Source organism: Chrysemys picta, chromosome 1, assembly GCF_011386835.1.
Source record: "Chrysemys picta bellii isolate R12L10 chromosome 1, ASM1138683v2, whole genome shotgun sequence".
Lineage (NCBI taxonomy): Eukaryota > Metazoa > Chordata > Testudines > Emydidae > Chrysemys > Chrysemys picta.
In genome coordinates, this window is record NC_088791.1 from 121452726 (window position 1) to 121513673 (window position 60948).

The window sequence follows — 60948 nt, forward strand, 5'->3', positions numbered from 1 at the left end:
GCAGGGAGGCACAGCATGGCGGCCCGCAGCGCGGCCGGCAGCTGCAGTCAGAGGAGCAAGGGGGGGCACAGCATGGCAGCCCGCAACGCGGCCGGCAGCCATGCGGGGGCGGAGGGCCGCAGCCGCTTCCTCCTCTGCCAGAGCCAGGCAGCAAGCGCGACCAGCTCCTCCTTGCTGGGCGAGGTAATGGTGACTCAGTGGCGAAGCCTCCCTGCGGGGAGGGCAGAGAAGCGGATCAGTCCCCGGCCTGGGGCAAAGCGGCTGCCGCCCCCACCCACCCCCCATTCGCCTGGCTGGAGCCTGCTGCAGGGTTCCTGCCAGCCAGCCCCAGGCTCTCCCGCTGGACGGGGCCACCCAGCCTGGCAGCACCAGCATGGTGCGCACTGAGCGAGGCCCGCCCCGGGCAGGCAGAGGGGAGTCACTAGTGCCCATCCCCACCCCCAGCAGCCTCAGCCCTCGGGGACCCTCCCCGTCGCAGCGGGCAGTGCCAGGCGCTGGCGGTAACTCACGAGCGGGGCGGCGGAGCAGCTCCCAGGACGCAGGCGAACAGGTGGGGTAACTTTCCCCCAAGTGCTCAGCTCAGCCGGGCCGGGAACAAGGGCCCCGCACCGCCGCCTCCAGGTCCGCTCAGCAGGCAGCCAGCATCGCCATGTGCCCCCCAGCTGGTCTGCACCAGGAGGGTTTACTCGTTCCAGTGCAGCCCCCAAGAAGGGACGGGGAGAGGCTTGTCAAGCCGGTCACTCCATCAGGCGCAGCCGGAGGAGCGGGGGGGAGGCCTGGAAGGGGGGCACGGCACGGCCGGAGGAGCCATGGGGGGGGCGGAGCGGCCGGAGGAGGAGCCAGGGGGGGCATCTTTTTTATGTTTGCTCCCCCTCCTCTTAGAACCTGGCTACGCCACTGAGTGGATGGTACATTGGGTACCACTGCCAGCTACCATACATTAGAGCAGTCTACAAGCTGCTCTACCTTCATCCATGGCTGGGGCAGAGAATCAGGGAGCTATAAACAGCTCCCTGATGGCTCCACCCTTCTACTGTCCCCAGCAGAAGCTGGATGCAGCAGAGAATTTTGGCTGAGTATGTGCAAATTAGCCATCCATGTGTTAAAGACTACTTGATCATGATCATGGCCACTATCTTGGAGACAGACATAGAGGGAGTCCCACTTTCCTGCAGACTCACCGGGCCCCTGCTTCCAAGTAGCCTATACTGGCCCATGCCACATTATGGGGAGAGACAAAAGCTGGGAAACACTGTTTTTATACCTCTTCTCAGTCCCTCCCCGCACCAATAACTCTGTGCCTGGTTCAAGCTCACTAACCTCTTGCTTTACATCATCACGGAAGCTATTTTTTACTTCTGAAAGTCAATCCAGCTCAGAGGTGGATTAGTGACGGCAAATCTATTTATCCAGACCTTGTCCAGGCACGTAAGATCAGCATGCGCAAACGATTCAACCTTGTTGGCTGGAATTCATGCTTTTAACACCGTACTTAATACGTATTCATTCTGCCTGCACTCATGCTTATTATCTCATTTGCTGGCCTGATGCCATCTCACAGGGCAGGTTGTTCTAGGAACCGGGCCCTTAATTAAGTCAAAATAGGTTTAAGTCTACTGCCTCCATAATACTACAAGCACTGTCTTTTCCGTTGCTTTCTCCATGCAGCAGTGAGGTGTTGGCATTACATGCTCCGATTTATCAGACCCCTTAACCTCAATCACATTTATGACACTGTGCTGCTCTTGCAATGAAAGGAAAAACTTAGCTGGCTGAACAAGGAAGTGAGAGCGATTGAGTTGCATAGGAAACAATGTGGGGGTGGGGGACTGCAGACCCTTCGTTGAAATTCAAAGTGGAAATTTTTCCTGTCTCTGGATGAGCACAAATTTTGCAGTTTGATTTTTTTTGATAGTTTCATAATGAAACGTGTGACAGTTTGTCCCAGGGTAGGACTGTGGGTTGAACCATCCCTTGCAAATTCTTGCTAACTCATACCCCAGGTGTGACATTTTCTGGTTTTGAGATTTGTCACTCCCATATTGGGTTTGAATGAATGGGAGGAGGGGGAATTAAAGAGAGACACAAAGGATGTGGAAACTATGCAAACTGAAACCGGTGCAAACTGAAACTAACATGTCTCATGCACATCCAGTAATTACTTTCTGCCTAACTAAATTCCCCATTTATCTGACCAGCCATGTGTTCAGCAAGCTGGTCTCCGTGTTCCTTTTTGCTTAACTTTATATGTAATAACTCCCAGCATGATGGCCATTACTGAGGAATATAGGTTGGTTGGGTATTTTACAAAGGACTGTGGACTTACCATTCTTAGAACCTTTTTTTTCTGCAGTTGCACATTGGAGTGAGTTAGCTGACCCAGTAGGGGATGAAAAGGTCGAGGGGGGGATGGGTTTGATGGGGGAGAAAAGATGTTTGGCCTGGTCAGGGACAGTGGGTGATGCCAATTCAAGCAGAACAGTGTTAGTTGTGTAGGTCAGCCAAAAGCGTATTTCAGGGAGATTCTGAAGCTTACAGGGCCCCCACAATCATGGGCAGCGGGTGAACGCACCATTGGAGAGGCTAGACCCCGTCCCCTCCCTCTTTGCCCAAGCGCCTCCAGCCCCAGTGCCTCCAGCCTTGTGTGCATCTGCCTGCCCCAGCCTCTTGGCCACAGAAGCGTGGGAAGCAGGCAACAGGAGGCCTGTGGACGGAGCATGGGAGGGGCCACACCAGGCTGTTTAGGGAGGCACAGCCTTCCTTTGCCTATGCTACCCGCCACCCATGACCACAGTTATGATGGATCTGAGCCCTAATGAGTTGTAATCTGCTCCTGGTGGCCAATCTCCTCTTTCTTGGGAGAGGGACATAGAATGTCCCTTAAACTGCAACAAGGGAGGTCTAGGTTGGACATTAGGAAAACGTTCCTAACTGTCAGGGTGGTTAAACACTGGAATAAATTGCCTAGGGAGGTTGTGGAATCTCCCTCTCTGGAGATATTTAAGAGTAGGTTAGATAAATGTCTATCAAGGATGGTCTAGACAGTATTTGGTCCTCCCATGCAGGCAGGGGACTGGACTCGATGACCTCTCGAGGTCCCTTCCAGTCCTAGAATCTATGAATCTATGTGTGTGCGCGTGCAGATGACTGTGTATGTGTTACTGTGGCTCACAAGTTTTTGTCATTGTTCCTTATAAGAGCCTGATGTCAGTTTTCAAAGAGCTAGTTTTTGGCTCCAGCTGCAACTACTGTCACGATTAGCTACGTCTACTGCATGGATCAACTTTACCTTTTGGGTCCCTGGCCTCAATATTCTTTATTATTGCCCCCGATAACACTTCCTCACAACTCCAATGTTACACACAGAGCTGGGAGGTTTTTTTTGTTTTTGTTTTTTTTTGCAAATAGTAAATTTGCCCAAAAATAAAATTTTGTGAGCATCAAAACTGTGTGTGAATTGGAGCTGAATTCAGCAAATAGTTTCAGCTCAAAAAAAAACATGTTTTTTTTCCAGAAATATCTAAATATTTTATTCCACATTTTTGAAACAACCCGTTTTGACATTTCATTTTGAAATGACATTTTCTAAATGAAATGTTGATTCAAATCAACATTTGAAATGTTTGCTTGACCCAAACAATTTTGTTTTTGTCTTTTTCATATTGGCGAGGAAAAAACAACAACAAAATCAGTTTCAGTTCTAAACAAACCAATTTGGGGCGGAGGGGGGAGGGGGTTTGGTTCAGTCACCAAAACAAAAAAAATCAATTATTCGCTTAGGTATAGTTATGAACTGTTCAATGGCCATCACCTCAGTTCTGCTGTGGTAAAAGAGCAAACGGAACAAGCTGTGTGATAGCAGTTTGGGACTACAGTATCTAAACCTTTCATTTGTTGCAATCTCCTCTATTTCACTGCAACCCAGCTTCCTGTTTTCCACTGTGGGGCGGGGAGGTGTGTGTGTGCGTGCGTGTGAGCAAACACATCTTATTCCGTTTAATTCCTGTGGTGGGTATACTGCACTGAGACATGTGACAAGAGTTAAATGATTTCTCAATTCAATGTGCTCATGGTGGTGACCTTATTTAAAACAAACAAAAACCTTACAACTGTATTCTGTAGTAATCACAGAGAACACTGCAAAATACTATTGTAAAATGCAGGGCCCAGTTCTGTGCTGTACCTCTCAGGAAGCACAGCAGAAAAGGGGCAGCTCGGGAGATGGGGAGACAAACCATAGACCTTAGTGGCTCTGAGTCTAGCCTGGGGTTGCTCTAATTTATGGTAGTCAGTCTAGTTTGGGCTGCCCATGGGCTGAGCTGCAGTAGGGTGACCAGATGTCCGAATATTATCAGGATCGTCCCAATATTAGGGGCTTTGTCTTGTATGCACAACTATATTCTGCCCCCACCCCCACCTCCGCAAAAAAAAGTGTCCTGATTTTTCACACTTGCTGTCTTGTCACCTTAATCTGCAGTCCAGAGTAGCTGGAGTTGAGTGCTCCAGCCATTCCTTCTCTCATCCTCAACATGCCCCTACATGGAATCCCCAAAGAGGGATGGCATCGGGTTCATGTATGTTGTCTTTGCACTGCCTCTGGGCCGGGGGAGTTTTCCACGGGGCCATTGCAGCAACTGCACAGACCTTATATGCTGCTAGAGAGACATAAAGGAGCCACACTGGAAGCCAGAATCCAGGATGCAATGTCCTTAATGATTTGTACAATACTTTTTATAAGGGTGTGTGGGAAGAGTAAAGCTAAGATTACTCAGTGCTAAGATTACTCCCGGTGGTGAGTACCAGGATCCTTTTGATAATGCTTTCCTGCTTTTTTGCACTGGAATAAGCACTAATCTCATCCGGATTTTTGCTAGACTGACATTTGAACTCTGGAAATTAGATTTTGGTTCAGTAGTTCTTATTTTCAATCTCAGTTCAGTGCCTTCTTGCCACATTTTACTTAGAATTTAGATTTTATTTCTATGGACAAAAATATTAAGGTCCCCACTTCAGGAAACCATTTAGGCTTGTGCTTAAATCTGTCCCTATTTGGGATAGGATTTAAGGATGTGCTTAATTTAAAGCATGTGCTTAAATCCTGTTGAATTCAAGAACATGCTTAAATTCTGTCCTGATGCTTTCCTGAATCAGAACCTAAAACAGTAATCTCAATAGCAGATCGGATCTGAAGGATAGGTACCTCATTAGTGTGGAGGACCAGGTGAAATTGAGGGCAAGCTGTCCTCTAAAAACCTTAAGAAATTCTGCCCGAATTTGAAGGATTCACTTTTTGGGAATACCAGGAGAGGAAAGGATTATGGGTGAGATTCCACTCTTTTAAAAAGAGTGTAAATCTAGAGTAACTCAGCTGGTGTCAGCGGAGTCTCTTCAGATTTATTCAGCTATAAATTTATGCATAAATCTGATTCTGTGACCTGCTGGGTTGGGTTGAAGCTAAAATGGCTAAGCCACTGGAGTGGGATTTGAAAGAAAATCCCATTTACCCAGATTGTTGCTACTGGATCCCTACCAGGGGAAAGCAAGGACAGCCAAATGGTGGCACAACAGTACCAGGAATCCTCTCAAATGCAGGGGATTGAGACTGTTTGATAGTAGTGACCTCACTGACCTGAGGGAAGAAACCACTGGACATGGAAAAACAGGCTGTTAATATTCCCAGGTCTGATACCCACCACAAAAAGAAGGGGGGAAATGCTAATTATGTTTATATAAGACGTTGTGGATGAAAATCAGTGGAAAGGCAGCCGAGGTAGGGCAGGTTGAAAATTTTCTGTCCAATCTTATTTAACTGAAAATTGTTGGTTTTTTTTGACAAACTGAAAGTCTTCACAGACTCTCTGCTTTCCTTGACATTTTTTGATTTCTTCATTAGAAAATCAAAAAGCCAGAAAATTTGGCCCAGAAATTTTTCAATTTTCAGCTAAAATTTGTTTAGATTTGGAGTTTTTTAGCCCAAAAAAATCAGTTTTTGTTGCCAAACATAACAAATATCATTCTTCATTTTTTCAACCGTCAACATTTTCCAGTGAAAATTTTAGTAAAATGGGCACTTGTCATTTTTGTTGACATTTTCCGTGGGGTAAAAAAGCATTTTCCAACCAGTTCACAGTGTAGATAGGAGAGATTAGTCTGAGATTTAAGAATGAGGTTCTCTGGAGATAGGACAATGACCAAACCAACCATGAGGATACCAATAAGGTTCTGGGGAAAATATCTAAACATAGCTGCCTGTGGCCAAATGACAGGAGGGAAATTTCATGGCAAGGAGACGTGGTGGTGGTCCAGCAATGTGCAGGAGGCAGTAAAGGAAGAGGAAAGGTTTAAGCCAGGGGTCTCAAACTCATGGCCCGCGGGCGATCTGCGGCCTGCGCACCTCCTCAATGTGGCCCGCGGGGCTCCAGCAGTTTTGGGGCCGGGTCTCTCCCTTGGCCCCACCTGCCGCCCCCAGGTGCTCCCCCCTCCCCCAGGCAATTTACAATGGCCTGGGGCCCCGGCAGCGCAGCAGAGCTAAGTGGCGTCTGCCTGTTCACTCCACCTGTCTGCTGGCCCCTCCCTCTGGCCCCGGGGCGGGGCTGTGCTGCCGCGCGCTGCCCCTGCCCCGAGCACCCCTGCAGCCAATGGGAAGCTGAGGGGGCGGTGCCTGGGGACAGCAGCGCACAGAGGCCCCCCGCCCTGCCTTGGAGTCCCAGGTAAGCACCACACCCCTCGACCCCCTCCCAGAGCCTGCACTCCCACCCCTTCCTACACACCCCCTCCAATCCCCAAACTCTCTCCCAGAGCCTGCAGCCCCTCCCCACACACCCTTAACCCCCAAACTCCCTCCCATAGCCTGCACCCCACCCCCTCCTCCTGCACCCCCTGCCCCAGACCAGAGCCTGCACCCAGCACCCAAACTCCATCCCAGAGCCTGCACCCCCTCCCCCCTCCCCCACCCAAACTCCCTCCCAGAGCCCAACCTCTCACCCCTTCTGCACCCAAACTCCCTCCCAGAGCCTGCACCCCAATCACCTACCTCAGACCTCCTCCCTCACACAAACCCCCTCCCAGAGCCTTAGGCAGGTGGGGGGGTGGAGTTTTGGGGGGGCGGGGTCTGGGCGGCATGAGTGACATTATTGGCCTGCTGGGAGGATTTGAGGACTGGCACTGGCCCTAAGATAAATTGAGTTTGAGACCCCTAGTTTAAGCAATGGCAGAAAGTAAGAACAGTGGAAAGTTATGAGGAATATAAGCTGATAAGAAACAGCCAAAAGAGCAGATGTGGAAGCTACAGGTCAGGCAGTTAAAGCCCTATATGCAGGACTACTAGTGAAGAAAGGGGGAAAAGAAATATGTAGACTAGCCAAAATTAGGCAAAGAAGCACAGAGGACTTGAGAGCTGTGAAGTGTGTCAAAGATAAAAACAGGAAAGTACCAGTGGAAGATGGTGAAATCATTAGCAGGTGGCACCAGTTTTATGAGAAACTGCTCAATGAAGAGAATGCAAAGAAACTGTTGAGGGAAGTAGGCAGAAGCAACACCTTCACAAGACCTATCACAATGGTGGAGACTCAGACAGCAGTAAAGATGATGAAACGGGGGAAGGCAGTGGAACTGGACAGTGTACCAATTGGGCATTTAAAGCATTAGGCCATGAGGGAGTGGAGAAGAAGATGAGCTTTTTCAACTTAATTCTCTGTACTGGAACAATGCCCCAGAAGTGGAGGAAAAACACATTGGTCCCTATCTTCAAGCATAAATATGTGCAAGTGAATGATTGCTGTTCTAATAATCTTCCACACATGAAAAAGGAATATTAGAGAGAGGGTAATAATTGGTGAGATTATTAGTGTTAAGAGATGGTTCCTTAAACATGGACCTAACACCACATCTTTAAGAGATGCTGTTACCTTGCCCTCCTGGAGGGAAACACTGACAGTCTTATCCAATAATAAATGCAACATCTCTATGCAAAATTTTACCAGCCAAGATGTCTAACATACTTCATAACCTGCAGCTTCCTTGAGACTTCCAGAATCTTAAGTGTGTAAAAATGGTTGTTTTACAAAAAGATCATTAATAACCAACACTGGCTAGAAATTTAGTTTTGACAACTCAGAAAGACAGCACTGTTTCCCTTTGCATGATTCGGGGCATTGGTTCAGTAATGACTCACCAACACATTTTTTGCAAGTGTTCCTGGAATGTCTCCCATTCACAGACTAACCCATTCTGACACCGTGAGCTCCTTAGCTCACTTAAACAATGTAAGGTATTATAACTGTAGAGTGGAGTGCTAGTATATGAGCGTCCTAGTTGATGGGAGCCACAACAGTAAATGGAAAGGGGATGAATTCTTAGAACTGATATATTTATTTTCCCTTGCTAGTGTTTAAGGTACTTAACATACCACTGCTCAGTGACACTGGACCACTGCTATAAATATAGTGGGAGGTATGTAACCTTGACAGTGGGTATGGCTCACACTATCATACCCTTTTGAAACTGGTATGGGGCATAATCTGAACATGTGCCTCAAGCTCTCTGCTGTACACTGCTCAGCAGGAATGGGTGACCTTCATATTATTCTGCAAAGTAAGAATGGCTTATTATGTCCCAAGTTACTGGCACTCTTAAACCATAACTCAGAACTGTGGAGTTCATTTATCATGTGTGTACCGTGTGAGTATGAAAGTTTCCCTGTCCTGTGAAAAATTTTAAGATACTGAAAACTTTTCCCATCCCAAATTGGGATGAAAAGTCAAAATCTCTAGAATTTTCACAAACTGAAAATCTTGGGGAAAAAAGGGAAAAAGATTGGTTCAGGTCAATTGGAATGTTTAGTGTCAATTTCAAAACATTTCATTAAAAATATATTTTACTATAATTAGCTTAAATGTTGCAACAAAAAAGGCATTTAAAATCAGAAACTTGGAATTTCTTTTCTTTTCTTTTTTAATTTTCAAAATAAAAAATTTACCAAAACCAACCCTTCCCCATGAAAAGCTCCAGTTTTGACAAATGGGCATTTTCCAATTGAAAAATATTTCATCAAAAAATTCTCAACCAGCTGTAATCCACCCAGCATTGACTAGGGCCTAAAATGAGATAGGAAAGAACGGGTTAGGATCCACTTTCTCCCATTCCAAATTCCAATAGCCCTATTATATCCATCTCTGGTTTTCTGATATCACATCCATCACTGTGTTATCTGGGTGCCTACTTTACCCTTCTTCTGTCTTAACAATGGCAGAATGGCTTATTCATTCTATACTTATAGTGACTTACAACACATCATACATACATAGGTAAAGTGTCTTCGATTGAGGAAAAGGGATTTATTACAAACTCTCATTGTTTATCATGTTAGAGTTTGGTCAGGTGTTCCAACTTGGACCTACCTTATAATTGTCTGAATTTCTGAGTTCAGATTCAGAGCCAAATCAGTATCTGTATCTGAACTCTGTTGCTTGAACCCATCTCCACAACTGACCTGAGCTACCATAAAGACTCTGATTTCTCCTCCGCCTACACTGAACTTTAGGGAAATCTGGATTTAGATCAAGATTCAGAGCTGAACATTAAAAGCAGTCATTTGGGCCTATCTTTATATCGCAGCTATTCTACTATTCACTTTGGCAATGAAAAGCAGTTAGCTATGAAACTAGCATTTCAATACCCCCAAAACATCAAGACACTGCATATTAAGTTAATACCTTATTTATCAGATTATAAATTGCATATCACAAGATATGAAATTCTGTACAAAAGTTACAACTATATTTAGCCTCACTTACCACACCAACAATCTAACTACAGAAGTGGCAGAACCTAGGGAAGAGTTATTCCAAAATAACAGTAATTAGTGACAACAACTGTAGGGAACTAATCTATATCCTTGTTTATTCACCTCTGGGGGTAGCTGTTTACATTTCGTGACAACAGACAATTGCCTGTACAAATTAGGACTAATATAGTGCAAACAAACGTGTTGTGTTTCCTTTATTATGTAAAACAGTTATCATGTATTAAAGCTTGTAAATGTCATACTGATACATTTCTCATTGCAAAATATATTTGACAAGGCAAATTTAATTATTTTTTTCTATGGTGATGAAATGGATAAATGTAAAAATATGGAAGAAGTGTCAAAGAATCATCCAAAGGGGTATGTAATCAATTTTTGTGGAAATATTTGATCTCAAAGCTCTACCTGAACTTTGCATCCTTGTGCAAATGTACTTAAAATAGTCTTCTTATATCATTATACATCATCTGTCAAATATATTAAAATAAAATGCATACTGTGATTTCTTAATCTAATGTTACTGTATGAACTAATGTTATTGCTGATGTTCTAAGTGCCTGGGCGCTTAGAACATCAGGCCTTACCCTCTTCTATTCCACAGCAGAGTACTGTGCGCCTGTGTGGCATAGCTCATCTCACACAAGGCTGGTTGATGTAGAGCTTAACACAGCTATGCACATTGTTACCAGGACTTTACGTGCAACTCCATTGCTGTGGCTGCCAATACTTAGTAACGTAGCACAACCCCATATTTGCCGTGAGGGGGCCTCCATCATGCTCCTGGCCAAGAGCCGTGAGAACGGTGACTTGCCTATGTACTCTGACCTCTTTAACGACCCACCAGTTTGCCTGTCTTTTAGACACCTTCTGTGGTCTTTTATGCCACCACAGAACATGATGGTGGAATCTACTTGGCATAACGAGTGGTCAGCGATGACAGTCATTAATCAATCTCTCATTACCAACCCAAACATCTACCAACCAGGTTTTGACCTGCCAAGGCACCTGTGGTCATCCCTGAACTGGTTTCGAACAGGACAGGGCAACTGTGTGGCCAATCTCTTTAAATGGGTCAACTTCAGACTGTCGTGTATCCTTGATGAGTGCCCGCTGACTGACTTTGGCAGGCTTCACCTGGCTGATGATGATGCTATCAAGTGGCTGGGCACACTGTATATATAGTGATATACAGTGTCTTACAGTACACATATGGCCGGATTCTCCTTTGATTTAGGGTAACTCCATTAATGGTAAAGGGGTTTACTTCTAACTTAAACTGGTGTGAGTGGAGATTCAGGCCCATAGTGATCAGATTGGCTTAATTTTTAAGTCTTAATGAGATTTACAAAACAAGCCAGGATTGAAGAATATTGGTTTTGTAGTTTTTAAGTTATAAATATTTAAATTCAAATGTCACTTGAAGTGTATGAAAATAGGAGTTTATAATGGAAACCATTTTGCAAAGTTAACTGAAGTAAGTAGTGTGAGGTGTGTGCCTGCTGTACTGAACATAAAATAAGCAACACCTTTAGTGGTCTTTCCTACGGCATATTTTTTGGTATTTCTTTAAACTCTTAATAGATGTATTAACAAAACAATAAAAAACACACCACTCACTAACTATCATTTTGGGGTACAGTGGAAGTTTAAGGATTGATTCAAGCAAAACATTTTTTTTGATTCCTACAGCACATGGGTCATTACACTTACCCATTGATACAGTGAGCTTCCTGCGCTACAGGCACACAGATCTCTGGCCATGTCTACACTACACAGACTACAGCAGGATAGCTATGATGGCATAACTTTATAGTATAGGTGCAGCCTAGGCCAACGGAAGGGATTTTACTGAACAATAGTAGTTAGGTCAATGGAAGCATTCTTCTTTCCACCTAGCTGCATCTACACTGGAGGGTTAGGAGGGCATAGCTACAGCACTCAGGGGTGTGGATTTTCACATACTGAACCATGTCGACATAAATTTTAAGTGTAGACCATGCCTCCATTTTCCACCCTATCCTAACAGGTATTTTAGTGCAAAGCAGGACAATCAAGTTGTAGATGGAGCAAACATGCATGTTGTTACATTCTTTACCTACTTTCAGAGTGGCTTTCAAAGAAACATGCAAAACTCCTTCCTGCCTTTGAAAACATCAGAGAAATCACTTTCAACATCATCCTTACAACCAAGTAACCACGCCCTTTAATCTACTGAATTCAATTATTGTTACAAGTGGCAATCTGCAAAAGCAAAATCCAGTCAGAGGATTTCTATCCACTCTTCCCATTGTTTTTATAGGCAAATCAACTAGGAATATGAGTTACATTTAGTGCCGTCCTATACACACACACAAGCTGCTACAGCTGAACTGTATATTTGTCTGCACTAATCAATGAGTTTCAATATTCATAGTGATTGCAATAGTATACTCTAAAGACATATGCATAGCTCTAGCACATACTAATAGGAAAATATAATGTTTTCCTCTCCGTTCATTTCCGGCAGTGGAGTGCTGGGAGTCATAATGACAATAAGAATTGATCATTCTCCTCAGTACTTTATGATTTTATTTTTTACATGATGTGAACCAAATACTCCTAAGAGGCTCTTGATTTACAATACTGGAGACAGAAGTCCCCATTTATCTACAAAATAGTCACCACAAGGGTAGTGGGAGTATGAGCTCCCTCATGGTGTCCCTTAAATCTGTCTTGGGGGGAATCACTCCTACATCTGAGAAGGTGGTTCACACTCCATGTCTTATTCAACCCTTGGCCTCTTTGTCAACCAGGGGGAAAATTAGTGACAAAAGTAACGCGGATGTTTGTTCACTAAGAACTAGACTGAGCCCACCAATTTCAGAGAATAACAGCTTTCAGTTCCTACTGACCTAGCCCAGTTTAGCAACAGCGACCTTGAATTGAAAGACTCCATATCCGATTACCAAATCCCCAGCCATCCACCCCTTCGCTTCCAGTAACTTCATTACACAGTAATGGTATGTATTTAGAATTCTTTTCCTCAAAATAATTCAGCAGTGCCCTGCAACTTGTGGGCTTCTGTTCAATCTTAAACCAGTTCATTCAAGTCACATCCCAATGGCTATTTGCAGAAAAGTGGCATTTTCATGGCTTTGTGGATACAGAATGAACATATTAAGGTCCAACTGAAATTTCACATAGCAACAGAATAGGTACTGCAGAAAATGTATGGCCTCAAAATGCACACTCTATGGCAGTAGTTCTCAACCAAGGGTCTGTGACCCACTGGGGGACCGTAAACAGGGCCAGTGTTAGACTCGCTGCAGACCAGGACAGAAAGTCGACGCCCTACGAGGTTGAAACCCGGGACCCTGAACCCTTCCACCTGGGGCTGAAGTCGAAGCCTGAGCAACTTCGCTTTGCGGGGGACCCTGTGGTGTAAGGCCCTGGGCAATTGCCTTGCTTGCTACCCCCTAATGCTGGCCCTGGATTTTATATGCAGAAAAAAGTTGTTGTGGCACAGGTGAGCCATGGAGTTTTCATAACATGTTGGAGAGGGCCTCAGAAAGAAAAAGGTTGAGAACCTCTGCTCTATGAGTACTAAAAAAGGCTAATTTGAAGGCTTACATTTCTAATACCCTATAACACATGTTGCTTTCCGGTCATAAATTAGAAAAAATATTATGCCAAATAATTTTCAAGGGAAAAAATTGCTTAAGTATAACTTTAAGCAACAGAATGTTGTCATGAAGTGTAAATTGCAAAACCCAATACCATTCAGCCATAAAGAAAGTTGTGACCCTGAAATCTGATAGCAGCAATCCCCAGTTGAGAACCCCTGAAAAGGGGTTCTCAAACTCCATTGCACCGCATCCCCCTTCTGACAACAAAAATTACTACATGACACCAAGAGGAGGGGCCAAAGCCTGAGTCACACCACCCTGAGTTGGGGGGCCAAAGCCAAAGCCCAAAGGCTTCATCCCCAGGCAGGGGGCCTGTAACCTGAGCCCAGCCCCCCAGGACTGAAGCTCTCAGGCTTTGGCTTTGACCCCAGGCAGTGGGGTTTGGGCTTTGGCCCCCAGCAAGTCTAAGCCAGCCCTGGTGACCCCTTTAAAATGGGGTCATGACCCACTTTGGGGTCCCGACTCACAGTTTGAGAACTCCTGAACTAGAAAAATGGACAGTTGGAGCTCACTCTTCAGATGTGAGTACCTAAATTTACTATGAGAGGTGCCTTTAGGAGCTCTGGGTTTTGTTCCTAGCTCTGCCAAAGACTTGTGTAACATTGGAAAAGTCACTGAACATCTATCTCTTCCATTGGTTTCACCATCTGAAAATGGGAACAAAGACACTTACCCATCATTTGAGATCTATGATCAAGGAGTGTTTATAATGATTATTTATCAAAATAGATGGTTTGCTCCCTAAGTTCTAAAATGAGGAAAATGTATAAAAAACAAAGTAACATTAAAGTAGAAGAAATGGAATGGTGTGGGGCTAAAGTCTAACATTCAGAGTAGATATTCCAAACCTGTCTATCGGTGTGCTGAATAACCTTTTGCATACTGCACTCTTGCATCATTATTGCAAAATGTAACCCCATTCACTTTAAGTGCAGTGTACATATGTCTTCCCTTTCACTGATTTTTCTGCAGAACGGTCTGCCCATATGAATGGGGTAGCGTAGTTAACAGGCACTCTGGCCATATGGGGAAGTAGTTCTTGATGTGCCATCCAGTATGTTTTTAAAGGCATTTTCTGCTTTTACAAATAATTTGATGTACTTATATTTGAATAAATACAATGCAGAAAGTGTTTTAGAGGGATCACATTGGGCGATATGTATCTATCTATTGACATGGGATCAAGAAACACCCAAGCTGACACAGAGGAGTAAATTATACCTTTGCCGCAAGGGGCAGTCACTGTGTTGCTGCCCCTATGATCCTCGGTGTACACTGGGGGAGGGGAGGGCAATGTAATGTTGTCACTGGGGACTCTATAGGAAGTTGCCTAGGGTATGTGTTCATTGAATACACCCTCCAGCTATCCTGCCCAGCCCCCCTCTTGTGATTATGTGATTGCTCCTTTAGGCCCCCTGATAAAGGGGAAAATCATTTTCTGCCAAGACAACTTCCCCCAATAGATTTTCTGATGCTAGGACTCTCCTGCAGGTTCTATGCAACAACAGAACCTGGGGTGAATCTTGGCCACTGTACTTTGCTTTGTCGGTGACATAGGACTTGGCTTATAGTAACTTTTAAAGAGAGTCAAATTCTCCCAAATACTGGAAATCTGATTAAATAAAGCATCCTAATGACTGAACTAAGGATTACTTTATGAACTGCAGATTAATACTGTAAAGGAGGCAGGACATTCTGCCTTACTCCCCAATGTCAGGGATCTATTTCAAAGCAATGGTTGGAAACTTCAGCTGGAATCTCTGGCTATATGAACATGTGTTGATCAGCTATGCCAGGTAATCACACATTAGTGGGATGCCAACAGGCTTAGGGCTTTTTTACACTACAGGGACTAAAATGGCATACTATCGTGCCATAGCTATTCCACTATAACCTCGTAGTACAGAGGCAGACTACAGTGACAGAAGGGTTTTTTGCATCGCTGTGGAAACTTTATCTCCCTGAGGCCTTGGCTACACTTGCAGATGTACAGTGCTGTGAGTTAAACCTGACTTCGTGCAGCTGAGTAGGGAAAGCGCTGCAGTCTGTCCACACTGATAGCTGCCTAGCGCACTGTTGTGGCCACATTTGCGGCAATTGCAGCGCTATTGGGAGCGGTGCATTATGGGCAGCTATCCCACAGAGCACCTTTTCCCATTCTGGCACCGTGGGTTGTAGGAAGGGGGCATGGGTGCAGGGGATTCTGGGTCCTGTCCCAATGCCCCGTGATGCATCGCTTCACATCCCAGAAATCCCTTTGTTTCCGTCCACCTTTGGTGCCATCTTTCAGCGGTTTCTGTGCAGCGCGATCTGTCTGCGGGAAATGGAGTCCGAACTGCTGAGGCATATGCTGACGAGTCTCGCCAGCACGTCACGTTTGGCTGTCGAACTATTCCTTAAGATCCAAAGTGACAGTGAGAGTGAGGAGTCCGACGATGCTATCGAACCGCGTAACGCGTACGACAAGAAATTGCTTGTGGCATTCACGGACATGCTCAGCACTGTGGAACGCTGCTTTTGGGCTCGGGAAACAAGCACCGAGTGGTGGGATCACATCGTCATGGAAGTCTGGGATGACGAGCAGTGGCTGCAGAACTTTCGGATGAGAAAAGCCACTTTCATGGGACTGTGTGAGGAGCTCGCTCCCACCCTGCGGCGCAAGGACACGAGATTGAGAGCTGCCCTGCCAGTGGAGAAGCGAGTGGCTATTGCAATCTGGAAGTTGGCAACTCCAGACAGCTACCGGTCGGTCGCAAATCACTTTGGAGTAGGAAAGTCGACCGTTGGAATCGTGTTGATGCAAGTTTGCAAGGCCATTAATCGCATCCTACTCAGAAGAACCATGACTCTGGGTAACGTGCAGGAAATAGTGGATGGCTTTGCACAAATGGGGTTTCCTAACTGTGGAGGGGCGATAGATGGGATGCACATTCCTATTCTGACACCACCCCACCTAGGATCCGAGTATGTTAATCGGAAGGGGTATTTCTCTATGGTTCTCCAGGCGCTTGTGGATCACCGTGGGCATTTGATTGACATTAACACAGGCTGGCCCGGAAAGGTGCATGACGCACGCATCTTTTGGAACACTTGGCTGTTCAGGAAGATGCAGGACGGGACTTTTTTCCCAGAGCGGAAGATCACGGTAGGGGAAGTTGAAATGCCCATTGTGATCCTTGGAGATCCCGCTTACCCGTTAATGCCATGGCTCATGAAACCCTACACAGGGAGCCTTGACAGCAGCAAGGAACGGTTCAACTTCAGGCTGAGCCGGTGCTGAATGACTGTGGAGTGTGCCTTTGGATGTTTAAAGGGCCGCTGGTGATCTCTCTATGGGAAGCTGGACTTGGCCGAAAACAGCATCCCCACGGTTATATCCACGTGCTGTGCCTTCCATAATATTTGTGAAGGGAAGGGTGAAAGCTTCACTCAGGCATGGACCTCGGAGGTTCACCACCTGGAGGCTGAATTTGCACAGCCAGAGAGCAGGGCTATTACAGGGGCCCAGCGCGAGGCTGCAAGGATTAGGGATGCCTTGAGGGAGCAATTTGAGGCTGAAAACCAGTAGTGATATCTGGGGCCCTGCTCGGGAGTGAAGTGCAGTAGTTCCAATCTTTAGGGATCAGTGTCTGCTTAGCAGACAAGCAGACTTGCAGTGCCTGTTTATTTCCTGGGCTAAGGAGTCTTTTACTTTCTTTATTATTGCATAATGTTTTCAAAGCCAAAGAATCCATTTATTGAAAAGAAACAAGGGGGTGGAGTGGGGAAACAGTACAATCACAGATTCGCGTATGTCCTGTCTGGTGTGCTGTGCAGTGAGTGCTGCACTTCAGGACAGCTATACTGCATGGTGATGGGGGTTGAATGCAGAGGGTAAGGGTCGTGGTTTTCAGGGCTGGGTGGTGAAGATACTGGTGTTGGAGGCAGCGGGTGGCGTGAAGAACATGGAAGTTGGGGAAAGTGGGTTGGAGGTGACAGTGGGGCACAACGGAAAGAGTTTTGGGACAAGGGCTGTGGGGGGGTGGCGTTTGCGTTTTCAGTACTGCTCCTCTTTCTGCATGGCTACCAGCTCCTGGATAGCATCTGCTTGGCGCTCCAGGATGCTTATGAGCCTATCAGTGCTTTGCTGCTGGTGCGTGGTGCTTTGCCGCCGGTGCGCTGCGTTTTCCTGGTGGATCCTGCTTTCTCTCTCCCTCCAGTCCTGTGCTTTCTCATTCTCTTTAATAGCTTGCCGCATCACTTCTTGCAGCATGTCTTCTTTGCTTTTTCGCGGTCTCTTCCTGAGTCTTTGCAGTCTCTGAGCAGGCAATAAGAGGGACGGCTGAGGTCTCAAGGTTGATTCAGCTGTATAGGCAAAATGCAACATTTAACAGAGGCAGCATTGTTTATACCAGAGTAATGATTCCCCCCACACTTAAGGAGTAGAAAACACACAGGGTCTACACAATAGCATAATTTTCCCATCCGAAACAGAGCACACATCTCCCACGGGAGCCTCAAAATGGTGAGTAAGGGGGACTGATTGTTTCAGGGCTGCACTGTCCTCTGGGTTTCTGTGCCTTGGGGAGAGCCAACAGCTCCAGGGGGCACCTACACTGAACACTGTCCCAACATTTTCCACAGGAGTTCGTCCTGGACAATATCTCGCTGCTGAGGGTGACCTGGGAAGCAAGGGAGGGTCTTCTACTGCAATGCGGCTTCCACCCTGGCCCATATGCAGCTTGCCTGTGTGCAGCAATGGTCCCCCCGCCCCTCGCGGCACAGTGGCGCGGACACGTTAGCCTGGCTGGGACAAGGTGGCTTTCCCGATAAACCTGCGCAAGCGCATTGCACACGTTCTGGATGAGACATTCGAGAAGATTACCGAGGCCGATTACTGCGATGTGATAAACCACATCAATGCACTATTCTGCATCTAGGCATGCATGCCTAACCCTCCTCTCCCAAAGAGCCCGCACTGAAAAAATTCCTTCCCGAAAAAAAATCCCGCTTACTGGGAACCTGCTCTTCTGTTTGTCCTCCACCAAGTACTGGCCGCTGCGACTGGCTACCTTCCTCCTGGCTTGAGAAAAGCTCGTGGCTGCATGGCTCCAGGGATTCCGGGGTGTCTCCATCCGGCCCACCACCATCACTCCCGTTTTCCTCCTCCTCCACCTCCTCCTCCTCTTCGCCCCCCCCCCACCGGGTCTGAAGTGTCCATGGTGGTGCTCAGAGTGGAGGTGGGGTTAATCCCAAGTATTTCATCCAGCTCTTTTTAGAATCGGCAGGTCGCAGGGGGATCACCCAAGCGGCTGTATGCGTTGCGGGCTTTGCGGTAGGCACTCCGCAGCTCCTTCACTTTAATTCTGCACTGCAGGGCGTCTCGGTCATGGCCCCTTTCCATCATGTCCTTTGATACCTTCCCAAAGGTATCATAATTCCTACGGCTGGAGCGCAGCTGGGACTGTACAGCTTCCTCCCCCCAAACACTGTTGAGGTCCAGCAACTCGCCATTGCTCCATGCTGGGGCTCGCTTGGCGCATGAAGGCAGGGTCACCTGGAAAGATTTGCTGATAGCACTGCACACCACGCCAGGCTGAGCAAACAGGAAGGGGATTTTTAAAATTCCCGGGGAATGTAAAGGGTCGGTCACATGGTTGGTTACCTGAGGCCAGGGCAATTGAGTTTGAACTGATGACCAGAGTGGCTAGAACAGGCATTGTGGGATACTGCCGAATAATTCTGGAGGCCATTCACAGTGCATTGGGCGGCCACACTGGCACCGCAGCGCTGCAGCGGCAGCGCAATACACGCTATTCCTCTCGGGGAGATGGAGTACATGCAGCGCTGCAACCACGGAGATACAGCGCTGCAAATGCCTTGCCAGTGTGGACGGGGAGTGAGTTACAGCACTGGGGGAGCCTTTACAGCGCTGTAACTCGCAAGTGTAGCCAAGGCCTGAGCAACAGAACTAGGCCGCTGGAAGCATAGCTAAGCTATAGCTATGGTGTTCTAGGGCAGTAATTCTCAAACTTTTGTACTGGTGACCCCTTTCACATAGCAAGCCTCTGAGTGCGGCCCCCCAATAAATTAAAAGTACTTTTTATTATATTTAATACCATTACAAATGCTGGAGGCAAAGCCAGGTTTGGGGTGGAGGCTGACAGCTCGCAACCCCCCATGTAATAACCTCGCAACTCCCTGAGGGGTCCTGACCCCCAGTTTGAGAACCCCTGCTCTAGGGTGTGACTTTTTCACACACCTGAGCACCATAGCTATGTCAAACTAAGTTTTAAGTGTAGAAGGCAATCTGCTTCAAAATCCCTCAAAATACTCATGGAGGTATGGATTTACTGAACATTCAAGTAAATGCAGCTGTGTGTTTGGCTATATATCCCTTTAATGCACTTCAAATGTACAATCATTTAAATTTAAAACTGTCTGTTTAGAAGGGAGTGGGAAGGGGGCTGGGAATGTCTTCTTTAGATACAGATCAGTGTAAGCTATGTCAAGAATCCTGTGGACACTCTAGTACCGTCTCCATTTGAATTGAATCCCAGACAGGCAGTATAGATGTACTCAGACAATTGTTGAAATGGTTTAATTTAATATGGCTTTGTCTTTGTGTGTTTTAAGTCATGTCTTTGTGTGGTTTCAGAGGAATGGTTTGAATTTTTGCCATGTGTGGACAGAAATTGTTTGCTTTTGGTGGGTTTGCTGAACTGGCCTCCAGACAAAGGCTAGATGTGACCACAAATGGACCGTCAACTGATTGGACCCAGCTTTATCAGAATTCCAACAGAGCACCCCATTTATATGCAAATTCGTAGGTATAAAACAGTAAGGGAAGAAACAAAGGAGACTATCATTAGCAGCAAAAAGCTTTGCATTACACTTCCTCATAGCCAGAATGACTGCGGTTTTGTGACATCTGCTTCCTTTATTTTCTCCAACATTTAAACACTGGGCTGGTGTCAATGCTGTAGGAGAGGGGACTGCACCAGTTTAGCTACACCAATGTAGCTCTAGTGTAAGCACACTGCACTGATATATTAACAAGTGACTGGCACCAAGGTAAATTTCACTGGTGCAAGTCACTTTGTACACTAGTCCAACACATCTAGACTAGGGGTTTGCATCAGTTCAGATACGCCTGTGCAAAAAACTCCTGTATAGAAAAGAGATTGCATTTATGTGCTGGTTATCTAGAGATAGCAGTACTGATTTATCGTATACATGTTGAAGAACAGATCCATACAAAAAATCTCAGGATAACTAAAAGATTCCAACAGGCTTGCAAAAATGTGTGCAGAGAAGAAAAACCTTACTTATCATATAGGACTTAAACTCTACAAATAAAAATAATTAACCATATGTATGACCAGTCACATTCATTTTTTAAAGAGATATAAGATGGGTTGCAACAGAGCAGGCTTCCAAACACTTCCTCATCAATTTGAAGGCTTCTGAATTGACTGCAATGCAAATTGTGGTGATGTTTTTATGATGTTATCTCTTGTCCTTTGGGAACTGCAAAGAGAGAATCCTGAACTATGGCTGGAAGGTAGTGACTTTTGGTTTTACTGACCTGGAGGGTAGTGACTTTTGGTTTTACTGACCTGAGTGTGACTTTCATTTTGTTTTTGAATGTGAAAGCTAATTTAAACATAGACTTAATTCATGTGCGTAAATGGAAGGGAGATAAAAGTGTGTAGACCGATTTGTTTTCAACATCTAGTACTAGGCTGCACAAAGCATTGCAAAATACACAAAAAAAAGAACAATCCTGCACTGGCAAGAGGATCTAAAAGGTCATGTATTTCATGAACATCTGAAGGACTGAAAATAATCCCGCATGCCAACATTTAAATCTGACTGCACTATTAAAAATATGAATTTTAGTCTGTTTTCATACTGCCCACCAGTGCTTTATCAGGGCTTCAAACCAGGATAAGTGAAGAAGGCTTGTAAGGAAAGCATTCACTTGCTAGGCCAGGGACCTGGAAATCAGAACTCCTCATGCTGCCTTGATTCACTGGCCTTGGCTACACTGGTGCTGTACAGCGCTGCAACTTGCTGCGCTCAGGGGTGTGAAAACGCCCCCCCCCCCCCCCGAGTGCAGCGAGTGCAGCACTGTAAAGTGCCAGTGTAATCAGTGCCTGCAGCGCTGCAAGCTACTCCCCTCGGAGACGTGGAGTACTTACAGCGCTGCGAGAGAGCTCTTGCAGCGCTGGCGGAGTGACTACACTGCAGCGCTGTGAATTGCCAAGTGTAGCCAAGTGTAGCCAAGTGTAGCCAAGGCCACTGTGTAACTTTGGCCAAGTCTACATTTATTCACTTGTGGCATGGGAACAATAATTACCTACTTCTCTGGAGTTTTCTATTTGCTTTGAAAGCACTAAATGTAAAACTCTATATAAATCTATTTTATTTAATATATGATTTTTATTGTCAGTCACTCATCAATATAGTAGTTTGTCATGGTCATGAATACTAAAGACTTTTTAAAATAAAGGCTATGTGTGTAATGTAAACACAGTGCTGCATATTGCTCCACTTGTCTCACTGCTTTTTATGTTTGGCAGCTGCTGGGTTTTTTCTGAACATTTAATGAGCCAGGGCTGTCAGCTAGGCCTATATCTTACAAGCTGATTGCTACCTCTGAATCTGCCAAATTTTATAACCATTCAATTCAATTTCCTTTGATGTCAAAAAAAATTTATTCAATGTGATCACAATGTCTGCACACGTTGAACCCAAGCTTTGAGGCACAGACCCATCTCCACCAGAACTCTGCTCTGCATGAGCAAGCCCCTTTTGTACACCTAAAATGGTTTTCAGACATACACTTGCTCAATTTGCACATGCAAATGGCATTTGTGCATGCAAATCAGATATTTTGGGGATGCCTAAACAGACACTATGCCTAAAGATGGGCGTCCAAAATTAGAAACTGAATTTAGGCCACTTTGGCCCATTATGATAAAGTAAAAGGTCTCATTTAAACCATCAAATGAAATGCAAGTCAGGTAAAGGCATCCATCCTGCTGACTCTTCCGCTTGGACCTGCTTCAAGTGTCAGTGATCACTATGTACTTTTGTACATGTGCTGTATGTTTGTTTTATTGATTAATTGACTTATAAAACACTCAGCTCTGGATGCACTATCTGGAATGCTGTATAACTTTTAAACAAAAACTAATAGGAAAAAAAAAGCTGTGCCCTGTGCCAAGAATAAATATCCTTCAAATAATAGCAGACAAAAGAAAACCACCAGGGCTTTCATGCAGAGAGAATTTTTATTTATGATGCGATATGATCTTTTTTCCCCTTTAATTTGAATGAAGTGTGGTCGGGAGGAGCAAGTAGGGGGTTAGGTAAAAGGAGATCCTCAGTTCTAATCCTGGCTCTATGATCAACTCTGTGTGTGTGTGTCTTTGGGCAAGTCACTTTAGTGCTCCCCGTTTGTAAAATAGGGTGCTTAAAAAATTCTTACCCACCTATTTCATTTGGATGTCATGAGGCTTACTTAGTTAATTTCACTATAATGCCTTGCAAAACTAACAAAAGAGAATATTCACAAATCTTCACATTAACAGCAGTGGCATAGCTAAGAGTGGAAATTTGGGTGAACCCCCACTTTCGGGTGGACAGGTAATGACAGACAATGCTAGCTCAGCTTCTCCCCCGACGCCACATTCTCTTCCTAGCCCTGGTGCCCCCAGACACGGGGCTTCACCTGCCGAGCTGGGCACGCACATGGGGCAGCTCAGAAAATGGCAAGGCAGAGCTGCCAGATCGTAGCTTTCTGAAGGGTGGGCGCATAGCTCCATCCTGGATTTCAGGTGCCCAAGTGACGCTCCAGGCTGCTGTGGCAGCACTGCACACCTGCTCAGATTTGGGTGGGCCTGGAATCAGGATGCTAAGTGGGTATGCTCCTGATTGACAGTTTTTAACACATAAAATTCAAAATATAACATGTAGAACAAAAGCACCCTAAGATATCTTGAAACAAGCCTTGAAGACAGAGGGATTCTGGCTATCATGCTGAGGGAAGGAGTTCCATTGCAAAGGTTGCTGAAGTCAGGAGGAGAGTTCCCTCCCATCAGATTTAAATGTAGCCTCAGGTGGGGGCCTGGTCTACACTATGACTTTAATTCGGATTTAGCAGCGTTAAATCGAATTAACCCTGCACCCGTCCACACAACGAAGCCATTTATTTCGAAATAAAGGACTCTTAAAATCGATTTCTGTACTCCACCCCGATGAGCGGAGTAGCGCCAAAATCAATATTGTCATTTCGAATTAGGGTTAGTGTGGCCGCAATTCGATGGTATTGGCCTCCAGGAGCTATCCCACAGTGCACCATTGTGACCACTCTGGACAGCAATCTGAACTCGGATGCACTGGCCAGGTAGACAGGAAAAGCCCCGCGAACATTTGAATTTTATTTCCTGTTTGCCCAGCGTGGAGAGCACAGGTGACCACAGAGAGCTCATCAGCACAGGTAACCATGCAGGCTGATAATGGAAAAAGAGCACCAGCATGGACCGTACGGGAGGTACTGGATCTGATCGCTATATGGGGAGAGGATTCAGTGCTAGCAGAACTTCGTTCAAAAAGACAAAATGCCAAAACTTTTGAAAAAATCTCCAAGGGCACAACGGAGAGAGGCCACAATAGGGACTCAGATCAGTGCCACATGAAAGTCAAGGAGCTCAGACAAGCCTATCAAAAAACAAAGGAGGCAAACGGTCGCTCCGGGTCAGAGCCGTGGACATGCTGCTTCTACGCCGAGCTGCATGCAGTTCTAGGGGGGGCCACCACCACTACCCCACCTCTGACCGGGGATTCCAAGGCGGGGATAATCTCATCAGTTACACCTGAGGATTCTGTGGACGGGGAAGAGGAGGAGGAGGAGGATGAGCTTGCGGAGATCACCCAGCACTCCGTTCTCCCCAATAGCCAGGATCTTTTTCTCAGCCTGACTGAAGTACCCTCTCAACCCTCCCAAGCCAGTATCCAAGACCATGACCCCATGGAAGGGACCTCAGGTGAGTTTACCTTTTAAAATATAAAACTTGTTTTAAAAGCAAGCGTTTTTTAATGATTACTTTGCCCTGAGGACTTGGGATGCATTCGCAGCCAGTACAGCTACTGGAAAAGTCTGTTAACATGTCTGGGAATGGAGTGGAAATCCTCCAGGGACATCTCCATGAAGCTCTCCTGGAGATACTCCAAAAGCCTTGCCACAAGGTTTCTGGGCAGTGCAGCCTTATTCCGTCCTCCATGGTAGGACACTTGACCACGCCATACTTGCAGCAAGTAATCTGGTATCATTGCATGACAAAGTCTGGCAGCGTATGGTCCCGGTGTTTGCTGGCATTCAAGCAACATTTGTTATTTATCTCGCTGTTTAATCCTCAGGAGAGTGATATCACTCATGATAACCTGGTTGAAATACGGAAATTTAATTAAGGGGACAGAGGTGGCCGTTCCTACTGGGCTGTTTGCCTGTGGCTGAAAAGAAATCCTTCCCTGCAGTTAGCCAAGCATGGGGGCGGGGGGGAATTGGCCCAGCTCTGCCTTGCCATTTTTCGCATTTGGCTAGCAGGGATCTTCCCTGATACCAGCCACGCGGTGGGGGGAGGGGTAAAGCGATCATCCCAGAGAATTCATGGTGGGGTGGGGGGTGTTAGTTTGGTTCCTGCAGGGATCTTCCTGATACCAGCCACGCGGTCGGGGGAGGGATAAAGCAATCGTCCAGAGAATTGGATTGGGGGGGGGGGGGGGTTTAGTTTGTTTTCTGCTGCTGAAGGTTAACAGGAAAACCGCAGCACTCAACGGGCTTTGCTTGCTATGTGGGAAAGGAGGGCGCAGAAGCTGAAAGACAGTGGCTTACCATGGCCGCATGCACAGGGCCGGCTTTAGGCCGATTCAGCCGATTTGGCTGAATTGGGCCCCGCGCCAAGAGGGCCCCGCGCCGCAGCTCTCCACCCTGCCCCCAGCTCACTTCCCCCTCCTCTCCTCCCCTGCTCGCTCCGCCCCCTGCTCCTCCCCCACTCCTGCTTCCCGCGAATCAGAGGTTCGCGGGAAGTCTGAAAAGAAGCAGGGGCGGGCAGGCAGCACCAGGTAAGCTGGGGTGGTGGGGGGTGTGAGAAGGGCTCCGGGGAGGCGCGGCGCGGCCCAGTCCAGCCCCGGCCGAGCACCTCCGGCCCCAGCAGCTCCGGCCCCGGGGCGCCGGTCCGGCCGGCTCGGCTCCGGCCCAGGCCCCGCGGCCCGGTTTGGGCCCGGCCCGTGTCCGGCCCCCCAGCTCGGCTCCGGCCCGGCCCTCGCGGCTCGGCTCCGGCCCGGTTCGGCTCCGGCCCGGCCCCCCGGCTCAACTCCAGCCCGGCCCCGGCTGAGCGGCTCGGGCCCGGCCCCCGCGGCTCGGCTCCGGGTCCGGCCCGGCCCCCGCAGCTCGAGCCCGGCCCTGGCTGAGCGGCTCTGGGTCCGGCCCGGCTCGGGCCTGGCCCCCCGGCTCAGCTCCAGCCCGGCCCTGGCTGAGCAGCTCCGGGCCAGACCCAAGCCCCACGACCCCGGCTGGAGCTCCGGCCGGAGTGGGGCCCGATGCCTGGGGGCGGGGCTTGCGGCAAGCCACACCCCCAGGCATCGGGCCCCGCTCTTGCTAAAGCCGGCCCTGCGCATGCAAGCCAAATTCTGTTGCCCGGACCTGCGTCTGAGATCTCTAGCAGCAAAGCCATAGGCGCTCAATATTAAGAGGCAAAATGCGACCTTGCACAGAAATCACATGTGCTATGTAATGTGAATAGTGTTGGTCACCGTGAAAGAGTATAAGCATTGTTCTGCAAAATGTATCTTTTTAAAAAATTCTCTCCTTTTTTCCCTTCCTCCAGCAGCTGCAAATTTTTCAAGCCTCCCTCCTCCGTCCCAAAGGCTATCTGAGATAAGGCGTCAGAAAACAGAAAATGCGAGACGAGATGTTCGCAGAAATCATGGAATCCACCCGCAGTGAAAGAGCTCATCTGAATGAGTGGAAGGACACGGTTTCAAAGTATAGGAAAGAAGCCAGTGAACATGAGGACAGAAGGGACCAACGTGAGGAGAGGAGAGACGCTCGAGATGAGAGGTGGCAGCAGGAAGATCAGAGGAGGCAGGATGCAATGCTGGGGCTGCTGCGTGAGCAAACAGACATGTGACCATCGCTTATTAGCACAGTAGTGTCCAGGAATAATAAGCGATGGTCACATCAATACCACCCTATACCGGAAACCTACTGACCGCTACACTTACCTACATGCCTCCAGCTTCCATCCAGGACACACCACACGATCCATTGTCTACAGCCAAGCTCTAAGATATAACCGCATTTGCTCCAATCCCTCGGATAGAGACAAGCACCTACAAGATCTCTATCAAGCATTCTTAAAACTACAATACCCACCTGCTGAAGTGAAAAAACAGATTGACAGAGCCAGACGAGTACCCAGAAGTCACCTCCTACAAGACAGGCCCAACAAAGAAAATAACAGAACACCACTAGCTGTCACCTTCAGCCCCCAACTAAAACCTCTCCAGCGCATCATCAGAGATCTACAACCTATCCTGAAAGATGATCCTTTACTCTCACAGATCTTGGGAGACAGACCTGTCCTCGCTTACAGACAACCCCCCAACCTAAAGCAAATACTCACCAGCAACCACACATCGCTGAACAAAACCACTAACCCAGGAACCTATCCTTGTAACAAACCCCGATGCCAACTCTGTCCACATATCTATTCAAGTGACATCATCATAGGACCTAATCACATCAGCCATACCATCAGGGGCTCGTTCACCTGCACATCTACCAATGTGATATATGCCATCATGTGCCAGCAATGCCCCTCTGCCATGTACATTGGCCAAACCGGACAGTCTCTACGCAAAAGAATTAATGGACACAAATCTGACATCAGGAATCAAAATACTCAAAAACCAGTGGGAGAACACTTTAACCTGTCTGGTCATTCAGTGACAGACCTGCGGGTGGCTATATTACAACAGAAAAACTTCAAAAACAGACTCCAAAGAGAGACTGGTGAGCTAGAATTGATATGCAAACTAGACACAATCAACTCCGGTTTGAATAAGGACTGGGAATGGCTGAGCCATTACAAACATTGACTCTATCTCCCCTTGTAAGTACTCTCACACTTATTATCAAACTGTCTGTACTCGGCTAGCTTGATTATCACTTCAAAAGTTTTTTTTCTCTTAATTAATTGGCCTCTCAGAGTTGGTAAGACAACTCCCACCTGTTTATGCTCTCTGTATGTGTGTATATATATCTCCTCAATATATGTTCCATTCTATATGCATCCGAAGAAGTGGGCTGTAGTCCACGAAAGCTTATGCTCTAATAAATTTGTTAGTCTCTAAGGTGCCACAAGTACTCCTGTTCTTCTTTTTGCGGATACAGACTAACACGGCTGTTACTCTGAAATGGGGATATTGGTTTGGCTGAGGTCTGAGCGAGTCAGTAACGATCGCCAGCGACCTTTTAAACGTCCAAATGCACATTCTACCACCATTCTGCACTTGCTCAGCCTGTAGTTGAACAGCTCCTGACTCCTGTCCAGGCTGCCTGTGTATGGCTTCATGAGCCATGGTATTAAGGGGTAGGCTGGGTCCCCAAGAATAACTATTGACATTTCAACATCCCCAATGGTTATTTTCTGGTCCAGGAAGTAAGTCCCTTGCTGCAGCCCTTTAAACAGAGTAGTGTTCCTGAAGACGCGAGCATCATGAACCCTTCCCGGCCAGCCCACGTTGATGTTGGTGAAACGTCTCTTGTGATCCACAAGTGCTTGCAGCACCATTGAAAAGTACCCCTTGCGGTTTATGTACTGGGTACCCTGGTGCTCCGGTGCCAAGATAAGGATATGGGTTCCATCTATCGCCCCACCACAGTTAGGGAAGCAAAGCCATCCACTATGACCTGCACATTTCCCAGAGTCACTACCTTTCGTAGCAGCACCTGAGTGATTGCTTTGGCTACTTGCATCACAGCAGCCCCCACAGTAGATTTGCCCACTCCAAATTGATTCCCGACTGACCGGTAGCTGTCTGGCGTTTGCAAGCTTCCACAGGGCTATCGCCACTCGCTTCTCAACTGTGAGGGCTGCTCTCATCTTGGTATTCTGGCGTTTCAGGGCAGGGGAAAGCAAGTCACAAAGTTCCATGAAAGTGCCCTTACGCATGCGAAAGTTTCGCAGCCACTGGGAATCGTCCCACAACTGCAACACTATGCGGTCCCACCAATCTGTGCTTGTTTCCCGGGCCCAGAATCGGCGTTCCACAGATAGAACCTGCCCCATTAACAACATGATCTCCAAAGCACCAGGGCCCGCGGTTTGAGAGAATTCTGTGTCCATGTCCATGTCCATGTCCTCATCATGCTTATCGCTGCACTGCCGTCACCACCGCCTCCTCGCCTCGTTTTTCTGGTCCTAGCTCAGCATAAACGGCATGAGAACGCGCGAGGTGTTTACAATGTTCATGACTGCTGTCTTGAACTGAGCGGGCTCCATGCTTGCCGTGGTATGGAGTCTGCAGTGTTCACTCAGGAAAAAAGGCGCGAAATGGTTGTCTGCCGTTGCTTTCATGGAGGGAGGGGTGAGGCTGCCCAGAACCACCTGCGACAATGTTTTTTGCCCCATCAGGCACTGGGATCTCAACCCAGAATTCCAATGGGCGCGGGAGACTGCGGGAACTATGGGATAGCTATGGCATAGCTACCCACAGTGCAACGCTCCAGAAATTGATGCTAGCCCCAGTACATGGATGCACACCGCCAAATTAATGTGTGGCCACATACATTCGACTTTATACAATCTGTTTCCAAAATTCAAATTATATAAATTCGGATTAATCCCATAGTGTAGACATACCCGAGGAAAAGAGCAATGAAATGCCATTTGCCCTCAGTTACCTTAGAAAGTCAGTCAAGGGGAAAATATAGTTATTGAAGTATCTCAGGCCTAGATTACTAAGGGCTTTATATACAAAACAAACATTAAGCTGATGTAAAGGCAAAATCAAGTATTTCACATACTTCCCTCCCCTTTCTCCCCCATCCCCCAGATGTTGTAATTGTCTGAAGGTAGCAGTCAAATTTATTTGAACTGTGTCCCCTCAACCTTGGAGTGTTTTTCTTAATAATGGTACTCCATCAAAAATGAACAGATTGCCAAACCCAGATCCGGACTTTGAAACTATGATCAGTCATAGACTCCTTATTTGACCTTGGGCAAGTCACATTTGATCTCTCTGTACCTCAATTCTCCATCTGTAAAAAATTTCTCTGACTTTATTTTTGTCTATTTAGTTAAAAGTTCTTCAGGGCATGGACTGTCTAGTCTATGTGTATGTACAGTGCTGAGCGCAGGGCTGGGCATGTAATCTCTTTTGGAACCTTTAAGTACCATTATAATAAATATCTATAATAAATCTTTTGTCACCTCCAAAACCATTAAGGTCTTGCTAATGGTTGACTGGCATGTGGCATGTTTTTCTTCTGTTTAATTACTATTGTTTTATTGACTGCCAATGCTGTGCTTAGAATAAGAAAGAGACCCTGGGGTCCAAAGAATTTACAATCTAGTGGTGAATATTCATAGGGTGACAGTAGAAATACAGAGACTTGATGTGTACCAGCAATCTTGTTTTGATCCAGAGCCATCTTGGTCTGATCTCTCCTCCCTCCTGTTCCTTTTATATCCAACTTCCTTAAAGTTCAATTATCCATGTCTCACTTGTGCTTAGCTAAATTATTCTTTTCTTTGCCTGGAATTTCACTGCCTTTCCTACCATTATTCTTTGTCTGATGTAACTCATTCATAGCTTTATTTCAGAAAGCCAGAAGCAGCAGTTCAGGGACTGAATACTGAATGGTCTGATTATTTTGTCATCCAAACCACCACATACACCACCTGGAAAGGCACAAGGTTTTTCCTTTGCTCAGTGGAATCATTTGCTGTGCCAAGCAACATATTTACATGGAGGGATAAATTCATCTACTTTTACTCTGGTGTCTTATTTAATAGGAGGAGAAGCCTGGAAGCCCCTGCTCATTACTAATTCAAAGTAGATATGCCTGAATAGGAATCCAAGGTCTCATCTCCTCTAGAGGCACAGGCAATGTACATTATTAGGTGCTGTGCCCTTCCCTCCCTCCCTCCCTGCCTCCTCTCAAAGCAAAGAAAGGAGACACTACTCCACCAAGTAAAGAACATGAGAGAAAATAGTGTTTGGAGAAGAATGCAAATGTTTGTATCAGTTGGACCCTTCTGGTTACAATATAGTGATATTGCTGAGTTTTCAGTGCAACACTTCCTTCCCCTCCTCTTTTGACCAGTAGTGGTAAAAACAGATATCTATTAGCATGAAAAATACAAGTGCATTTGTTCCTATGTGGGAACAAAAATGTAACCCACTGGCAAGGCATCTCGTATTACTACAGTGATGTACGTTTTTATTATTCAATGAGAGCTGTTGATGGTCTTAATTCTTTACAAGACAGAGGATGACCAGATTCCCTGCCCAAGAAGCTTATATAGCAAGTTGGACAGATGCACACCACAAAACACAAATTAACACATGCTTCTGATACAATCGTCGGGCCACAGTTGTAAACTGTGTTGGGACATGCAGAAACATTTGTCAGAAACAGAGCTGCAGTGTGGACAGTCTAACCTGTTGCAGCAGGAAAAGCTATAGCACAGGGGTGGCCAACCTGTGGCTCCGGAGTCACATGCGGCTCTTCAGAAGTTAATATACAAGCTCCTTGTATAGGCATCGACTCCAGGGCTGGAACTACAGGTGCCAACTTTCCAATGTGCCAGGGGGTGCTCACTGCTCAACCCCTGGCTCTGCCACAGGCCCTGTCCCCACTCTACCCCTTCCTGCCCCCTCCCCTGAGCCTGCCATGCCCTCACTCCTCCCCGTCCCAAAGCCTCCTGCACGCCATGAAACAGCTGATCAGGAGGTGCGGGGAGGGAGGGGGAGGTGCTGATCTGCGGGGCTGCCCATGGGTGGGAGGTGCTGGGAGCAGGGCATGGGGGGGGAGCTGACGTATTACTGTGGCTCTTCGGCAATGTACATTGATAAATTCTGGCTCCTTCTCAGGCTCAGATTGGCCACCCACCCCTGCAATAGAACCAGGGGATGGTCTTAGAGTTTAGGTACTGCAGTAGTTAAATTCCTTGCTCTGCCAGAGCCATCCTGTATGAGTTTAGGCAAGTCACTTAACCTAAAATCCCCCTCTGAAAATGGGATACTTCACTTCACCAGCATGCTATGAGGAGAAATTCAATAATAAAAAATAATAAAAGGTTTTTTATATAACCTATATTTATATAGGTTTCACTCTATATGCATCTGAAGAAGTGGGCTGTAATCCACGAAAGCTTATGCTCTAATAAATTTGTTAGTCTCTAAGGTGCCACAAGTACTCCTGTTCTTTTTAATAATACTATCGAGACAATCAGAAACTATGTGATGGGGGTCATCAAACGTACGTGGATAGAGCAGGCACTGTCTCTTAATGGTTGTACAGTGCCTAGTACAACAGGGCCCACATCACAGCTAGGATCCTCTAGGCACTACTGGAATACAGATAGTAATAGATACGGATTGAGGCATTGGCCGGGGATTTAGGAAATCTAGTTTCTTCCTCTGCCACAGCCATTCTGGGTGACCTTGAGCAAACTGCTTAATCAATCTGTGCCTCCCTTTGCCATCAGTAAAATGGGGGTGGTAATACTTCCCTCTCACGCAGGTGTGTCCTGGGGATCCATTCATTAGTGCTTGAGGCACTGATACTGCAGAGATGGGGACCCTGTTAGTAGCTGGATTTTGCAGGCAAGCCCTGTTGCTGTAACAATTCCTTGCTACCCTATGAAGTTACTTGTCACAGGAGAAAGAGGCTTTTAAAAAAGCTAGTTGAAGGTTAAGCCTGAACGAAGGAGAGACCTACAGGGGGAGGGGGAAGGAAGGGCGGGTTTGGCGTTGGGGGTCATACAAACTGGTTTTGTGGATGCCCTAAGAGGTGTGAGATAGGGACTGGGTTTATAAAGACTCATTCATGTAGCTGAGGGGCACAGAGATTAGAGGTCCGCTTTGCAGCTGAAAACTTTTGCCTCTTGAGAGCCGTACTTCTGCAGCCCTGCGGCCGGCGACCAAACCCCTTCCTGAAAGTGACTCAAGGAGTGGCTGGCCCATTTGGGGCCGGGACGTGGGGGGAGGCTGCAGCCGTGCGCCTGTGTCCTTGAAGGGGATTGAGTGAGGCTGGGGGGCGGGCAGCGCTCGGGTTTCCAATCACAATAGCGAAACCGGAGGAGACGACGCCGAGCAGCTGGGCAGGATCCGCCTCTTTCTTCCCTTGCGGCCGGGGCTGACATTGTCTTAGCTCCGCACGACACAGGTTGCCGCTGCGCCCGGCTCCTGCCTTCCTCCTGCGCCATCCGTCCCAACCCGGCTGAGCCATCCCCACAGGTGGGTATCGCGCTGTACGGCTGCGCTGCCCCCTGCTCATGGCGGGGAGGGGCTTTAATGGAAGGGACGAACCCCTCTTTCTCTTTCATAGGGCCTGCCTGGTATGTGGGCCTCTAGGTGGGGTACAGACCCCCCCCCGCGCTTTTGAGAGTCAGGCTCTCCTCTGGCTTGTGCATTGCTGCACTGTCTCTCCCCTGCCCCTTTGTAGCCGCAGGGCCGCTTGATGGGATGGTAGCAGGAGGGGATCCCACTTTGGGTAGGAGGGGGGATCGCCTCTCCTTTGCACTGCAGCTATTTAAAGAGCAATGGGGGGGGGGGGGCAGGAAACAGACCCCCCCCCCCGCCATTGCAGAAGGCGTTAATATTGAGCCTTTCGGGAAGGGCGCAGCTTCGTTGTCAAAGCCTCCGCCCCTCCCCGCTCCCTGCGAGGATGGATCATGGAAGTGACGGGTCGCTTGTCTCATCGCATTGCAGTGTCTCCATCCCAGGGATGGGGGGAAGGGCATGGAAGAGAAAATACCCCTCGGCGCCCCTTTCTTCTGGCCTAGAGGCCGGAGAAGTGAGCCCCGCGTGAAGGGCCCCCCCCCCTTAATCTCCCCTGGCTGCGGGCGGGGTGTCTCTCCTTTAGACCCCATGCACCCGGCTAACACGCAGGCTCTCCCCGCACCTGCGGGCGGGGGAGGAGGGCTGTGCCGAGGGCGCTCTGCCCTGTTGCACCGTTGCACGTGCAGCGGCCGGGCTGACTTGAGGACCAGCCGCGTGCCCTTGAGCCGCCCGAGCTGCTGCTCTCACACCCCGCTGGCGGGCGCGCGCCGGGATTCGGGGAGGCAGGGCCCTGTGCACGCGCACGGCGGGGTGGGGGAGGGAGGAATGAGAGATGGGCAGGCGTTTGCGCGCGCACGGCGCGGATCCGCTCCTGCCGCTGCCTCCCCCTAGTGCGTGGCGGGGCCCGCGCGGCGCTGCAGGCAGGCAGGGCTGAAACGTGGCCGGGCGAGTTCTCGCTGCCCTGGAGGCGGCAGGGGCAGCAGCAGCCCGGGCCCGCCACACCAAAGAGGAGCCCTAAGACGTGATCCCGTAGCCGCAGCTTTGGCTGAGCACGCCACCTCCAGGGGCTCTGGGGGTAGCGAGAGCCGGGATCCCTGCGAGGCGCAGAGCAAACCGCATCCTGCCCTGACTCACGCATGACTCAGGCTAAGAGCAGCCACCTCCACCCTTCCTGACCTGACTGTCCCAGCCGCTGAAAGCCTGTGGCCCCCGCTGATTGCCTGCTGCCACCTCGCCTTCCCCCGCCAGTGTCTAATTCAGTATTAATTAGATGGCACATTTGAGGCATGTATGTCCTTTCTGCGCTGAAGAAGTTTTTCTGCTGTTAGGAAAGAAAAAACGAAAAAAAACCCCCCAAACACGACATCCTTTTGGTAAAGTTAGAAAAGAGCAAAACTAAGATCGCCTGTGCAACTTCAATCCAGCCCCCGTCCCTGTGCCTTCTGAGACAGTCTTTAATGACATGATCACATACTAGTTTTCTCCAGGACCCCTGCCTCATTCAGGGACTGGGTAGCTGGCCCTCAGGCCTTATTTACTGCCTTCCATCCAAATCCTGCACTGAACACAACATTATTAATTTCCTGCTGGGGGTTTCTGTGGTGCTCTGACCTTAGAATCAGAGTGCTTTACAAAGACTTTATCTTCACAACAGCCTTGTAAGAGTTGCTGGTGTTATTCCCCCCATTTTACAGCTGGGGAACTGAGGCACAGACAGGTTAAGGCCAACGTTGTCAAAAATGCTCACTAATTTTGGGTATCCATTTTGAGATAAATAGGGCCTGATTTTTTTTTTTTCAGCGTATTTGGCATTTTTATTGCAGTTGATATGTTCAAAAAAGCTCCAGTCAAGTGTACTTGCAGTTGTGAGTGTTCAGCGCTTTCTGCAAATTTGGGACCACATGCCTTATGTTAGGCATGCAGAAAATGAAGGACATGCATATAGTGACCACGTGTGAGAATGTTAGTTTAAGCAATTTGCCCAGCATCACACACAAGCTCTGTGGCAGAGGCAGGGATAGAATTTAGTTCTCCAGGGCAGCCTTCCGATGCCTTAACCAGGAAACCATCCTTTCTCTTCCAGTAAACCTCTGACTCATTCAGTACACGCCTTTCAATTTCTGCAACATATGAAGGAGAATGAAACAACACTCATTCTGCAGAATGAATATTTTTGTCTGGTTTTATTTTCCCCCCTCTGATTCCCAGTATGCCTTAGGAAATACTTCCTTGAACATTGTATGTTGAGAATTCTACAGATGGAGAAATGATAAATGAGTTCTTGCCTCTAGTGTATTAGCTGATTTTAACAGGTTTCAGAGTAACAGCCGTGTTAGTCTGTATCCGCAAAAAGAAGAACATGCTCTAATAAATTTGTTAGTCTCTAAGGTGCCACAAGTACTCCTGTTCTTCTTTTAGCTGATTTTAAGATTGTTTTGCCCTTGACTTGTATGTGGATCAAGAGAAATACATGAGCATTGGGACAAATTTTCCAAAGCATTTGCTAATTTTTGGGTCCCAAAATCTTTTGGGCAATCACTTATTTTGACTTGCCTCCATGGACTGGCACAGATTGATACACACAGATCACCTAGATATCTAGTTGCTCAACAGCAATTACAAATTCTGGCTCCAATCCCCTGTTGTCATCACTGGAGCTTCATGCATGGCCAGGAGTCAGCCCTCATTGAGCTGCTTGTAGGACAGGGTCACTGTTTGCAAATATATATTGGAGTGTGTGTATGTGATTCCAAAACATAGGTACCGAATATGGAGAGTGTCTTTAAATATTTGGCGTGGGAAGGGAAGCGAAGGGGGAAAATCAGGAAGAGACAAGGCTTAGTGGTGGTAACTTACAAGTTGATCAAAGTGGGTCTCTGACACTAAATAAAAATGAATGCCAGGTTAGCTCAGTTCTAACACAGTTTATTATACACAAATGGATTGGAATATTAACATTTCTACATAAAGCCGCAAAGGCAAAAAAGACTCACCATGTATTTGGAATGAAGGGAACAGTGGGGGAGCCATTTAAGTAAGTGAACACTGTATTTATTCAGTGCTTTCCATCCAGAAGGTTTCAAAGGATTTACAAACTTATAAGTATTTCTTAACCAACCACTGAAATGCAGCTATCACAAAGCAGCTGTCTTAACACCTCACAGCAACAGTGCATATAGAGAGGAAAAAGTACATTGTATCCTAATGAAATTGAAGTGACAATTTTAGGTGGGTAGAGTGTAATTATTGAAATAGAATTGGACAATGCCAACAGTACTCATGTATCTGCCTAGTGGGTTATATAAACAATTGTTTTCAGTAACTTGGAAATGTATATCTATATATGGCAATTTTATTTGTAAATTTCAGTGTTGGAGGCTAAAGTAGCTATCTTTCTTTTTTTAATATGAAGAACGTGGGAAATTTGATTGGGTTTAATCTATGGAGTTTTGTATGTGTCTCTCTTTTCTTGCAGAATACAATGGCTACTTTACAAGAGAAACTGATTACATCAATTGCAGCAGAATCCACTACCCCTAACAATAAGATCACCGTAGTGGGGGTTGGCCAAGTTGGAATGGCCTGTGCCATCAGCATTCTTGGAAAGGTATAGTTCAAGAACAATATGGAGCTAAAGTAATCGAAATTTTATAGTGCTACAAAATCTGATTGACGTCTTTGTGTGAAAATGGAGATAAATATGACAGACTAATATAAGAATAGTCTGATTAATTCTATACATTCCTCCTAAATGAACCCCTCTGCTCCACATGAGGCTTGTCTTCTCATTGTGTTTGTTCCCAGTTTATCTCCTCTCTGACTCTTATAGTTGTCTCATGTTCAGGAAAAGGTCTGATTGTCCTTTTCCAAAGTTGCAGACCGCCAGGTTGGCTTTGTGTACAATGGGTCTGCAACCTCTTGCCAAACTTTTTTTGCTGTTGATTCTTCCAACGTTCCAGGCCTTTGGAAAATGAGTCCAGAGTCTGCTACTTGATAGCAGGGCCGTCGGGGGGGGGAGAACTTAAATGGAGACAGATCAGAGATCATTGTGAAATGTGTGGTAGACACCAAAACTATACACACTCAACTTACTACCTTCTTCATTCATCCAGGGCCTGATTCAAGGCCCAAATGAAAAAACTCCCATTGACTTCACTAGGCTTTGGATTAAGCCCTTATTGCCTAGTTGTCCAACTTTCACTGTAGAATTTTAAAGTAGCTAAAATTGAGTGCCAAATTCTCAGATCATGATTCTGGTTTCATGTTGCCCGTATTCAGGCAGATCTCCCATTGCCTCTTTAAGGACTGACTAAAACCTCAGTAAGGACCTCAGAATTTGACCTTTTGTTTTTTGAGAGGGCAAAAGTTTGCAAGTAGCTGTTTCCTTTTTTTCTTACTTTGTTTAAGAAGAATAAGAAAAATTGGGAACTAAGGGCCAGATTTTTAAAGATATTTAGGCACCTAAAGATGCAGGTAGGCACTTGGTGGGATTTTCCAAAATATTGATTTCAAGGCGAGTTAGGTACCTGTATTACTTTGAAAATCCCACTAGATGCCTATCTGCAATGTAAAGCACCTAGATCTTTAGATTAATTTGGCTCTAAAGTCCCTTGTAGGAAAAAAATTAAATGTGCTTAAGTCGTATTGGAAGTCAGTAGGGATAGATTGAAGCATATGCTGAAGTCATTTTCTGAATCGGAGTCTTACTTATTGAGGGTCAGATTTTGAAAAGTACATAGGCGCTTAAAGATGAAGACAGGTGCTTAGGCACTTATGAAAATCCCTCTAAATACCTTTAAATATCTGGCCCTAAGAACCTGTTCCTGCAAATTACTCTCTCCAGGCCATTTCTACATGGAATAGCTTACAGGATCAGCGCCCAAAGCCATGCACATACCACTAAACCATTAAGGGACACAAAGTTAATTTGAGAAGTTAATAATTAACAGTGACTTAGCCATAGGCCAATGCACCAAAAATACAATATACTACTGTAAAACTTAAAATAAATCCAGAATTTTAAATATCAGAAATAACCATAAATACAAATTAAAAAGAACATAAGCCAATTAGAGCATACATCACTATGTCAATTTCCTTTTCCTTATTTTAGTAGCTGAACACAGAAATAGGGTAATCACTTGGATCACAGATACATTGCCAGTTCCTAATAAATACTTTTGTTTTCTGAGAGGAAAAAGGCATCTGGAACAAAAACAGGGAAAGACATTTTGACCTCAAGGGCAATACAAATTACAATATAATAAATAATGGGGTAAGTCTTCTACCTGTCCAGAGCTGCATGGACAAAGGTGGGTACATTTCTTCGTGCCAGTATATTTGTCTTCTAAGTAAGCTGTCTGCATAAATTGAAAGTAGAGAGCTCTAAAAGCCCTCCTTAATTTGTTAATGGACAAATTGTCTAAATATCTGGAATACCCATGAATCCTTTTAACAAGGGGAAACCAAGGTGACATCTTTGTAATGGAAACAACTGCCGTGCTTATTAATATCCTCTAATCTCAACTTGATTAGAGATTTCACATTTTTAAATTTAAATCTAATCATTTCCAATTCTGAGAAGACTTTAACCAAGGAAACTTACATGAACAGGCCCTACCGATCTGTTCCTCTAAGTATAGCCTTGGCCACTGCTGTGGGTGCATACTATGAGAGCGAAGCAAAAAAATTAATATTACGGTATTGCACTTTGGACAGAATAGAAATTGTGCCTGTTTCAGCTCTAAGAAGAGCAGCTAGGAGATTATTTGGGAGACGAAGAAGCTTCCTAAGAAATTTGTTTTGGATCACTTCTAGTCCTGTGGGATCATTCCATCCCCATATTTCTGCACCATACAAAATTTCAGTGCACACCTGGCCTCAAACAGTCTAAAGGCTGGTGCAGGTAAGTTGCACCCATGAGTCCCAGTGTAATGTAACACAGCTTGCATTGAATTTGAGGCATTCTCTTTTGTTACCTGAATATGTTTATCCCATAATCCATTTTCTGAGAACCAGATACCCAGCTAGGCAAAAGAACTAATTTGTTGAATATATTGCCCATCAATCTTCCATTTATGCAACCTCCACCTTCAACTAAAATCATTTACTTTAGTTTTGGAGTAATTTAGCAAAAGGCCCTCTGTTGACAGTATAAACCAAATGCATTTAATATACACTTTAGTCCCACTGATGTTTGTGATAATGGACCCATATTATCTGCATATAATAAGACGAACGCTGGGTAATCCATGATTTTAGGGGGGAAATACTGATCCACTTTCTATTAACTTGACTTAAAAAAAAAATCTTAAGAAAATACACTGTTTCTGGTACTGTGCTTTTAAAATAGTATGTCATTAGGGTATTTTTTTAAAATGCCTTTAAAACCGTTCAAAGGTTTTTCTCCTCCCTTGTGGATGTTTAGAAGAGAATGCTCAGCAAGGGAGAAACTGATGTACCATGCAAGGAAAACAGTGATATTAACCACCCACAGATGTCATAAATAAAAAGTTGTAGTTATTTTTCATGTTACAAATAGCTATAGAAAATCAGTTCAATCATGTGGAAGTATGAAATGTCATGCCAAATCATTAATTCATCATGAAATATCCTTAGGATGTGTTTTTAAAAAAAACACATTGTGCTTGCCTTTCTCCATCTCAACTCAGCATCATTCTTGCTGGAAAAGCAATGAGATCTGTAAAACTGGCAGAGTGGGAACCCAGTGAAAGTGACTGTTAACCTCTTTATTGAAGGATGCATACTGGTTTATAGTCCTAAGAAGAGCTCTTTACAGCGTCAAATTCTGCCCTGGGAATCACAGGCATCCACCTCCCATTGAAGTCAATGTGAGTTGCATGTGCATAACTAGTGGTAGAAATTGGCCCTTACAAATTTTAAGCCAGTTTATAGCTGGATGGATTTAGTCCCTTTCACCTGGCTTCTACTCTGTCAGTGGCACAAATGGCATCACTTTTCATCAAGCTGGCCGCCTCCTGCATTTTGGCTCAGAATTGGCATCTCTTCCTTACAAATTCCAGTTGGAATTTAAAAACATGTTTGTAACAAACTGTTCGTGGGCGTTGAGCCATCTTGATAATTGTGCCTTGCTTTATGAACTCTCAGACTGTTGGACTCCACAAAATGGATGCTGCCTTCAATTAAGCCGTAGCCTAAATTTTGCACTTACCCAATATTTCCAATATTATCTTAAAATTTAGCACATCAAATTCACCACTGTCCATGTGACATTGTTGAAGTTATAGTTCAGAGTTCATTTTTTCTGGTATAGCATCTCAATTAATATACACGTGAATGGTGTTAATTTTATTCTTGAAGGGGGTTGCATTTTTCACGTCTGCTTCTAGTTAGCAATAAGAAGTCATTGAGACCTGTGTGCTCTTTCAGAAGAACTTGAAATACTTTTTCCACAGCTTTAAAGGTGAACTATATCTTTTTGTAAAAGCATTTAAGCTGTATCTGTGTCTTATCTTGTATGCTTTATTCATGTGAGTGCTACTATTGAGCCAAATTCCTCTCTAGAATACACCAGTATCAATCCAGCAAAGCGGTTGGAGCTATTCCAGATATACTCTGGTTTCATGAGAGCAGAATTCGGCTCCTAACTTCATTGGATCTCCTTAGATAAATAAGGGTCACAAGATCAAGTATCTGAGCCCTGGTCTACACTGGAGAGGGTGGGGGGTCGATTTAAGTTACGGAACTTTAGCTATGTGAATAACGTAGCTGAAGTCGACGTACTTAGATCTACTCACCGCAGTGAGTCGACTGCTGACGCTCCCCCATCAACTCTGCCTGCACCTCTCAGCCTGATGGAGTACAAGAGTCCGGGAGAGCACTCGGGGGTCGATTTATCGCGTCTACGTCTAGACCGCAATAAATGGACCCCTGCTGGATCGATCGCTGCCCACCGATTCAGTGCGTAGTATAGACATACCCTAAATGTCCTAGATCTTTAAAAGAACATAGATGTAGATTTTATAAGCCTAATTCTGATTTCACTCACTCTTATCAGTTGTACACCTGTTTAATCAACTCACTTCACTGGAGTTCACTTTTTGATTTACATTCATATAACTGAGATCAGAGTTTGGCCCTGCAAATGATTTTTAAAATAAAGCAAGACTCGAGTACAAGCCCTTGGAATTTTCCTGCAATAGTTGGTGGTATTGGTTGTGGAAAGAAGTTGCTCTGAGTGCAATAAAATAAATTGATTTGTAACTAACATGGTTTTAAAATACGTACTTTTAAATTTAAATACACATATTCTGTGTTTCTGATTTGAGATGCCTTTTAGAAATATAGATAGCGTCGCGTTATGTTTGTTTCAAGTCTTCCTATTTTCAAAGCACTTTGCAAACACTAACCAGTCAAGCCTCATAATGATATAAGAACCTATTATCAATTTTACAGAGGAGCAGACAAGACAGAGATGCATGCTTGAGGGTAACGTTTTCAGAAGCACCTAAGTGACTTAGATGCCCATTTTCAAATGGATTTAGGCACATAGGGCAGTAGTAGAGAGAAGTCCTGAACAGAGTTTCAATGTACTTTTATTGGCATGACAAGCTATACAAGTGATGCCAACGTTTCAACAATAACAACAAAACAGCAACAGAAAACCCAAACCACCACTGCCACAACCAAGTGTATCTGCCAGAGGGAGATTAAATCCTAAAAGCGTCTCATATTTTAGTCATTGAAGTAGAAAGTGTCTATCATCCCTCCAAAATCTCAGAAAGCTTGGGGAGTGGGAGAACTTTGAGACTATCTCCCAATCTCCCCCTGCTGGACAAAAACCAAATGTGGCTGAACTTAAGTTTAACAAAGTGACACTGTTTTAGCAGTCCAGGTGGGGAGAATTAGGAACAGTTCTGATTTAGAGCTGGTCAAAATATGGTGAAAATTTTTTGTGAAAACTCTGACCATGTCCAATTTTAATGAAAACTTTGATTAAGCTGGTTGAAGCTGTATTGTGTCACTGAATGTTAATTTGAGGTAACTGATAGCAGTGTGAGCTTTCCATCAAAAATCTGGGGCAAATATTGTCTTGCTTGGATATAGAGCAGAATGTAATTCTTACAACTAGTACAGAGACTTCGGCATATTTTTCTAAGTAAATAACTAAGGCCATGTCTACACTCCCACTTATGACGGCAAAACTTGTGTCACTCAGGGGTGTGAAAAAAACACCCCCCTGAGCAACATAAATTTTGCCGAAATAAGTGGGATTGTGCACGGTGCTATGTCAGCAGGAGAACTATCTTAATGACAAAGGGGAAGCTCCAGAGTAAGGATTTGTGGCTTTTCCCTCTAAACAGGGAAGTGGGAAATGTAACCTGAATCGTAAACTTTTACTGTGCTTTAATAAGGGTTTCTAATACTTTTGCTACTGGAGTGTGTTTTTATGTGTCTCCACTGTCACCATCTGAACTGTCCCATGCTTCCATTTTTGGTCTAGTGATTCAGAAGAGATGCTTTACCAGAGTGTGACATTAATATACTCTATAAAGAGCGCCATATAAACTACATCATTACTTTTTAACTCAACAAAGGAAGCTTTGAAAAATAGTAAAATAATAATACACAGTGAGCCCTTTGTGTGATGTCCATATTGTATTCCCTCCACTCCCCACACAGGGTCTTTGTGATGAGCTTGCTCTGGTTGATGTTTTGGAAGACAAACTAAAAGGAGAAATGATGGATCTGCAACATGGGAGCTTGTTCCTCCAAACTCATAAGATTGTGGCAGACAAAGGTAAACTTGGGATCTTGCTTTTAAAATACAGATATACTGTAAATCTACACAATAATGGGAATGCACTCAGGGTCTTGCATTCTGGCAACAAGCTCAGGGCTTGATGTTACCTGTGAAGGTTGAGGCTTAGGTTAAGACTTAAGGGAAAAGAGCAGATAACATATTTAAACAAATGAGGGGCATTCTGCTAAAACTGAAACCACTTCGATTTTTCAAAATCTAAATGGCTTCTTCTTTTCCCATCCCTAATTAACACTGAACTGTCCATCTGTAGTGGATTTCAACCAAGAATCGTAAAACAGATATTAAAGAAACTTCAGAATTCCTGGGAGGTGGAGAAAATACTAACCTTATTTTATAGGTGAGAAAGCTGAGGCCCAGAGGCGCTAAATGACTTATCCAAAGCTACAGAACTGCAAAGTTGAGAACAGAACCCTAAATTTCTATGTCCTGATTTGATCAGTAGATAAGAACACCGTCTCTTAAGAAATTGTGTGGATCTATTGAGATTGAACATTTTTCATTTCTAACCAGAGTATTTTACACACACGTGGAGCTATTTAGAGCAGTCTGTAGTTGCACATTGTTCTTGACGTTGACTTTATTCAACCGTGTTCTGTATTTTTCTTCCTCTCCTCTATAGATTATGCTGTCACAGCTAATTCTAAGATTGTGGTAGTAACTGCAGGAGTTCGCCAGCAAGAAGGGGAGAGTCGCCTGAACCTGGTCCAGAGGAATGTGAATGTCTTCAAATTTATTATTCCTCAGATTATGAAATATAGTCCCAATTGCACCATCCTTGTGGTTTCCAACCCAGGTAAAACAGTGTTTTAATGTACAAAGTAGAATTCATGAGTTTTGTAGAACTGGCCTTTAATTTGAAGTTCTGCCTAGTTACAGTAGGAAGTATGTAGAAATGTGTGTCTTCTGTATGTTCTGTGGTGTCCGCTACTAGTGGTGAAATGAAAACATGATTTACATTTACTGTGGCCGCCCTGTGTACGCAGGACTTTGAACTGTTTGAAAACCCTGCTAGACATTAATTATGTTTCAAAGCTCTAGGTATATTGGCTTAAAAGCTGCTGATAGTTTAAGCAGCCTGGCTCAGAACCCCATGAGTGTGAAAGAAGGTGCAATTTCAATAATTAATTTTAGGAAACTTGTTTAATTATAGCTTTTATGAGCATCTAAGCATCCAGATGCAAAGATATGGCTATCTGTCTGAATGACAAATCCAGCTTGAGAATGTATTAACATCATTCATTGATCACAAAAACAATACTGAAATGTAAAATTAAAAATTTCTTGAATATAGTTTCAGGAAAAGTTTGTGCATTGAGGATAAACTTTAGACATCCTGGATTTCGGTTCTGCACACTCCTCAACTTAGCTTTAACTGAGATCAACTGGGGAAGAAAAGTTAGAATAGAAACATTTGAGTAAATATATACTAGAGAGTGCATTAGGTTACAAAAGGTTTAGTTAAACAGATTGTACATGTTCACACTATATAGCACTGGAGGATCAAGCCTGGCCATTAATACCACATTTATAGACACCAGAAATACCTGAGAGAGAGGCAGAGCTTGCCACTTCTGCTATTCTGTTCAGGTTCCTTTAGACCCAAGCTGAGCAATACATCACACAAGAATGTGCCATCAGTTAGGAAGCATGGGAGTTAGGGTGTCATAATAGCATTCTTACGTTGTTAGATATTCTCTAGAGCCAGAGGTGCACCATTTCACAAGCACTGATGTTTTTTTAAGCTGCTGCCTCAGTAGGTGAAACCCAACTATAACAGCTCAATATAGATGAGTTTCACATTCCTATTTATAAAATTTATTCAAAGATTAAATTGGCTGTCGCTCAGGCCAAAAAAGTGCTAGGAGAGGACAACTGTGTGTTGCCTTTTTTTTTTTTTTTTTAAACTGTGCCCTATGCTTTCTCCAAACTTGTAGAGCTCCTACTTTCCCCGTCTTCTGTGGTTGGAACTATGGATGGTATATTACGGTGGATCTGGGTGCCTGGCCCACATGGGTTAGGATGTATACCCCTGACATTCTGCCCCCTGTTTTGCGTAGATAATTCCTGACAGGATCAGGAGTAATCTTCGTGGTGGCTGTTTGTGCAGCCATGGCCAATCAGGAGATGGGCCGTCATTTGTGCAGCAATAACTTGTACCATGTCTGCACTACGGGCACTTGGGACCTGAGTTTTGCAAGTTATGTAACTCCCAAAACAAATTATTGGCCTTTGAAGTCCAGTCATTTGGTTCTAAGGCAGGACTTGTCATTACTATTGCCTGTCTTTCTCGGATATTGTTCTAGGTTCTGTACCTTTCTTCACACCCCTTTAGTTTGTTATGTATTTGGGGTTTTTTGGACCATTCCCAAATAGCTTATTAATTTGAGTTGCCTGAAAATATAGTAGCACCATACAGACTAGTGCATAGAAGTCACTTAGCGCCATGATGTAAATTAGGCAGTCCTCATCCAAAGACAGTTCTATGCAGAAGTATCTCGTTTTTCATGTACCAAATATTGCACATTATACGAAACAAGAAATGTGCCTTTGAAAATTCAGATATGTTTTATTATAAATCCATTTACTTCAGGCACATTTAAGTTAGATTCTCAAGTGGAAGGCAAGATCTCCAAACACAACAAACTCCCGGGAATATTTAAGTAGCCTCAGTTCCTGTGTCCACAGGGCCCAATCTCTTTCCAGCCATACCAAGGAGAAACCTCCCCTGGTTTTAGCCTCTAGGACATACCCTCCAGTGAACGCCTAAAAAATGGCTTTTATAATTGCAGACAGAGCCCCAACATTCCACAAGTGAGATAAGCCGTCCTATCCTCTACTCCGGTTAGGCACGAGCTGCTTTATACAAGTGAACCCAGCTGAACACTCTGTTTCTCTGACTCGTAAGAGGCTACCCTGTCACACGCATTAAGGCAGTAATTTAAGTAAATCTGTATATGGCTAAATTAACCAACTCATTGTCTTTATTCTCTTTTCCAGTGGATATATTGACCTATGTCACATGGAAGCTAAGTGGGCTGCCCAAACACCGTGTGATTGGAAGTGGCTGCAATCTAGATTCAGCTAGATTTCGCCATCTGATGGCTGAAAAACTTGGCATCCACCCCACCAGCTGCCATGGCTGGATCTTAGGAGAACATGGTGATTCTAGCGGTAAGGAACACGTCTGCTGTCTTTTGGAATGAGAGAGACCAATAAATAGCTAATGCCTTGAAAGAGCGGGTACGTGCTGATACTTGGTCAGCTGTTTTTTGTGTGTATGTGGGAGTACCAGAGCTAATTTCTCAAATGATTGAACAGTTTTATTTTTTTAAAGTCATACCCATTCCCCTTTGTCATATTCTTTAATGGTGGTCTGTGTAAAATTATGGATCACTAACAGCTAATTTTGGCCTTTATAAATATATAAATTAAAAAAAAAAAACTCTGTGTCCCATAACAATGATTGTGGTTTAGATTTTCAAAGAAATGTATGGGATTTAGCTATGTATCTGCCATTAAAAATAATGGAAGATATGTAGTTAAATCTTGTTTTGAAAATACCAACTCTTTCTTCTGTCTGAAGCTGAACCTTAAGAGTTATTGTTCAGTTTGCCTTTGGTCACTCAGTAGTTGCCTGTGTATTACAGCATGTGATTTGAATAACACTCTTTTGAGACTGCAATATTTATTCTTGGCAGGTTAACAGCAGAGTTTCTGTTACTGTAAATCATCAAAAATGCTGAGAAGTTCTGATTTAAGTCAAATACAAACAGTATTTTGGTGTATATTTCTCAATACTATTTAAAGAGAATAATAATAAAAGATAATAATAAACAGAAGACCCACATCTGGGTTTTACAGACACCAGTGTGCAGTTCCATAACTGAGAGCAGAATTTGGTTGATGGTATGCAAACACTTCGTGATCATACTTACTCCTTCTGTGTATGGCTGCTTCTCCTCCCTATTTATCAGTGTTCCCTGGACCTTAATGGATCAGAGGAATACTTCTCCCTCACCACTGAAATTTGTGCTATATGAGGGAATTGCCATTCTGGGGCTCACAGGAACCCTCTTCCTTTGTAGATAGATGTGTTGCACTCTCTATGTTCAGGACAAGAGGATGAGTGAGCAGCTTTCATGGAGGCAGACCCCAGTGCCTCTGTGTGGATCAACAAGCACTAATTTCTCTCTATTGTCACTTTGCCAATGCCTCCCAAAGCAATATCTAAAATAAATATATTTTTAGAGGTTAGACAGTTGAGTTGGGGCAAATATCCATTTCCTAGAGTTAGTAACTGTCTTCCAGATTTCAACCCAAAATAAATATTAAGAGCAAGTTGTTAACCCTTCAAAGGGCAGAGAGCTTTGTAATTAAAATATTGACCAGTATGATGCTAATCATTTTATAGCATTCTCCCCTCTCACCTACCAGAGCTCTTGGAACCCAGTACAGTGAAATAATAACAGATACAATACCATCTTAGCTGCTACTTTGCCTATCAAATAAAAGGCCAAAACATGAACAAAGTGGAGTGGGGAAGAATTGTAATCGTAACAGAAACTTACATACTCTCTCTGACATGTATTACAGTGGCTGTTTGGAGTGGAGTGAATGTGGCAGGCGTTTCCCTCCAGGAGCTTAACCCGGCCATGGGTACTGACAGAGACAGTGAGAATTGGAAAGAAGTCCACAAACTGGTGGTTGACAGGTACAGTGAAGGGGAATAAGGCGGAGCGCGATGTTACAAGTGGCTAAAGCACTTTTTTCCACCTTAATCACTTTCAATAGATCTCGATTGCACATTCGTTTGTGTGTTTGCATTTGCAAATGTAAGACCTGATCAAAACACGAAGTTACACTGGTTTAAGTAGATTGGTTTGACATCACACCTTCAGTTAAACCAGGGCAACATCTGTATGTAGATGATCCCCAACTCTTACATCCAGCATGTGCTTTCTCATATGAACAGTCCTTACTCACTGGATTAGCCCCATTGATGTAAATGGGACAGCAAACTATATGAGTAAGGACTAATGCAGGATTTACAGGATCAGTGTGTGTGTTTATCAGGAGACAGGATGGTCGTGTGGGAAGAGTAGAAGAATTGGAGTCAGAAAATTTGGATTCTGTGTCTGGCTCTCTCCTTGACTTCCTGTATAAAGTTGGGCAAGTCACTTACCCCTTCTCTGCTTCACTTGCCCCATTTGTAAAATGAGGAAAGTGCTTTTGTAAAGTATCCAGAAATGCCAAGGTTAAAAGTATTAAATATTGGTGTGTTTGATATGTGCATAGTCAGTGTGTGATGTTAACTTTTTAGGAGTTTTGTGTGTATGTATATATAAAATGTATTACGTTTATTAGCTAGACAATGTCATTCCAGTTCTTTGCTGCAATGATTCCATTGACTAAAGTAAAGAATCTGGCTAGTCACATCTGTGTTTTATATTCTCTGCTTACCATCACAAAGCAGTACCCTGTTCTTACCATTATTAGAATACGTATTGTAGTGTAATACCTAGCAATAGTATAATTGGATTTACATATTGAAAATATGGATTATGCAAACTCCACTCTTATCTCCCAGTGCTAAAATATTAAGTTCTATTAAGTATTGCAGTACTTCAGCCATTTTAAAATGTTACTTCAAGACTGATGTAATATCCAGAAAATGTCTTGAAAGTCCCTTAATATATATAATTGTGTCTTCTGCACTTTTCTCTTAGTGCCTATGAAGTGATAAAACTTAAAGGATACACTAACTGGGCCATTGGCTTTAGTGTTGCTGATCTAATTGAGTCTATGCTGAAAAATCTGTGCCGGGTTCACCCAGTGTCAACCATGGTAAAGGTAAGAGAGACTGTTCAATCAGCTGCTTAGTTTATTCTGGTATGATGACCGTGTTATATATGCATGGACTCCACTGAATTTGCTAAATTCTTGGTGAAGGAATCCTTGTAAAATGATACTACTCTATGAACTTGAAAAGAACTAGAGATAGTATTCTAATGGAAATTACCATTGTAGGTTTAAAGTCCACTAGCTGAGCTGACCTTTCTTCCTCTTCGCTCCTTCTTCCCCCCCCCCCCCCCCCCCCCCACACACACACACACCCACACCAGGAATTGTAAAGAGAATGTATTGTCTTTACCCAATGCAAAGTTTAGTTTGTGGGCCAAATTTGTCTCTGGTGGACTGCAGCTGAATCTGAGGGAAGATTTGCCCCAAAGGGATAATAATCCTAAAATTCCAGCTGGGACTCCAAAGGATCTTCATGGCAGAGGTCCTCTGGGAGAGGAACTGAATCAACATCTCCCAGGACAGCCCTGCACATGTTGGGGGCTGCACCAGCCAGCTCTAGGTCCCCTGACAGAGCAGAGGTTGTGGGCACTTTGAACTGTTGCTCCTTTAATCTCAAAGCCAATCTCAGGAATGCCAATCATTTTATTGTAAGGGTTTCTAACTATCTATATGTGCAGCCTATGGGCAAATGCTACGGTCAGTCACATTGGTGCAACTCTAAAATAACTCTGAGGTCAATGCATTTACTCTGGGTTTATGCCAATGTAACTGAAAGCAGATTTTGGTTTTTAGTGTCCTGTTTGATCTACTTTCTGTTTGTTTGTGGCAGGGCATGTATGGCATAGAGAATGAAGTTTTCTTAAGCCTTCCTTGTGTGTTAAGTGCCTCTGGATTGACAAGCGTAATCAACCAAAAGCTGAAGGATGAGGAGGTGGCTCAACTCAAGAAGAGTGCAGATACATTGTGGAGCATCCAGAAAGATCTCAAGGATCTGTAAACTTATGAATGTTAACTTCCAGCAGTGTAAAAACTGCATAGTGTGTGCATATGTGGGCTTTCTAGTTACTGTACATCTCTGGAGCTAACATTTCATTGATCTTCCAAAAGTGAAATGAGCTTTTGTCCACAGCAACTAAACATATGCTTGTTGTAATGTGTAGACTTTATGAACAAATAAAATTAACTTTCGAACATGCTTCATTCTCCTAAGGAGTCCTCATTTCCAGTGGTTATGATTTTCCAGCTATGCATGGAAATTTTCTCTAATGTTGCTTTTCATGTGTGTGTCTAAATATATATATCAAGGAGGCAATCCCTACTAAGATACTCAATTCATACAGGAGGAGGAGTTAACATTTGGTATTACCCATTCTCCTAAATCCAAATAAGGGAAATTCATTCCCAGATTTTCTTTTCATTAGGGCACCTTCTCTATCCCTCCGCAAAAAATGAGCCATAAAAATGAGGTCTGGATTTGTCTGTGTTCAATTCAAGATCTGTTTAGCTGAAAACACTACTAGTCTGTGATCCCGAAGTACATAATTTTTGGTTGTGAAATGTTGAACCTTAACAATCACATTCTGATACTGTTGATTTGCTTTTTATCCCTACTTTAATTCTCGTGTGCTTTTTAGTCACCTCTATCTTGGAGAATTACTAAAACTAAATATCAGTGTTTTATGCTGTTTGAAAACCAGAATTCCAGCCTTCATAGAGTACAAGTATCAAGGATTTGGACCAAATTCTCCCTTAACATATAAAACAGGCAGAGTTGGGCACTTAATCTCTAATTAGATTTTGGATGCTATTTGGGCAAGACTGTTTAAGATGTGCTGTATTAGGCAAAGCGGTGTGAATGTTATGCAACTTAAATTATGGTTATGCAAAAACCCAGCCTTTTTAAACTATGCCCTGAGGAATGAGCCATTGTCTGCTGATTACGTATTTCCCAGAGTCTCAAGATCAAAGGCCAAACCTGTATAGCGGAAAGACTGCACTATTCGTGGGAGATTCTGTTCCTGAGCTAAAGCTGTGGAAAAACTTCTTTGTCAGGTTTGAAGGACTGACTCCTAGGAGAGCTCGGCTGGAGTTAGGGGTGTGAGGTGGGGGTGATCTCTGGAGGGAAAGAAAAGTGAAGATGCAGGCCTGTTTAGGCTGTCTGGCTTGCTGGAGATATCACAGTGTAGGCAGGAAACTGCAGTCTGGAATAACCCTGGTCAGGAGTGGGAGAGATGCAAGTCTCCACCCAAGAGAGAAGACTACTGCGGAGCTGGGAGGTGGGTGCCCTCGAGGGACCACCAAGTGGGAATACAGGTGCAGTTGCCATGCACTATGAAAACTACAGGGAATTTTAGTTTCTGACCATCTCTCCTGCACTTTTTTTGGTTGGTTATTAACAGTAAAATAACCAGGAGCTGATGCATTGTTAAAAATTGATTTATGTAGAATAGCTTGGCCAGAGGTGTTCAACCCAAGAGTTGGTGGAGGCAAAAGTATCTTAAAACCACCTTTGTGGATCCTATTCACTCCCCAATCCTGGGGCCTTCTAGTCTGCCTGGCACAAAGAGAAGCTGTAGGGCTCTAGCAGTTTTGTGAAATAGTGGTAGTGCTGGTGTAAACAATGTGCTGGCAGATGATGCTGTTTTAGCCATCTCATGCTCACCTGCTCTGAGCAAGGCTAGGTAACAGGGTGTCTAAAAACATCAGCAAGTGGTGAGAGCCTTGCCTGCATTAGTATCCCAACTGTTGCTGCTCCTGTGGACGTGGACTGATGGCAGCAATGGTGGGAATGTTGGGGGTGTAAGGGGAGGTGAGTATAGACAAAGCTGAAAGACCATTCTATGGGTCTTGGAGAGGCCTGAGCTCTGAGGTGACAGTTTCCTTTTGCATAATAACTTCAAACTCTGAGTGTGAGAGAGATTGTGATTCAAACCCCCCCCCCTTTTTTTTTTAGCCAGAACTTTTAACTCCCTTTCCCTTGTTCCTTAATCCTAGTCTCCTTTCTGCAGGACTCAGTATTCAAAAAGAACGTTGTCTCTAAATTTTGCATGTTAAAAGCAAACAATCATCTCAAACGTCTTCTATTTAAATACTTTCTAAATGTAGGAGTTATTTTCTGCCCTTCAGGGCCTGCACACTGCTCCTATTGACTTCAGTAGAAGCCATGTTTTGCATCTGAGGCCAACATTTGGCCCAGTGCCTAATTCGTTCACCCCAGGGTGTACTCATGGTATGTGCTGGAGTGAGGACAAGTCTGTGGGAGAGGGGGAGCACAGAGAGGAGGGGTAGATGGGGTAAGGTGTTTGTGTGTTTGTGTGGGTGGCTGCCTGCCTATGCAGAGCTGAAGAGATGGTGTATGCACTGCCCCCCCACACCCTCACCCCTCATAGACACACAGGCAGATAAATTGCAGCTGGTGGGCCTACTGGATAATTACTGCTTAATGTCACATCTTTTGAAGGTTATGTTTAACAATGTGGGCTCTCTTGAAAATGTGGGCCTCAAAGTGGGCATCTGATTAATACTCAGAAATGTCTAGTGCCTAGGCTTTACTGGGACTATTCTGTCCCTTTACTATAAATTAAGATCCTGTTGTGGGAGTGGGGAAAGTACTGGATGGAATGAGTCAAGAGGATTTTTCAAGCTCCCATCAGAATTCTGTGAATGTATTTTTGGACGTTTCCTGACCACCTTAATTCCCCTCAACTCCATGTTTCATAAACCAGGAAGTCTGTTCTCCATTCTGAATTAAAGAGAGACTGCTCAGATTTTTTTTTTCCTTATGAGATGAAAGAAAATTCATAAGAATGTGAGTACCTAAGCAAACAACCTCCCTCCTGTAGCTCCACTCCTTTAAATAAATTAAAAAAGAGCCTCACCATAAAACAAAATAAAGGCTATTGATCATGAAACTTATCTTTCTACCATCACCAAAATTTAAAAAGAAAAATTAGTATAGGATTTGTCAAACTGCAACAGACCATTGGCTCATCAAGATCAGGGTCCTATCTCTAGCAGTGGTCACTCTCTGATGGTTCATAGGAGAAAACTAATCTGAGCTGCTCAGAAAGCAGATGACCCAATGCAAAATATTAAGTATGGGAAAGGAGGAGATGGTGTTGGTTATAAAGAATTCCACAGGCGATCATCCTTCCCCTGAAGCATGACATTTGATTACTCTCCTGTGCAACTTTAGCAGTAGACAGAGGCACAAAGTTAGGATCCAGTTCTAAAGTTGAGAATTTGGGTGTCATCTCTACTTATGCGCAGCTACAAAGATTTATGATCAACTTACATTTTCAGTCCTTAAACTCCTACTTTAGTGTTTTGGAGAAATTGACACAGTCCTTCACTGTGCTTTAAAAGCCTGAGTTCTGAATTTCTTTGTAGTGAGGTTGGCCCACCACACTAAGAAAGTGGCATCTACTACATGCCAATGGGAAGCTTCCAAGGGAGGTTGTAGGAGCCATATCATTGGAGGGGTCTGGTTTTTTTTAAATTAATTATTTAGGAGGTTTTAATAAGTTTACAAATCCTTGCCATGTAGATGTCAGAAACGAAACAATCATTACAGTCATCCGCTCTTTCTATTTAACAGGGTGTTGCAGAGTGACCATCATTACAACACCTATGTCTTTTCTAGTGATTTTATTAAATGGATTGAAATCTCTATGTACCCATTTAACAGACCAGGTATGTCTATCAAATGTTGATTTCCAAAAAATTGGACAGGTGTGTTAGCTTTTTTGCAGGTGAATGTACTTGGATTAGCGAATAAAAGGTAACCAAATATCTATCTGTCCTCTGTTTTGCTGGGTACATAATTGATGTGTTAACTTTTCCATACCCGCAACCTCCCATATTTTTTGCACCATTCCTCAATGGTTGGACTATTTTTCTTTTTCAATGAGAGGCTCCCAATAGCTACTAGCAGATAAGAGAGATCAATTCTTCATTTCTTTTTGAGTGACCACTTCCACTAGGTATCCCCAAGAGGATTTCCAAAGGATCATTTGGTAATAATATCCAACCATTTGTGATATTTGGTTATGGATTGCATCCCAATACTCTCTGACTAGACATGGTCACCGTATATGCATAAAATCTCCTGTTTCACCACAATTTCTCCAACACACACACATATATACACACACACACACAGAGTTTGAAGCTGTCCGGTGTTAGGTACCACTGAAGCAGTATCTTAAAGAAATTTTCTTTTATGGTGCTATACACTGAGGTTGCTGGTCCTCTTTTCCAGCTCAAACTGACTCCTTTGGGTTAATTTGTATATCCACATACATTTTCCAGCATGTAATTTTTTTGTTAGGAAAGTTGTCTGCAAAAATTGATATAAATTATATATTTTTTTTTCCTGAATGACCAGACACCATTGTTTCTCTTAAAGTTAGCTTTCTGTATGAAACAGGTCTTCTAGAAAGTTGAGTAGCATAATGCCTAACTTGAAAGCACTAGTATCAGGGGAGAGTGGGCCTGTTAGTTTTGATCTCAAAATAAATAGAAATGTTTCTTTACTAAATAGCTGACCAATTGTGTGTATTCCATGGCTCTCCCAATCTTGGAAGCTCTCTGGTCTGCAATTTGGGTTAAGCTCTGGCTTATTTGCAATGAATGTCACTGATGAGGTAAAAGAACTGATCTTATCTCTAGATTTTTCTCAAACCCACAGAGCAGCCTTTGCTAAAGAATATGTGTAAATTTCTGGAGGACATGATTTTTTTTTTTTTTTTAATTCATGGTAGCCTAGCAATGTTTACACTGTCAGTTTTCTTATCCAATTAAGACCCAGTGGTTGCCTGGGTTAGACCCACCAATCCACTATTGCTTTGGAGCCAGCTGGCGTGATAGTACCATAGAATATTTAGAACAGCTAGCTCATCCACCTTGTTTAATGGGTCTGTACAAAGTATCTGCTCTCATTCTTGGTCCTCCTCACTCCCCCCCTCCCCATATAAATTCTAACAACATCTTCTGCTAGGGATTATCTGGGATGATCACAGACAAATTTGAAACCAGAAAGATACCCCTGGCAGAATATTCATTTTGACTTTGTCTATTCTTCCCTCTTTGGAGGTTTTTAAGAACAGGTTGGAAAACATTGGTCAGGGATGGTCTAGGTTTACTTGGTCCTGTGTCAGCACTGGGAGCTGGACAAATTATCCTCTCAAGGTTCCTTTCAGCGCTACATTTCTATAGTTCTGTGTCCATGTCAGGCTGTCAGTTTTAGGGAGTGAGTATGGGGAAAAAATAGTATACACAATTCAGATCTCAAACTGGGTTTCAAATACAGTTCAGAGTGTTGAAGCCAGCATTTTGGCTTGGGCCATTTTGAAAGCTTTGGATTTTTGGATGCGGATGGCTTTTTTGAGAGAGAGAGAGAGAGGTTTCCCCCTTGCACAAATTTGCATCTATTTAGAACTGCTATTTTTTTTTAAACTTCATTTAGATAAAAGCCAGTTTCATGTACAAATGTGAAGAAGGAAAAAAGCAAAAAGAAAAGAATGGTAGAGGCTCCTTTCATAAAACACAATAAGAGAGAGGTAAATGGAGGATTTCATGCACCTTCATAGATTAATTTTGCCTCCCATTGTCTCATTCTGTCAGCCCCCTACTCCACAGTCAATTTAGACAGAAGAATTTATCTTATGTGATGTCTTATCAAATAATGAGTACTTTGTGGAGTTTCTTTCATCACAACTTGGGATGTTTTTCTCTTTGTCTTCTGCTGCCTTCTCCTAAAAAAAATAATAAACAAACATCTGTCACCAGGTGGGTGGTAAAATTGCATTAGCTATCTGTTATTGTTTGCAGAAGACATGCATTAGCAATTTTCTTTTGAGCAACTTTTACTAGCTAATTCTGCACAATACCCTCTAGCTTTGCTTTCATTTATATTGTTCTCAGTCATCCCTGAAGAAGTTATGTTGGGGCATTTTTGTTTCTCATTTAGTGGGCTGCTTAGAACTGGTGAGTATAAGGAAAGATCAGATGTCTTATGAGAGTGGTAACAGCCCTTGGATACTTTTTTCCTTTAGCAATTTGATCCTACTCATATGCTCTTTGTATGTATATGGCCTTAATCATAATAATGCTTGAGAGCATCACAATTGTTCATGGATTATATTTTCTTCACAGCACTTCTGTGAGATAGGGAAGTGTTATCCCCATTTTACAGATGGGGAAACTGAGGCACTGATTAGATTAAGTGCCATGCCCAAAAGAGAACAGGAAGTCTGTGGCTGAGCTGGTAACTGAATACAGATCACCTGAGTCTCAATCCCTCTACTACACGAGGGGTGGGCAAACTTTTTGGCACAAAGGCCACATCTGGGTGGGGAAATTGTATGCAGGACCATGAATGTGGGGCAGGAGGTTGAGATGCACAGGGGTGCGGAGTGCGGGAGGGGGCTCAGGGCAGGGGGTTGGGGTGCAAGGAGGGGGCTCAGGGCAGGGGAGTGGGGTGCAGGGAGGGGTACAGGGTGTGGCAGGGGACTCAGGGAAGAGGGTTGGGTGCAGGAGGGATGTGGGATGCAGGAGGGATGTGGGATGCAGGGGACTCAGGGCAGGGGGTTGGGGTGCAGGGTGCAGCAGGGGCTCCGGGCAAGGGGTTGGGGTGCAGGAGGGCTTCGGAGTATGTGCTCCAGCGCTGCACTGCTTACCTTGAGCGGCTCCGGGGTGGCAGCAGTGCACAGTGGGGCTAAGGCAGGCTCCCTGGCCCCGCGCTGCTCCTGGAAGGAGCCAGCACCATGTCGCCTGCAGGTACTTCCCCCGAAGCTTTCATTGGCCGCAGTGCCCCATTCCCGCCAATGAGTGCTGCAGGGGGCGGTGCCTGTGGGTGAGGGGAGCACACGGTGCCCTCCCCCTCACCCAGGGACATGGTGCCGGCCGCTTCTGGGAGCAGCACGGGCCAGGGCTGGCAGGGAGCCTGCCTTAGCCCAGCTGCGCCGCAGAGCTGGCAATCCCGTGGGCTCCTTCCTTCAGAATCAGGGTCTATCTTAAATCCAGGCCAAGTCAGTATGGAACTGATGCATAATTTTTAATGAGGAATGGGTGAATTAACAATAGATTGTGAGATGTTTGCGAAGCCCTTCACATTTGGGGGGGGGGGGGGGAGGAAGGGGCATTTACTGGAGTTTGAGAATCTTACATGCATACATTAATTATATTGTAATTACTACTTATCACAAAAGTACTTAGGACAAAATCCTATACATTAACTACAGTTACAGTAACTAATTAGATTGCTGTTACAATGTCTCTGAAAAAATAACTTCACTCTGGTTATACATACAGTGTACAAAACAGGTACTTATATCACATAATTCTATTACTGGGATGTTACCAATGTTACATACTTACTTAGGTCAGTCACATGCATTCTTTAGTAGCTACACTGCATTCACAATCCGAATCCTAGAAATATAGGGGCTGGAAGGGATCTCGAGAAGTCAAGTCCAGCCCCTGCACTGAGGTAGGACCAAGTAAACCTAGACCATCCCTACAGGTGTTTGTCCAACCTGTTCTTGAAAACGTCCAATGAGGGGGATTCCACAAACTCTCTTTGAAGCCTCCCATCGTATGCAGTAGACGCCACTTTCCTAGTGCAGTGGGCCAACTCCCTTTCAAAGAAATTCAGAACACTGTGCTTTAAAGGCCCGAAGGACTGTGTTGATTCCAAAAAAGGACTAAGGCAGGGGTTTGAGGACTGCAAATGTAAGATGATCATTAATCTTTGTAGCTGTGCATAAGTAGAGGTGATGCCCAAGCTCAAACTTTAAGAACTAGATCCAGTTTGTGCCTCTGTCTACTGCTAAGTTGCATAGAACAAGAGTGTGTCACACTGCGGAGGGAAGATGATTGCCTGTGGAATTTTTTATAACCCATACCGTCACCTCCTTTCCCATATTTTGCAGTGGGTCAGCTGCTCTAGGAAAAGCTGAGATTAGTTTTCTCCTGTGAACAATCAGAAAGTGACCACTGCTCAAGTCTTTTTGTCTTTTTTTCTGTTTGTATTAATCATTTTTAACATGTGAAGTTTCATTTAGTTACCATGAGTGCAGGGGGCTGGACTAGATGACCTCTAGAGGTCCCCTCCATGCGAATGATTCTATGGACTTTGCTCCCATTTATTCAAGTGGAAGGAAATAATTTTAACGACATTCCTGTGGGCCAGTTTGTGCCCTTGTTCCTCACTAGTGTGCTAGAAAGTGGTGAAGTGCTGCAGAGCCTGAGAGGATGAGCTCCCATATCCTGGGACCAACACGGCTACAACAGTGCAAGGTAAATACAGGCAAAGCTCCCGAGGAAATGCTGGAGACAACTTGCTGCAGTTTATTATTTGTATTAACGTAGCACCTAGGAGCCCTAGTCATGGAGCAGGAGCCCATTGTACTAAGAGCTGTACAAACACAGAAAAAAAGGACAGTTTCTGCCGCAAAGAGCTCACAATTTAAGTAGAAGACAAAAGTCAATAGATAGATACAGAAAGACAGCGGGAGAAGGACAAGAGACAGAACTATACAAAGGGGACCAGAATCTGGCGCCCTAAAGTATGCTCAGCCCCAGATGTAGGCAATGGAAGATTCTGTTTTTAATGAGGATTTTCAATGGCAATGTAAACTAGGAGAACATAGCTTGATTTCTCTGCACGTGTCCAGAACCTTGAGATAAACAAACAAAATCCTTATTTTGCAAAAGCACAATAAGGCTGGACAATGAGAAACCATCTGCAGGCTTTGTAAAATACCATCCTGCTGTACCTTGGTTACTCATCCATCACCCGCTGTTTGTTCTGAGCCCACATTTAGTATTAAATCAACTGTCCTTTTAATAGTCAAGAGATGTGAGTGGGACTGAGATGTAATGAAGTAGTGCTTGTAATAAATGTTAAAACAGCAGAGCACAATAGTTTTAGCTGTAGAGTTACGCAAAATATTTACACCCACACAAAACATGCTAGAGCCTTACATAGATGGCATATGCTTATGTTACAGTCCATATGACAAAAACCATCATCACAGATGGCACCAAATGGTACCACTGTTGATAATATCAACAGAGAGATTAAGGTCTGATACGCAAGTGGGGAATAAACTACCCCCTCATTCCTGGAGTCAGTGTTGAGTCATGTTGGTGGAGCAGTCTGGGAAGCTGGGACAATAACTGCCAATGGCTTATCTCTTCAGTAGCTAAGGAGAGGACCTTCACTAGCATTAAATCCATGTATACTTTTAAAAACGATGAAAGAAGAACAGTGTTCAACAGTTTTTGATGCCTTCGTTATTTTCCTTTCATTAACTCTTGAAAACCAGTATGAACAAGCAGGCATTGTTTCAATAGATTAGTGAAACAATGTATAACCAATCAAACTTACAGTTCATTAGTCAATTAAGTTGCCTGCTAGAAATCTTTTTGTCTCTTTAATGCAGACGTCTAGTAAGGTATCATTACACAGCATTGTTGCATCAAGCCTTTGGCCGAGACAGATTGGCAGATGGCCGTTCTACCACAGCTTCCTCAAGGTGAAATTTGTGGGTCACATGGATTGATGTGCCACACAACCTCAGCAAGCTTGGCAGCATCTGACCCTAACAGTTGCGCTAATCAGCCTTAGCAGTTAACACTGTTTACAAATGGTAGGAATATCACTTGGCTGGTGTAACTTTTATTGATGCATTGCATGAATATAGCAACAATATAGTTACCACCATTTTTATTGCTTTACCACCTATTTCTAAATGTGTGATTTGCTTTTGAAATGTGCTCTCTTTTTCTTCCTGGGACCTTATTTTGGCTTTCTGTTTAAGATGCTGATATATATATATATATATATGTTGGACTATGAAACCTAGGGAGGGTTTTTTACTTGTTTTATTATTTTAATGTCCCCTGAAGTGTTTTAATCAGTTGAAAACAACCTGGATAGGCCACAGTAAATAATCTAAAAATACTTAGCAGCTCTTCACGTTTTGAGAAAAGATGGTCTGTGCATGGTCTCAGTGCCTTTATCCACATCCAAATTGTAAATGTCTGGAAATATTTTTTCATAGAATCATTATGCCTGTTCCCAGTTGTAGCTGAGGGATGGTCAGGAAGGTATATAGTAGCTTGAAGGGAAATCACTAATGGAAAAAATCGGACTTGGCCATAGTAGGCCATCACCCACTGCCAATAGCGGATTGTTCCCTCAAATGTATTACTTTATCTAATCCAGCTTTGAATTACCAATGTAATGAGGCTTCCATCACGTCCTTTCTTTGTTAAAGTGTATTCAGGTAGCAAAAAACTGTAGCATCCCTTGTGATGGAGAAAAGACAGGATTCAGATGTAGAAAACATATAGGTAACTTCTTTATTCAAAAACATTGACCACACACAGGAACGTATTGCTCCCTGGATCTCAAGCCTTCAGGGTCAGGAACACCCTCTGTGCAGCATGGGGTTACTACACTGGGGCAGAAATCCTGGCCCTATTGAAGTCAATGAAAAATTTCCATTGACTTCAGTGGGGATAGAATTTCACCTAGGATCTGTCTAAATCCATATTAAGCAATCATTGAATGGGTTACTGACTATACTACACAAGTTCCTCATTTAGATGTCAGAACTGTGTTAGTTGCCGTTCTGTTCAAGTGGATGAGATTCCTGCTAATAATTAACTTAAGACGATATTCCAATACTAAACAAGCCGTGATGTACCCAATGTCTCATATGAGCAATTTGCATGGAGAGATAAGTAACAATGCTCAATCTGTCTTGGGAAAGGGGCATACAAAATAAACATATTGCGTAAATATTTTCTTCCTTATGCTCCTAAAAACTCTTCTGACATTTTGCAGGACTATTTACATTTAGCTTCCGAGGTCATGATGTCAGTTGAATTATTCTGAGAATGAAAGTGGATCACCACCAGCAGTGATTTTTGAAAGGTAATATTGAAATTGGCTCTAATTCTTTTCTTTCACTTATTCTGTAACTCATGATCTGTTCAGTGTTTATGTAATAGTGACAGGTACTACATGAGAAGATAAAGCAGATAGATTTTTATGGTCACAATTTTCAAAGCTGTGTGTTTAAAGTTAGGCTGCTAAATCCCATATTTAGGCATCTAAACAAATGTGGCCTGTTTTTCAAAGCTGTTGATCATTCTGTGATAGATATAACAATATCCTGTAATATCCTGGACAAACATTATGGAATTAAATTAAACCTACTGAATTATGTTTAAGGATTCTGGGAGTGCATTGTATTGCAAATGTAAGATTTTCAACCAGGAAGAGTTGGTGGCCG

The 60948-nt window shown here is 44.3% G+C and overlaps 1 protein-coding gene across 1 annotated transcript; it reads left to right on the forward strand.

Annotated features, from left to right (window-relative positions):
* The first annotated feature begins 32451 nt into the window (after positions 1–32451).
* LDHB (lactate dehydrogenase B) lies at positions 32452–49835 on the forward strand. Its single transcript, XM_005296631.4, has 8 exons — positions 32452–32988; positions 36509–36640; positions 42697–42814; positions 43458–43631; positions 45836–46009; positions 47432–47549; positions 48565–48688; positions 49470–49835. Exons 2-8 carry the CDS (start codon positions 36515–36517, stop codon positions 49635–49637), a joined length of 1002 nt encoding a protein of 333 aa, XP_005296688.1. The 5' UTR covers positions 32452–32988; positions 36509–36514; the 3' UTR covers positions 49638–49835.
* The last annotated feature ends 11113 nt before the right edge of the window (positions 49836–60948 follow it).

Bases quoted from the DNA above. Each gene is read 5' to 3' on its own strand.
- LDHB (XM_005296631.4), top strand. From the start codon at position 36,515: ATGGCTACTTTACAAGAGAAACTGATTACATCAATTGCAGCAGAATCC. The intron at 43,632-45,835 runs GTAAAACAGTGT...TCTCTTTTCCAG, and splicing joins CCTTGTGGTTTCCAACCCAG to TGGATATATTGACCTATGTC. The intron at 48,689-49,469 runs GTAAGAGAGACT...TGTTTGTGGCAG, and splicing joins CAGTGTCAACCATGGTAAAG to GGCATGTATGGCATAGAGAA.